At 33.2% G+C, this 72,089-nt stretch overlaps 2 protein-coding genes across 2 annotated transcripts; both read left to right on the forward strand.

Moving 5' to 3' along the window:
• The first annotated feature begins 20,543 nt into the window (after positions 1–20,543).
• Positions 20,544–23,512, forward strand: LOC131857263 (methyl jasmonate esterase 1-like). The gene is made up of 5 exons (XM_059209521.1): positions 20,544–20,700; positions 22,038–22,330; positions 22,744–22,884; positions 22,977–23,108; positions 23,237–23,512. The coding sequence occupies exons 1-5, from the start codon at positions 20,544–20,546 to the stop codon at positions 23,510–23,512; spliced, it is 999 nt and encodes a 332-aa protein (XP_059065504.1).
• A 27,434-nt stretch (positions 23,513–50,946) lies between these two features.
• Positions 50,947–52,405, forward strand: LOC131857267 (methyl jasmonate esterase 1-like). Its single transcript, XM_059209524.1, has 4 exons — positions 50,947–51,186; positions 51,613–51,753; positions 51,846–51,977; positions 52,106–52,405. Exons 1-4 carry the CDS (start codon positions 50,947–50,949, stop codon positions 52,403–52,405), a joined length of 813 nt encoding a protein of 270 aa, XP_059065507.1.
• Positions 52,406–72,089: the final 19,684 nt, after the last annotated feature.

The raw sequence follows: 72,089 nt of genomic DNA on the forward strand, positions 1-72,089 counted from the left end.
TTCAATTGCCACATTTAATGTCTGTTGGTTAAGTGAAAAATTAACTCATCTGCCAGTAAAGAAGCATTTCATCTTCTTATCATCAACTGAGGGTAAACTAGCATGTTTTACATTTGTTGCCATACCCCGAAAAGGCTTCTTTTCAGTTAGATGAAGAATCTCCTACCAGTGGAGTGATACTTTGTTCTACCGGTAAAGGGATAGCTTCATTAACATTTATATTTGACTTTTTGATCCATTGTTTTGAAAATTATTGCTTTACTTCCTCAATGTTTTCTTTACCTTTCAAACTGGGTCCTTTGTTATTTGTCGGTGATGCCTTCTACAAAATTTTGCAATATGTCCAATTTTGTTACAAGCATAACAAGTCACATTGTTTTTTTGAATTGCTTTTAAATATCCTATGCTGGTATGTGTTCTGCATTGATTAGATAAGTGTCCAAATCTTCCACAAACATAAAATCTTACATTCATTCTGCAATTTTTTGAGTTATGTCCAACTTTATTACATTTAGAACATTGACGGGTGGGTGCATTGGTGTTCTGATATTTTTTAGATCTACACTGATTTTCTCTATGACCATACTTGTTATAGTTAAAGAATTTTCTATTAAATTTGTAGGCATTAGGTTGTCTTACCGGTTTGCTGTGATCATGATTGTTTGTAGTGTCGAAGCTTTCATCAACTTCAAAGCCAATTCCATTAGTGTCTCCATTAGGTTTCTGATTTTTTAGCATGTCATCAAGTTCTTCTGAACTTTTCTTGAATTTCTCCTTGTGTTGATTTGCAGTAGCCAACTCATTTTCCAAGAAATCCTTCTATCGCATGAGTTTAGTTTTATCACGATCCAAGTGAATCATATCTATTTTTAAAATATCATTCTCATGACTGAGTCTTAGATTTTCATTTGCAGGATCATTGATTCTTCTAGACAAATCATCTTCATTCTTCTTTCTGTTTTCAATGTCTTTACAAAATCTCATCGTCATGACTTGCATCTCATTTCTCAAAGACATATTCTCTTGTTTCAGTTTGCGTATTAGATCATTAAGAGTCTCTTTTTCATCATCATCACTCTGTATCTTCTCATGAAGTTCTCTTCTTTTGTTCCTAGCAATAGTAATATTCTCTTGAAGTCCTTGAATGATTTCTTGTGTAGCCTTCAAATCATCTTCAATTTTTATATTCTTCAACTTTTCTGCATCATAATTTTCAAGAGATGTTTCCAAATGCTTTCTCAGATTATCCATCCGTACTAGTGTCAGAATCTTCCTCAAGCTGTTAGGATTTTGAAAATAGAGGACCAGGCTCTGATACCAATTGTTAGGATTCCCAAAGATACTGAGAGGGGGGGGTGAATCAGTATCTAACTGCTTAATGGATTTTCTTATCTTATTAAATGAATTGTGTCTCAAAATAGTGTACCGGTAAACCAGAATTAATGTAATAAATAAGAACAATAACCACAACATAGAAAGCACACCATAACACAATATTTTAACGAGGAAACCTAGTGTGGGAAAAACCTCAGTGGGATTTGTGACCCACAATATTTTCTAACTGGCCAATAAGTGAATATTACTGATACAATAGGGGTATGCTCATGCAGGAAGGCCAACTGCCTAAGCTCATTGTTTAAGTACAAAAAGGGAAGTCTCACTGACTTACAAAAGTGGATTATATAAATCCAATGTCATGTACTGCTTCGGTTGAGAATCTACTATGCTAGGTTCAGTACCGATTTAAGCTCTACAACTTCTAAAACCCTTTTCCAAGGTCTGCCTTAATATTCACGTCTCCTATTACATTCCTTCCATGTATTTTCTCATCTTGCAAATGATTTACAAGATCTCATACTTATATGAGTCCTAATACAATTCACCTTGTAGGCTTACAAAAAGATTTTACAATTAAATACAAAATACAATAAACAAAATCTTATCGGCCATGGTGTCAGTAAACATCTTTGCCGCTGTCGCTGCCGACATCTATGCCTGTGCCGGTGTCTGCCGGTGCCATAGGATTATAAGGTTGCCATCAATGAAAATACCTTCAATCATCTACAATTTCTCATTAGAGTGTACATTTTCCAACACACACTATCAAGAAAGGTCATCCATTTTGATCGAACCAATAGAGGTAGTTAACATTGGGACAATAGAGCAACCAAAGATCCTACATCCAACCACTTCTTTGTCGAAAGAAGAAATGCAATAATATATAGTATTCTTCAAATGAAGGAAAATCAATTTCGCCTGGTCATATGAAGACATGCCAGGGTTGGATCAAGAGCTTATTATGCATCACCGAAATGTCAGTCTAGGAGCCAAACCAGTTAAACAAAAATTAAGGAAAATGCATCCACATATCGCTCTCCTCATCAAAGCAGAACTAAAGACATTACTATATTTTTGATTCATTAGACCTGTAGCTTATCCCTAGTGGGTATCCAACATCATCCCTATCTCCAAACTAGATAAAAGTATCAAAATATGCATAGACTTCAGAGATCTTGATAATGCATGTCCAAAGAATGACTTTCCTTTGCCTAACATTGACATCATTGTAGATTTAACTGTTGGACACTCCATGTTCTCTCTAATGGATGGTTTCTTCGGATACAATCATATTAAAATAACACCTGAAGATCAAGAAAAGACAACTTTCACATGCCCATGGGGTACTTTTTGTTGGAACATCATGCCTTTTGGACTAAAGAACACAGGTGATACATATCAGAGAGATATGACAATGATATTCCATGACACGATGCATACATTCATGGAAGACTATGTGGATGACATCTTGTCTAAATCATAAAACAAACAAGACCATATAGGAATACTAGAAAAGATCTTTGAGAGGTTAGAACAATATAAGCTATGACTCAATCCTAAGAAATGTGCCTTTGGTGTCACTTCAGGCAAGCTATTGGGATACATTGTTTTAGCTAGAGGTATCGAAGTAGATCCAGCTAAGGTCAAAGCAATCATGGAGATGGCATCTCCCAGGAATATAAGTCAACTAAGATCACTCCAAGGAAGATTCCAGTCAATCAAAAGATTTGTTGCTCAACTGGCAGATAAATGTCAACCATTTACTCATCTATTACACAAAAAAGTTCATTTCAAGTGGGACCATCAATGTGAGGACGCATTCAACAAGGTCAAGGCATATCTCATGCAACAACCTATCCTAATGTCACCAATTCCAAAAAAGCCATTATTACTCTATGTATCGACCACCGAAGTATCATTAGGAGTTCTACTCACACAATAGGATAATGAAGAAAAAGAGTGAGCCATCTACTACATCAGCAGAACATTAGTGGGATACGAGATCAACTATTCACCAATAGAAAAAGCATGCTTGGCGGTAGTTTTTCCTTTTCAAAAATTAAGACACTATCTACTATCTGACTCCATCAAGTTGATAGCTGAAATCGATCCATTGAAGTATTTACTCAGCAAGGCAACATTAATAGGACGACTAGCAAAATGGATCATGATCCTAAGTGAGTTTGATATTGAATATATTGACAAAAAAGCTATAAAGGGACAAGTCATTGCAGACCAACTAGCCAAGGCACCGCTCTAGGATAACCATCCTTTGTAGATTGAATTTCCCGATGCTGATATCCTAACAGTCACCACAAAAACATGGCGATTATACTTTGATGGTTCATATACATAGAATGGATCAGGAGTAGGTATTTTATTCATCACACGAGAAGATCATACAATTCCAAAATCATACAAATTAAGCTTTCCATCCATGAACAATACATCAGAATATGAAGCTTTGGTTATAGGTATCAAAATGGCTATAGAATAGAACATTACACAACTTCAAGTCTTTGGAGACTCTCAGCTCATCATCAATCAAATGACAATTATCAAACAAAGGACAAAAAGTTAATGCCTTATAAAAATATGGTTGATGATATAAAGAAATACTTTGTAGAAATGACTTTTCAGCAGATTCCAAGGAATGACAACAATGTAGCAGACGCCATGGCTACACTTGCTTCTCTACTTTAGACATAGGAAAATCAACAATGTTATGAATTCCTGGTGGAAGAGTTGTTTTACCCTACTCATAACTGTCCCAATTCCCAAACTATCTATCACCTTGTTGGGCATGATTCTTCCCATAATGGCCTAACTTGCATATACTTGAAAGATAATATCCTCCCTCCTAACTTATCAAAAATCAAAAGAGAAACTTTATTTGCCAATCCTCCCATTATACACTTGTTGTGGATACCCTATTTGAATGAGATCTAGATGGTACTCTTTTAAGATGTCTCAAACAAGAAGAATCTGAGAAGACCTTAAATGAAATCAATAACGACATTTGTGGCACTCATTCAAGTGGTCTTACCCTTTGAAAAAAACTCATATGCTTGGGCTATTATTGGCAAACCATGGAATGGGATTCTTTTCAGATAGCTAGAACATGCAAACAATATCAGATCCATGGGAATTTGATCTATGCACCAGCGCATGAACTTCATGTTTTGGCAACATCTTGGAAATTTTGTCAATGGGATCTTGATTTAGTAGGAAAGATAAATGCTTCTTCATCTAATGGTCACAAATTCATATTGGTCGCTATAGAATATTTCACAAAATGGATTGAGGTAGTACCTCTCACAAATATCATAGGAAAACAAATTGTTGCATTTATCTTGAACTACATCATCTGTCGATATGGAATACCTATGACCATTATCACTGATAATGGGAGACCATTCAAGAAACAAGATGTCCAAGAGCTATGTGAGAAATTCAAGATCCAAAACAAATTTTCCACACCCTACTATCCACAAGGGAATGGGCAAGCAAAAGCATCAAACAAAACTATTTTGAAAATCCTCAAAAATATAGTGATTGATGCTGGAAGAGATTGGCATATTCAATTGAACCCTGCTCTATGGGCCTACTATACAAGTATCCACACACCAACAAGTGCCACACCTTTTTCTCTTGTTTATGGATCAGAAGCAATACGACCAATAAAAGTAGAGATACCTTCTCTATGAGTATCATTAAAAGGTCTTATCCTAGATGAAGAACAACGAGTATCTAGATTATAGGAGTTAGAATTGATCCATGAATGAAGACAAAATGCCTTTGATCATTTAAAGGTATATCAACAAAGAATGTGCCAGAGTTATAATCACAGGGTCAAACCATGAGTCTTTCAAATTGGGGAACTAGTACTCAAGGAAATCCCATGCAACCAAGCAGATCGAGAAAAGAAAGGAAAGTTTGAACCAAACTGGTTAGGTCCGTTTGTGGTCACAACAATATTTGGGTCAGGAGCATATCAACTATCAACACAAGATGGGGATCAACTCGAGGAAACCATTAATAGCATGCATATGAATAAGTTTTATGTTTGAAAAAGCAAAAAAATCCAAAACCACTGAAAAGGCAGAAAAATCTAAAAACACTGAAAAAGTAGAAAAATCCAAAAATAGTGAAAAAGGAGAAAAATCCAGAAACAGTGAAAAATAGGAAATCCAAAAACACTGAAAAAGCAGAAAATCCAAAAACAATGAAAAATCAGAAAATAAAAATAAATAAAAAAAAAAAAAAATCAAATATGAGAAAAAGTGCAATAAAAATAGATGGTGAAACCTTGGCAAACAGGCGCTATCTATCAGCTAGCTCTTTCATCTATTAGTTCATGCATCCTTCTACTTGCATTTTATTTTCCATTAGCGATGTTCATATCCATAATAAACCCTTTGTACATATGCAACCATCCCGGGTGGCTTCTTACCATGGTTTGGATCATTGGCTATATCATATTGAATTTGTTTCTAGGCTTGTGGCAAAATCCTGGACCTAGCTGGGGGCAAATTTTTTGATCATTTTGAGCTTAATCAAACAGGAAGAACAACAGTTAGGAAACTCTTATCAAGCAAAAACTGAGACACATCCACGTTGAACACAAGATCAAACTATCAACCATCAAACTATCACAAAGACAGTCTAAGCACATCACACACTTTTCAATGGATGCTATCTTTTGGATAATGATTTTAGCATGATTGTTCAACTTTTCTATCTTGATTTTTGCTATCATGATTTCTGAGTAACTCTAGGATGTCTCTGACTAGAGGAACAAGGAAGGAACATGATATTTTTCTTGTCTGATATCTGTAAATTAATCATTAATATGTGCAAATTTGTCTCAGGACATGATAATTAGAGTATCATCGAAGACATTTCTTATTTGCATATTGAAATGATTAATATTGCCTATTTTACCCAAGCAACACTTAGGTCATCTCGGTTCAATTATACCTTGATGCTTGTGCTAACTTGCAATATCAAAATCCAAGAAAGTTGTGCCCAGGTCATCATGGTTTAATTATACCATCGATGTTTGCACTTACTTCCCACATTTAAAAAAGCTCAATGATGACAAAACGCAATAACCCAGTGACTGGTCCGGTCGTAGCTTTGCATTTAGCTTGCATTTCATTCTTGCATTGGATCTCGCATGCTCATTTTATACAAGGTTAAATCTATCATAGGAATCATCAAGGTATCATCATAAGTGTATATGCAATCAGAATGATGACTCATCCCTCTCCATATTTCTTTAACCTAGTGAAAATATTATGCTACCCTCTCAATAGAACCAACATTAGCATATCAAAATCTTCCTGCAACTTGATATCAACAAACTATCAGTTCTTTATCCAACCAACCTTATCAATTCTATCAATTGATCGCATCTAAATCGACTCTATCATGTCTTATATATGATTTATCTTTCTTGGAACCAGATGTTTTGATCATGTTTTATACAGGATATATCATTCCTGGAACCAGACACTTTGATCATCTTTGTCTTATACAAGATATATCATTCCTGAAACCAAATGCTTTGATAATATTTGTCATATACAAGAGGTGTCATTCCTGAAACCAGACTGAATCTCGATCTTATCAATCCAATCAATCAAGCTTTATCAATAATCAAAAACCACATCACCATGATCATAGAACTCACATTTTCATCAACCACAATTGCAAACATCAAATCATTTCTAATTGGGATATCAATTTCGCAAAGATCCAAAAACTCCAAAGGTCAATTATCTCAATTGATCTCCTAAGGGGGCATCATCATATCACAATTTATTAATCAATAGCTGAGGCATCCTATCGAACCAATATCATCATCAAAATGAGATTATTCTTTGAATCAACGCTTCATCACACCTCGCCTTAAAGAGGGGCAAAATGTATAGACCTAAAAAATGGTCTAAAGATAATTAATTAAATAAGCAATTATTTAATTAATACCCCTTCCTAATTTAATTGAACTCATTAGGCAATTTGATTAAATTCTCCCTTTCATCTACTTATTAATAAATCTAAGGATTTATTTAATAGGTTCATTTCAATAATCCCCTTTGATTAATTAATTCAAATTAATTAATCTTCCCCCCATTTCAATCAATTCTTCTAATCCTCTAATTAATTAAAACAAATCAATATATGAGTTGTTGAGAATTAATTAGTCTTTTACTATTATTTGAATTTTTAATTTCAAATTAGCCACATGTCTCCTAACTTATAACCACTTAACCAAACCATCCCTCTAACCTAACACATTCCACCTAACCTTGGGTTTAACTACCCCTATCCTATCTTGCATATTCTAACCTCCTTATCCTAACCTCCTATGATGTGGATATTTTCTTCTTGAGACACATGGCACTTTGGCCACATGTCTCCTCTCTTGGACACTTTCCCTTTTATGAGCAAGGCTCCTTGACACTTGTCACCATAGAGATGACAAGTGTCTCTTCCTCCAACCTCTTCTCCAACCTCCTCCAATTTCACCCTTGATATCTCCAGACTCAATCAATTTAGGAATTGTTACTATAGGCATATCTTTTGAGAATTATTGTTATAGGTAATTGCATCTTAGATTTAGCTTAATTTGATCATTTTCTAGCATAGTTGTTGAATCATGTAGCTTAATCAATCTCTTTTATAGCTTAATCATGCATATCATTAGCTTAATTAGTCTCTTGGATCAATTTAATATAATCAATCTCATCTTTGCATATCATTATCATTTCAAATACTCCATCTAGGTGTAGTCAAGTCACTAAGATTGCTTATCCAGATCTGAGAGTAAATCCATACTCGCATTTCTTAGGAGGCGATAGGTTACTTTGTCATAGTTCATCTTTGTTTTCTTATTACTTTCTAACCATGCTTGTAATGATCTATTGAGTGTTTGTGTTGTAGCTGCAGGTATCACACTTCACAGGCAGGACAATATTTATTTGAAAAATGTAATAATAAAGATGATTTTTGTAACATATATTATGAATATTAAAATCCAAAATAATGCAATAGTATAAATGATTTTTTATGTCTAAATAACCAAAATGTAAGACTTCCAACACATTTTTGATAATGAAACACCAATTGGGAACTTGCAATGTTGACAACAGCTATTACCACACAAACCATAGCTATGTTTGGTGCAGTTAACTTCTCTAGAATTGTAGGTTTAGATGAGAAGGATGGAGATTTAGACACCAAAGATATCATTACACTCCATGAGATGATATCTCTTCAAGGTATTCTATCTAACATTTAACAAAATTATTGGTTGCTTAGATTTTCAAACTCAAATATTATTTTATGAGTATTGAAATGCATCTATTCAATCAAAATATTAAGCACTTTTTTAAACGTGTATGGTGCAATTGCTGATAGAGTATAATTTTGACAATATCTTGCTAGAAAATTTGTTTTTAGAACTATTTCTTGTATTCATGACAATATATCTACTACAACTTAAAAAAATAAAAATCACTCTAATGCCAACATGGAACATTAAAATGCTCAAATATAAAGCATTTTCCAATCATTGACAATACATAATGAAAGCATAAACAAATAATGGAGACAAGAATTGATTTTATTCTTTCATTAAGATTATCAAAATGAAAATACAAAACAAACTACAACCTTAGAAGAGTAAACTAGTTGATTACAACTATTGATAACAAATTAGATTTGTAGCAATCTGGAGCTTCTTTAAGCTCTCTTACAAACTATGGAGCTTCTCAGAGATCTCTATCTCACACATACTACTAACTTGGAGATACATACGCTTGGAGAAATCATTGCTCATCAAGAGCCACAAGATGCCTAGAGAAGTCACTGCTCTTAGCAGAAACAAATACATAACTGCTACTACACACTTAGATTCACTTAGAGAACAAAAATCATTTCTCCGCTACTACACAAAGATGGACTCACTCCAACTTAATTAACTTTTTGAGATGATTTGCACTAACATTGGGAAACATTCTTTCCTTTTGTCTTGGGGTTGTTCATATAAAAATTCTTCCTGAAATTCAAAAGTCAAACTTACCAAACAACATTAAATTCTACTAGTTATCGTTGCTCCAATGTGAGGAGAAAGTTGGGTGAAGAAATCCCCAGGTAAATCTTCTATTGCAATTATTTGTTGGCCACATTTACTCTTATTTTCTTGTAACAGAGTAGGTGCACATAGGGAGGAAATTTAGTTCTTCGGCACTCCCCCTTAGTCTTGAGCTAACAAACAAGATCATTCCTAATCCAAAATAATTATGCCCAATTTTATTTTTAGTCACTCAAAGTTGTCTTTACTCAATGGCTTGATAAAAATGTCTACTAGCTACTACTCAGACCTACAAAACTTAATATTAATTTTAATATTCTCAACTAATTCTTTGATAAAATGATACTTTATTTCAATGTGCTTACTTCTTCCATGAAACATAAGAATTTTGGTCAAAGCTATTGATGAAATATTGTCACAATAAATTATGGTTCTATCCTCTTTTTCTTCTTTCAAGTCTGCCAAAATCCTTTTTAGCCAAATAGCTTGACGTATTGTTGTATTTTTTGCTATATAGATAGCCTCAACTGTAGATGGGGAAATAATGGGTTGCTTCTTAGAAGCCCATGAGATTACATTCAAGACAAATGAAACACATAGCCAAATGTGCTCTTCCTATCATCTAAACTTCTTGCACAATCACTATCTATCTAACCAACCAGCCTAAAATCATTTGTCTCACTATACAAAATTCTATATCTCTTGGTGCCATCCACTAACCTTAGGATTCTCTTGCCTAATTGCAAATGGGTGTCCCTTGGAGTTTCCATAAATTTGGATATTAGACTCACTGCATTCATTATATAAGGCCTAGTTGCTTTCAAATACATTAAACTTACAACCAAACTCTTGTACATGGTCAGATTCACATTAATATTGTAATCTTCCTTTCTCAACTTAAGATGTAAAACTATTGGTGTTCGTATAGGTTTTCTACCTTTCATTCTCAATCTCTTCAAGATTTGATTTGCATACTTTTCTCGAGAGATAAAAATACTATCATTCATTTTTTTACTTCTATGCCTAGAAAATACCTCAAGAGTCCTAAATGTTGTTGGTATTTTGGTATGGTTTTGTCATTGATGTCAACACCTACTAAACACTTATCAACTCTGGCACTTTGGAGAATCAACAACATTCACCGGCAAGCAAATGACTTATGAACAGTCATTGGTATCTGGTACACTGGCAGGATATAATGATCACCGACACTTGGAAGGGTATGCAAAACACTTGGTTATGTCAAAGACATCATGTGGACACCTTGTCTTGGAGTTTTGTTAATTGGCATATTCGTATTTACATAGTTGCTATTACCAGCAAAATAGGTCCAGGTTACACCAGCAGATTTATCTTTTCCAGATCAACATGACATGCTATGAAGATGACTTATTATTGTTGTAAATGCATTAAGCCGACATGGTGAATCGGTTATTGCATCAGGTATTAATTGATTTGTAAATTAATCTTATTGTATTATCCTTTAGAGCCAACCTACTAAAATTATTCTTAGGGTATGGTATAAATGTAAGATATTATTTGTAAGATCGGATGTGGAATGCGAAAAAGGATTGTATGAAGGTATATGCAAGAATAAGAAGAGCTATACATGTAGACATCATTTGAAGTTGAAGGAGGATTTTTGTGAAGACAATCAGAACTACACCAGTACTGAATCTAGCATATGATGATGCTATTTTGAGCAGTACATTCTTATTGGATTTAACCATCCAATTGTAGTCAGTGTGACTCCTATTTGTGTTTGAGCAGTGAGCTCTAGGCGCTTGGCCTTTCTGCATGTGCAGACCCCATTTGTATACACTTACTATCTGCAGTAGTATCATCTGATTGTGGGTAAGGTTTCCCACCATGGTTTTTCCCCTTACAGGGTTTCCACATACAAATATTGGTGTTATGTGTTGTGGATGACTTTTTCTTTTTGTTTCATGCATTAATATTTACCGGTATTACAATTATCTGATAAAACTGTCCACTGGTATAAAAGACTGTTTCACTGGTATTAAACAGAAAGTTGATTAATTTGTTTTTGGTTTAAATTTATTAGAAAATGATTCACCCCCCCCCCTCTCAGTTGTCTCCGGGACCTAACAAATGTGTCATCTTAAACTCTCTTTTCATGGCCTCTTTGAAATCAATAATGAGAAAATCATCATTCCTAGAAAAAACTAAATCATCTACATATAAGACAACAATAAGAATCTTACCATTAGCTACCTTGATCTAAAGAGTGGGCTCACCATCACTTTTTATAAAGCCATTGCTCATCAAATATGAGTTAATCCTATTGTACCATACTCGCAGAGATTTCTTCAGCCCACAAAGAGCCTTCTTTATCATATAAGCCTTGCCTTTATGACCCAAAATCTAATAACTAGGTGGTTGCTGGACGCATACACTTCCTCTTTTAACACTCTATTATGGAAGGTGGACTTCAGATCAATTTGGAACCTTCAATTTATGTTTTTTTGCAATTTCTATGACTTCTCACACAACCTCTATTCTTGCAATAGGAGCATATGTCTCATCATAATCTCTCCCAAATTTCTATTTGTACCCCTTGACAACTAATATTTCCTTCTGGCACTCTATTCTTCCTTCAACATTACTCTTCGTCTTATAGACCCATTTCACCCTAATAAATTGCTTGTTGAGAGTCAAATCAATTAGCTCACATGCCTCATTCCTCTCTATTGCATTTATTTCCTCATCCATGGCCTCACACCATTTCTCCTATTTGATAGCATCCTCAAAATGAATTGAATCACTATGAGAAAATAATATAAAATTCACATTTTCATCAAACCCATCATCATACCTTTCATTTTGGAAGATCTTTCTTAGACTCTTTGTCTTCTTTAGCATTAGAGATGTGAGAGTGGGGTTTGAACTCTTACTACTACTACTATTCTATTGTACAAATATTGATTAGAGTCATTTAGAGCTCTCTAGAGCCAATTCTTTGACTTTGGCTCTTTATATCTGCTATTGCAACATCTTGTTGATTTTCATACTCGTCATACTCATCATCAACGGGTACTCTATGTGAGGTGGATGGAGAGGTATATACCGATCTATCCCATGACTTATTCTCAATGAACTCCACATCTCCACTAATAATGATCTTCTTGGTGATGGGGTTATACAACCTATATGCCTTGGAGTTAACACTATAGCCCATGAAAATGTATTTCTCACCCTTGTCATCCAACTTTTGCCTACTTCTCCTTTGGCACATGTGCATATACCACACACTCAAACATATTACATTCTTAGCAGTCCACTTGTATTTTGACCATGCCTCTTGTGAAATCTTGTCACCAAACACCTTGGTTGGACTTCTATTTATCAAATACATAGCTATTGCTACAATCTCTCTCTAATACTCATTTGGGAGTCCCTTTTATTTTAGCATACTCCTTACCAGCTCCATGATTGTTCTACTCTTCCTCTCAACCACTCCATTTTTTTATGGAGTATAAGTGGCTATTAGGTCCTTCTTGATGCCATTTTTCTTGCAAAAAATTACAAAAGCTTTGGAGATATACTCTCCTCCATGTTGTGACCTTAGGAACTTGATGACATGTGTCACTCTCATTTTTATCTAAGGATTTAAACAATAAAAACTTATCAAAAGCTTTAGGCTTATGCTGCAATAAATAAATCCATTTTCTATGGCTGAAATCATCAATGAAGGTCATAAAATATTGGCTCTTTCCAATAGATATGGTTTTCATAGGGCCAACCAATTCAACATGCACTAGATCCAATGGTGCTCTTGCCCTTCTAGAGTTGGTTTATTGAAAGGTTTGCCTATGTTTCTTACCCAAAATGCAAGCCTCAGACTTGCTACTAGGCTCAACTATCCTTGGCAAACCATCTATGAATCTTTTCTTGGATAATAAAATTAAACCATTATAGCAAACGTGTCCATACCTAAGATTTCATAGCTTGGGAGGGTCTTGAATGACTTCCTTACAGGTTTACTATTTCACTGTTTACATTTTCCTTGCTTGGGAGTTGTAGCCATAGACTGAGAAGAGAAACACATCTCTATCCTCAATGGAAACATCTAGTTCTTTGTTATTTTAAATGCCATAACAAATTTCTTACTCTCATCTTTGTTAAAAATTACATATTCATTCTTGTCTATCAACACTTTGTATCCATTTTGGATTATATGTCTAACACCCATGAGATTGTGCTTAATAGCTAGAGTAAAATAAATATTCTTTATCTCTTTCTTCTTACCTTGCTTGGGGTGAATTATAATAGATCCTTTTCCCACAACTAGAACTATTCCATTGTTCCCCATCTTAATCATAGACTTTACATTTTTAACAATAAAGAAAATAAACTTTCATTACCACTCATGTGGTTACTACAACCACTATCAAAATACCAATCTTCACGGATACCTTCTTCACCAATATTGCACATGGTGAAGTCTATGGATTGATTACCTAAAATCACATTCACATTAGCCAGATTTGCCCTTTGCTTGGACTAATTATACTACTTTTTCTTGCACTGACTTGCATAATGACCAAACTTATAACATAGAACATTGCTTTTGTCATATCTCTAATTCGAATGTTGTTCTTCTTTCCTTGCCTCAAGATGGTTTGAGATTTTCTTTCTCCCTCATGGATTTCAACTCATCCTAAGCTATCTCCTCTATTACTTCCTTGTCTAGAGTTTCCACAACCTCTACCACTTAAGCCCCTTCTAGCATAGTTTCTTCTCCTCCTGCCTCTTGCATTGGCCTGGGATCTGCAATATTGTTCTTGGGAAGATGTAGCAAAACTATTTAGTGCTAATCATGGGTTTGAAGAGAACCCATTAACTCATCCACCATCAATTTAGAGAGGTCCTTTGCCTCTTCAATGGCAATGACAATTGCATCAAACTTAGAGGGAAAACTATGAAAGATTTTCTCCACAATCCTTTATTCCTCTGTGGTTTCTCCTTTTGTCCTCAACTAGTTTAATAAACTAGAGACTCTTGTGTGAAAGTCTAAAATAGACTCACTATATTTCTTATGAAGAGTCTCAAAATATCTTCGAAGCATCTAGAGCTTCACTAATATGACTTTATCAGTCTCTTTGTAGCTTGTTTGGAGGATTTCTCAAGCTTCTATCACATAGTTAGTTGAGCTTCTATTCTAGGAAATACTACCTCTGTCAAGGCTAGCTCAATCAAATTGAAATCTTTTACATCTTTCCTTGTTGTCTCTCTTAACTGGGTCTTTTGGTGGTTTGTGAGGGCTACAAATTGAGTTGGTTTAGTTGTATCCACAAACCCATTGACCACAAGCTCTCACAAATCATTTGCAATCATGATGGTCTTCACCTTCCTTGCCCAAACATCATAATTTTGTCCATTAAAGGATGGTGGCTACTACTAGCTCTTTCCTTCATCTCTATCCATGTCTCCTACACAATAAAACTCAATACTTAGAAAAATAAATGTCCAAGCTCACAAGGATTCAGGGCCAAATGGTTCTGATACAAACTTATAAATATAAAATAACTCTGATACTAACTTACAAAATAAAATGCTCAAGTACCAAGTATTTGGTAATCACTGGTAATACACAGCAAAAGCATAAACAAATAATGGAGACATGCAATGATTTTATTTTTTCATTAGTGTTTTGGAAATGAAACTACATATTTAAAAAATAATACTAGCTAATGACAATTAGTGATTACAAATTAGATTTATAGCATTCTAGAGTTGTTCCCAAATACTTAACAATCTTGAGCTTCTTTGAGCTCTCTTACAAACTCCTCACCTTCTCATATCTCTCTATCTCACATATGCTATTCGCTTGGAGCTACATATGCCTAGAGAAATCATTGCTCATCAAGAGATACAAGACACCTGGAACAATGACTTCTCTTAGCACAAACAAACAAACAACTATTGTTGCATATTTTTTATAACACGGAGAACAAAAAATATTCCTCTACCACTGCACAAATATGAAATCACTCCAAATTACTTAAATTTATGAGCTACACTACTAACATTAGGAAACATTATTTCCTTTTATCTTGGGGTTATTCACACAAAACTTCCCCCTCAAATTCCAAATTAAAACTTACTTACTAGCATTAAATTTTATGAGTTGTTGTTGTTGCAACATCAGGAGCAAGTTAGGGGAAGTGATCCCCAAGTTAATCTTTTGTTACAATCATTTGTTGGCTGTATTTACTCTTGGTTGGAACTAACAAGGTAGGTGTGCATTGGTAGGAGTAGATAGGCTTAGGAGAAATTGAATTTTCCAACACTATGTATATCAAGGGTTGTAATGGGAAAGAAAATGTTGTGGCTTGGTTTTCTTGTATTTTACTTTTCATGGATAGGTGGTAATGTTGTGAAAATGACATTGATGATCTAGGAGGGAATTGACAAAACTATAATGGTTCAACATTGTTACTACTAATGTTTGATTGTTTCAAGGGATAGAAATTATCTAATGTCAATTCCTTGGTTTTCTTGATCTCCCAAAATATGTGGAAAGTGATCAGTCTACAAATTTTGTCTTATAGATCAAAATTCTTTGTGCTTAGTGAAATGAACTCAATTTAATTTGATTTAGATCTGACAAAAAACATTTAAAGACATTGTTTTCTTGTAGGAAAATTTTAAAGATAGATGTTGTAAACAACTTTATATGTTTAAACTTCTTGACATAATGTCTTGAATATCATATTTGTTGTTGTTGGAGGGTTGTATGTTAAATAGACAACATCATTTAGCAATTCAATATGAGAGTGCAAGCCTTCGGTAACCTCTTCAATGAGGAGACCAAATTTAAGGAGTATCTATTCTACCAAAGTCCCTTAGGTCATGATCCCAACCTTGTCCCTTATGGTGTTAGAGCCTTGTATTCAACAATAATTGATACTTGTTGGGCCTATTTAGAATCATTCAACTTCATCAATAGACCAATGACCAATTAATTTGTAGCTTTTTATGACGAAATCTTTTAGATTAAGCAATGTTTATAAGTTTGGAATCAAACACCATTTAATCTTGAAGCATTATTCAAATTAGCATGGACTTTTTTTTAAGCTACATTCTGACTATATAGAAACTTTGAGAGACTTTGTGCTCTATAAATACAAAGTGATAAAGTGATTTACTAAAATTTGTATCAACATTATTTAATAGTTGTAATTTTTTCATGTGTAATTCACAATCTTTCTTTTGTATTCACCCTTGTACATTTTAGGTGTGTATTTGTTTTTGATTGCTTGGGGGCCCAAGCTGAATTTCTTTTGATTAGATATACGAACTAGTGAGACCACATTTAAGAGGGGCCTCATCCTCATTTATGTTTGGAATTAACACCTTACATCTACTTGTGACATCCTATCTATTTCTCCCCATCTCTCTTCTATATCATCTCTCCTTATGACTCCTGACACCTTATCACTTCATGCACACCTTATCTACTTGTGGCATCCTATCTATTTCTCCCCATCTCTACTCTATATCATCTCTCCCCATCTCTATTCTATATCATCTCTCCTTATCACTCTGGACACCTTATCTCTCCAACACACACCTGCGTTCACATCTCCATCTCAAATTGGCCACCTACCTGTGCTAATCTATAGGTCCAATTGTTCGATCATGGCACTGGGCGAACAAATCTCCTTTCTTCGACAAATCACCTAAACTGTCTCGTATCTCTACCCAATGGGCTCTTTGTACTCCTCCATGTCACTACAGACTATAATGATGTGTCACTGCCCATCCATTTGTTGTCGTTACATCGTGACCTTCCAGGAAAATCATGTTCGAGACAACATATCTTATGTTGTGATTAGAACAATTGACCTCCCCTCAGGAAGGCACACAACATTACCATTACGTTGTTGGGTCATCCCCATTTTAGGTGTGTATTTTCATTTCTTATATTTAATTCAAATAATCTTTGAAAAGATCATTTATTCATATGTTAGATGTGTTTTTGATTAAGCTAAATGGGTTTTATTGGGGCCCAAAACCTAAAGTCAAAGAGAAATACAAAAATAAAAAGTCACTAACTAGTCCATAACCAACGACAAAACAACCACAGAAATAGGGCTCAAGCCCACACAACAAAAGAAAAAAAATAGAAATAGAGAAAACCTAAAATACACTAAACCAGAGATTGCATCATCTCTGAATTATTTTGGATCATACTCTTGTTGATGTCTTTGAGCTCATCCATGATAAACCTGGAGGCACTCTTCTCCTTGTTCCTGCTTCTAGTCTACCTATAAGGGCCAATAGTGGTCTGAAGTCCCATACCTTGCAAGTTTGGCTCCTAGATTTTCTTCTTCTATTTGGTGTTAGAGGGTGGGACACTAGTGGTGGACTGAGCTCTTTGATCTGCCATCATCGTATTGACCTTTTTAAGACCTCGAGCACTGTTATTCGTGGCTTCCCTGCTAATATCAACTAGATTCTTCAGATTACCCTTAACCTCTTCCAAGCATATTTCCAACTGACTAATCCTTGCTTCATGATTCATTTTCATGATCTTCACATCTTTTGTAAGTTTCTGTGTCATTCAGTGAAGTTTATCCATTTTTATTGGCATGTGCATATCAGTAAAAGTATCAACGATGCCTTTAATTCCATCCTTCAACATATTAATCTCCTTATTGATACAAAGAAAGCAATTCTCTTGGATTTTGATAGAGCTATTAAGGAGAATACCAAAGTTGGAGTCCTTTTGGGTATGCCCCATTTCACCCTATTCAACGTTAATAGGGATGCCCATCTTTATTTACTTCTCATTTTCCTTGGCTTCCCCAGTTTTTCCAATTTTGGACGTTTTTGTATTCGATGGGCCAAAACCCTGTAAATTGGGGTTAGGGGTTTTATATGCATTGACAACCCATCTAGGATGTTTGTTTCTTCTGCTACTACTAGTGCCAGGTGTAATACTTTGTTGGGGTCCCTCCTCTTGAGAAGGATAGTATTCTGAATCATCTGAAACATTGAGGTCCCGCCAATCCATAGCCCTACCAAACTCTTCTTCGTCCATCTCCATATCAGACACATAATGTATGTTAGTGTTAGTTGGAGAATTATGGGATTTAACTGTCAAAGAGGGTTTAACCCCATGATCCTTAGCATATTTCATGATGAGCATGATTAACCCCTCATGCAAAACAGGGTTATCAATATTTTTGGAGTGATTTGCTAGGCTATTTTCAAGAGAAGATAATAGATAGAAAGGTAGAGAAATTCTTTCGTTATGCCTAAAATTGTTTAATATCATAAAGTGCTAAGAGAAAATACTAGCATAATGACAATCAAGAGTAATGTACCTCATAATCACTTCAACCATCTGTGCCCAAAGTGATTTCAGGTCCTTATTGTTATATCTGCCATCCTTAATCTTTCGCACTCTTTTTCTCTCGCTTTCCTTGTCAAAGAAAGCTGCAATAGCTTCTTCCACTACCTTCCTCTCTCTGCAAAACTTCTTTCCTTCCATTTGTGATCCAGTTATCTCTGGAATGAAAGTTTCATCAATTCTAAACTCCACTCCAAAAGTTGTGAGTATGACTTTCTCCCAATCGTTCACAAAATCCTCTATCACTTTTGGGTCATTACCATGAGGCCTGTCAAGATACGACACAAGGCCTCCATCAGTATTCTCCATCCATAGCTCTTTGTTCTTTTCCTATTTCTCGTAGGAAGTAGACTACATTTTGTTTTTGCCACCTCCCATAAGCAATTTTCCTCTAAAACAATGGATGATGGTACCAAACGCAAACTAGGCAATGAAAAACCAAATACAAAAGAAGGCTCTAGAAACCCTATTTTTGAATTTTAAACTCAAATCCCATGAAAGATCATTATTCATTTGGTAGTCTATCATCATTAATGCGATAAGAATGGCCAATGTATTCGATGTCCTTTCCTGTAAGTTCACACAATTGTATGGGGAAAGTTTCCTTTCCCATCCACCATTGTATGTCCACATAATCCACACCAATGTTCGCTAGGTGGTCCGCTGTCATGTTACCTTCTCGATAAACGTGGGAGATTTTGAAATCATCCAATTTTGTAATCATGATGTGACACTCTTGAATGAAATGCTTGATGTTCCAGCTAGGCTCGGTTTGTTTACTCACAAACGTGATGAGATTTAGAGAATCACTCTCAAGCTAGACTTTTTTGAACCCTTCTTTAATAGCCATGTGTAACTCAATGTAAGAAGCTTTAGCCTCGGCCTAGTGGTTTGTCTAGGTGCCCAATGGGAGTGCCACCACCAAAAATATGGTAGATGTGTTCCTACTCCTCTAAGATTATTTATTTCAAGTTTCATTTTTTAATTGTATGAGAATCCCTTTTCCTCCATTCTTTTCCACCAAATCTGATATGTCTGAACCCAATTCTTTTAAAAGAACAATTTCTCTTTTATCTTTATCTTTCACTCTTTTTCATTCTTGTATTCCTTTTGAACTTTCTAATTAAAATCTTATAGAAAAATGCAAAATCTCCCAATCATATAAGAGAAGAATAGAAAAAAATCAACAATCTGATAAAAATTTATCTATAAATTTTTTCTAATATCTATTGAGAAAGTCAAGCTAAATGTAGCAAACCATCACAATGAAAAATCTATTTCCCAATATATTTTTAGCAAGACTCTACTGGAGAGTGAAGTGGGTATATTTTGTTTCTTGAGTATTATAAGCTAATTCCGTAACAATGGAGGTTGGTGCTTATATAAATTTCAAACATAGAACAATGGCCATGTATCAAAAATACAATGAAGTAATTTAAGGTACCCTAAATTAGTGGTTGACGATATTAACGAATAGCAACAAATTTACTCATCCTTTGAAACTATTTCTCAAGAAAATAAAGTTCTCAATTATCAAACGGTTCCCGTGTCTTGTTTAACTTTCCCTATGTTGCATAGTTGTCTTACCAGGGCCTCTGCAACCATAACATCTGATAAATCAACAAATCCATTTTGTTCAACTTTTAAATCAGATAAATCAACAAATACATTTTAAGGCTTCCAACACATTTCAGATCATGAAACAACAATTGAGAACTTGCAATGCCCACGAGAGCTGTTGCCCCACAAACCCTAGCTGCATTTGGTGCGGCTAACTCTTCTAGAATTGCAGATTCAAATGAGGATGATCACGACTTAGAGACAAAAGAAATCATTATACTCCATGAGATGACATTTCTTCGAGATATTCTGTCAAACAGTTAACAGAATTATTGGTTGCTTAGATATTCAAATCAAATTCTTATTTGATGATAATTTAAAATCCAACTCTTCAATCCATATCTTAAGTACTTTTAGAAACGTGCCCGGTGCAATTGCTCATCAGACGGTAAATTTGACAATGTCTCACAAAAAAAATTGTTGCTAGAACTATTTCCTGTATATCTGCTACGTATATCAAGAGTTGTATGGGAAAGAAAATGTTGTAGCAAATGTTGTGAAAATGGATAGGTGCAAATGTTGTGAAAATTTTCAAATGGATAGGTGCAAATGTTGTGAAAATGGCTAAATTGTCCATCGTTGGTGTTACTAAATTTTGCTTGTTTAAATAGCCAATTGACTTTTTTGCTAATTCCCTTGAGAGAGTTTTAGCAAGACTCAAATTTTTGAAAGCAGAATCTTTATCACCAATTTCAAGAGCTAACACTTCTCTCATTTCAATCCACAATCGTAGGTTTTTGAGAGTTTCCTAACCTATGGATGTTAGTGGTTTCAAACGACTTTGTTAGCATCAACTTGATATACATAATTATCAAGTACAGTATGATTTGATATACATAATTATCAAGTACAGTTTCCTAACCTATGGATGTTACTGAGATACTATACACATTGACTTTAATGGAATATGTGAATAATATGCTAAAGTAAAACCCCAATCATAATCAGAAGGGCCCAACTAGATTAAAGATGATTCTCACAATGAAAATGAGTACTTGATGAAGACTCACATCGATCTATGCATCAGCGTGTTAACATGTTATTTATTTTTTCTTCTTTTGTATAATAGGACATTCATTAAGAACTAGTATCCATTAAGGTACTGGAATTTAGTGTTTCAAATGGTATTCTCTACTCTACCCTATCGTACTCTATCCTAGGGAAAAATATATAATACCCCACCTTAAAGGTTATATTTGCATCGCTTGATTAGACTAGGAAATAAGTGGGAAAGCTAAGGTATGAATATCAGTTTGATGAGACAAAGGACCTGATTATAAAGAAGGTCTTGATTATAAATTATGCGACTAAGGAAGAAATTGTTAAAAAGAGAAATGATTGGATGTGTATTGAGAAGAAGAGATTGTCCCTTGATGCTAATTATAAAGGTGCATTTGATAAAATCAAAGACCTTGCCACTAGAATGGGATTAATGCTAAATAATGATAAAATCAAAGACTTGAGGAATTGTGAAATCAATGTTTCAATAGAAGTGTTAACCACAGTGTACAAATTTGTTGGCCTCTAAGAAATCTTAGGCAATCGCTCAGATCAAGTTTACAAGTTAAATGATACTCGTACATGGGTAAACTGCAGCCTTTAAATATTGCCATTCTACCATTCATTTCTTGAACTTGAAGAGCTACAGCATGGAGACAAATATAGTTAAGGCAAAGGGGTGTCACTTTGTGATGGTGCATGGAGCAACCTTTGGGGGCTGGTGTTGGTATCAAGTTGCAGATCTTCTTCTCAAAGCGGGCCACACTGTATCTTCCATTGACATGGCCAGTGGAGGTATAGATCCTACAAATGCCGACACAATTTCTTCGTTACAAGAGTACAATCAGCCACTCACAGACTTCTTTACAGCTCTTCCTTCTGAAGGGAAGGTATGAATTTAGTGAAAAGTTTTAGAAGTTTTGGTTTGTTTAGGTGTTTCATAATGAATCTGATTTTAGTTCAATCATCTAAATAATTTTTTTGAAAAGTTTAAATGAATTTTTGGTTTGTTTAGGTGGTTCATTCTAAACCATAGTAATAGATGAGTTCTATTAGATAAACAAATCTGATTTTAGCAGAACAACCTAAACAAATTTGAAGAATAGTTTGATCTAAGTTTTTATTTGTTAAGATGATTTATGTTAAATTATACTAATAAATGAGTTCTGTTGGAGAAACAATCTGATTTTAGATGAACCATCTAAACAAATCAAAACTTAAAATGTACTATTTAAATTCAAAAGTATCCATTTGTCATCGATACCAAGGATGCCAACTAATTTGTAGCTGTATGTCTGTTAAGGTTATATTGGTTGGCCACAGCGCTGGTGGATTCAATTTGAGTTTTACCATGGAGCGTTTTCCAGATAAAATTGCTGCAGCTGTATTTGTTACCGCCTTCATGCCCCTCAGCGGAACAACTCTCTCTGAGTTGATGAACGAGGTTTAATGAATTCTTTATCTTTCTACTAATTCCTGCACTGCTAACAATCTTTAAATTACAATACCATTTCTCTGAAAGTATATATTGAACAGATCGTATCCATAATCGGAGGCTTCGGAGACTCTACATTTTACTATGCAAATGGGAAAGAGAATCCAGCAACATCCTTCAAGTTTGGCACCCAGTTTGCGCGAGAATTTTTATCACAGAACAGTCCTTCTTGGGTAAATCACTTTAGAACAGAGACAGTTTGGTTGCAAATTGCAAAAATATAATTGATTAATTGGCTGTGAATTATTCTGCTATTATGAAATTTCAATTGATGGGTAGATTAATATGGCACTAAATGCAGGATCTGACGTTGTGGGAATCGCTGGAAAAGAAATCTCCAATATGGCAAGAACCTCTTTTGTATACAGCTAAAAACTATGGAAGTGTTAGGAGAATATTTGTTGTGTCGAAGGAGGATAAGGTTATTGTGGAGGCGTTCCAGAGAAAGATGATTGCAGGGAATCCTCCACAAATGGTATACGAAATTGAAGGATCTGATCACACCGTATTCTTCTCTAAGCCTCTTCAACTGGCTGAGGTGCTCATGAAAATTGCTAATACGAGTGTGTCAAAGTGAAGCAATCTGCTGCAGATGGATTTTAGTATAGTTTGTAATATCTAGAAATCTTCGAATATACTTGTCAGATACAACTTAGTAATGGTTATCTTCAACTCCCTAGGCTAAATTCCTCTTGTTTAAAATAGTTAAGAAATTGTAATGGTTCTTAATACTGCAAAGGTGAAATTTGCATATCTAGGTCATTTTTATTTTCTATTGTGTATATTTTACTATAATTATATATTAAAAAGATTTTAATATTGTATCAGATTGACTTTATTTTATTTATTTATGTATTTAATTATTTAATTATTATTTAGTTTTGAAAGAGTTCATGGGTATGGAGGTGATCTCATAGGAATAATTTTGTTTTTTCGAAATTGAAAATTTAAAATTCAAATTTGATTTACTCAGTCTTTTTATCTTTCTATTTGGGTCATCTTGTTTATGCATCTTTTAACACACCAACATGGCTAGAATATATTGTTATCTCTTGAAATATAATTATTGTCATTAAGATTTCTAGTCAAATTTTAAGGATTTCTAGATTGCTTTCTATAACAACAAAAAATATCAAATTAAAATTGATTTTTAATTTCTAATTTATTTGTAATTCAAATTTAATTTAGCTAAGTTAACTTGAAAATATAAATGCAATATAACTAGCTATATTATTCATTTCCTTATTAGTTTAAGAAAAAAAACATTAATTAAAAATGAGGGTAATGAGAGAAAATTCAAGTTGAGTTTTCTTGAGTACTTGCATTTGATTCCTAAGTTATACAATTTTATTGAACAACCCCTAATAATAATATATTTTCCTAACCAAAATAATGTAATCTTCAAAGGAACTTAAAATCGGGGGAACTAAAATGAGAAAGAATGATGAGATTGGGAAGGGGGCCAGGAACTTCTTTACTTCTCTTCATTTGGCGGACTTTGGTCTGTACAGTCAATCTCAGAATGCCATCCTTGACAATATCCCTCCAACTATTAGCAAGGATCATAACAAGGTCTTGATAGCCATCCCTTCTGATGAGGAAGCTAAAAATTAAGTCTTTTCTTTTGATGGGAACAAAGCCCCAGGCTCGGATGGTTTTCCGTTATTCTTCTTCCAAACCTTCTAGGACATCCTCAAAGCTGATGTTGTTAAAGGTGTGCAGGAGTTCTTTGGGGATAGAATGATCTTAAAGGAACTTAATGTTACCTTCCTAGTTCTGATTCCTAAATGCCCCAGAGTTGATTCTATGGATAACTTCAGACCGATAAGCTTATGAAACTCTTTTTATAAACTAATTTCTAAAGTGGTTACTAGCAGGTTGTTAAGGGTTCTTCCTCTGATCATTTCACCCCAACAGAGTGGATTTGTTCTAGGCAGACAAATCCTTGACTCTATCATTGCTATCCATGAAAACATTCATTCATTGGTGGATTCGAAAAAACAAGGATTTCTGATGAAGCTGGATTTCTCTAAAGCCTATGACCGAGTGGATTGGAGTTTCTTGAGTAAGGTGCTAGGTGCTTTTGGATTTGGAGTGCGATTCATTAAGATGATTGAACAATTCATCTCGACCCCTTCTTTTTATGTCATGTCAATGGGGTGCCTTCCACTTTCTTCAAACATTCTAGGGGTATGATGCAAGGGGATCCTATATCCCCCATACTCTTTATCATCTTGGCTGAATGTCTAGGTAGATTTATCAGCAACTCTATTTTTAAGGGGCTACTCTATGGTATTTTGCCTTCTTCTGGTTTTAGAGCTTGCACTCATCAACAATTTGTTGATCTTACCATTTTAATGGGATCATTCACTATCAAAGAAGCTTCCAATATGAAGAACCTTCTCAACACTTATAGTAGGGCTACTAGTCAAACCATCAATTGGGAGAAAAGTTCTATTTTCTTTTTCAATACCCTAGAAGATAGAAAAATCAGAATGGTTTCGATCCTTGTTTGCCAAATTGGTAAGCCTATTGCTGTCTACCTAGGCCTCCCATTGAGATTGAAACCCTTGGAGTTATTCTGGAATAGTCTTGTTGATAGATTCAGTAGAAAGCTGGCTGGTTGGAAAGGGACCCTTCTTAGTCAAGCTTGGAAAGTCCAACTCTTAAAATCTTCCCTCCAGAGTCTCTCAGTGTATGCTCTAAGCCTTTTTAAAATCCTTGGCAAATTTGCTGATGTCATTGAGAAAATCTAGAAAGCCTTCTTGTGGTCAAGAGTGGGGGAGAAGAATAAAATGTCTCTCATAGCTTGGGAAAATGTTTGTAAGCCTAAAAAGAAGGGGGGCTTGGGTCTTAGGAATATCATAACTTTGAACAAAACTCTCCTAGCAAAACAAATCTGCAGAACTTATCAGGAAAAAGGAGAATGGAAGGATATCTGGAAGGCTAAGTACTTAAGGAAAGATCCCACCATCAAGGAATTCGTCATCTCAGATTAGATACCAGGTGGGTATTTCATTTGGAATAGTGTTATCCAGGCTAAAGGTATTGTTAGTCTCGACAATGTCTAAGCCATTGGTGATGGCAGGAAGGTGGACTTTTGGGATGATGCTTGGATTGGAGGAGCCCCTCTTAATAAGCTAGCTTCACATACACTCATCCAGAATTGCAAGGAGAAGATAGGTACCAAAGTGGCTGATTATTGGAAAGATCAAATGTGGGTGGACCTCAGACCCATTGATCCCAAACTCAAGCAGGTAAACTTAATGATCAACAATGCGATCTTGAATTCCAGAAGGGAACACCATATGATGTGGTGTGGAACTTCATCTAGAAATTATTCAATCTTCTCTATTGTCCTTTTACTAACACATTCCCAAGATCCTATTCCATGTTGGGCCAAGGCTTGGTATCCAAGGTTGACTCCCAAAATCAACATCTTTTTGTGGATCCTTCTGCAAAACAAGATTCTTACTATTGACAACTTAAGAAAGAGGGGCTTTTGTTTCCCTAACTGTTGCTACCTTTGTCTTAATAATGAGGAATCTATGAACCACATCTTTTTACACCGTCCTTAGACTACTCCTATTTGGGGGATGTTTTTTCAAATGTGGGGGCTGAATTGGGTTTTCCAAGAGGAGATACATGATTGTTTCAGAAGCTGGCATTATTCCACCAATAACATCACCTTAAGAAATTTTTGGAAGTTCTCTTTTGCCCATATCCTCTGGGGGATATGGAAAGAGAGAAATAATAGAATATTCTAAAATGATACTAACACCTTTGAAATGGTTTGGGTTAAGATAAAAAATAACTGTGTTGAGAATGTAATGGCTAGGGGAGTGCATAGTTGTACTAGTAAGGGGGACTTTGATGTTCTTAAAAGATGGAATATCCCAACCTCTTTGAGCCCTAACATCTACCAAATTAATAGAATCTTGTCTTGTTGGTCCTTTCCCCCTAATGAGTGGTTCAACGCCAACTTTGATGGGGCGGAAAAATGAAATCTAGGTCCATCTGGTTGTAGTAGTGTCATCCAAAATGGGGCTGGGTTTTGCACTAAATTGGTGGCCTATCCCTTAGGTATTCAAACCAATCATATGGTGGAAGTTATAGGGGCATTTCAATCTATTAAATTGGCCTCTAATTTAGGGGTCAAAATGCTTTGGTTGGAAGGCAACTATACAAACATCATTAACTACCTTCTCAGTAATAATCAACCTTCATGGACTATCAAGAACATCATTAAGTTAGCCAGAGAGCTGATTCAGGGGTTTCAAAAATGCCACATCATACATGTCTATACAGAGGCTAACCGGAGTGTTGACTGGGTTGCCAATGTGGCAGTATGGAGTGAGATAATTATTGCCTGGAAAGGCAAAGGGGAGCTACTGAGTGTGGCACGTGAAATCTTAATTTATGAAAGATTGCATGGTAAGTAGGGACAAATTTGATATCATTTCCAAAAGTGTAAGTAGATGTTGTGGCAACACGCGCTTGTTCTGCAGGTTATCAAGAAGGAAGTACAACAATCATTGTAGGTTAACTTCGCATTCTTTATGGGCATTTTTATCCCTCTTCAAAGTAGCATCAGAAACTCCTACAAAATATGAACTGGTTATCACAGAGAGTCTGATGTGAAGAAAGGAATCAGGTGGGAGTTGCACATTATTTATATCAACAGGATCATGGGGGTTAAATGAAAGAGAACAGAGGCTACCACCATTGAGAAATGAAAGAGTCATTTGCAAGTCTGGGCTATCCTTCAAGCTTCCAAGATGACATATTTTATGGAAAATATGCAGGAGAAATGATCCAAAATCACAAGAATCTTCAAGAAGGGTTGGAATGAAGGGATGTAAACCATTGGAAACAAGATGGTCAAGGTGATTGAAACTATGATTGCAGAGGCAACTGCTCTTCTAATGGAGGGCATCAAGTTTTACAGGGACAGAAAGATATCAAACACTTCCGTTAAGAAATTTCCAAAGAATGAGGAGGAAAGGGCTAGACTGGTGAAGGGTAGCCATACCTACTTTTCACCAAAGGTAATTAAGTTAATTTGGAGAAGGGTTTTGCTTTCTATTATGGAGTTTATCACGCTTGATGGTAGATACACTAGGGTTTACAACTACCACTTTGCTTTACTTAATCATTTTAAGCATAAAGATAAAATTTCTTTTCCATATTATCTTTTATGTGCGCTTAATGCGGGGATCAAGGATGCAATTTACAACCCCAGTATTAACCCTACCATGCACAAAGGTTTGATGGTGATTCTGTATAATCACATCAAGAACATGACTGTCCAGTTGAATATAGCTGAGATTTCCTAATCAGATGAGGATTTTGATGACTCTGATGAGGAGGAAGGCGATGGCTATATTACAGAAGCTAAGACAAAGGACGACCCTCAAATTTTTTTGGTCAAGAAGAGGAAATAAAAAACAGAGTAGGGGAAACATAACAAAGAGTTTTCCAAAAAGAAGTAGAGAGGGGAGGATGATAGTTGGTGTGAGGAGGAATAAGGGACTGATAATGACATGGACACTAGAAGTGAGGGGGTCCAAACCCTTGTGAGACCGAAGCAAAAAAAGAAGACTTCTAAAAGAAAGGAGGCAGACACCAAGGACCGGTCGCCTCTTAGGATGGATTTAAAGGAGAAGGGATTAATGGGGGAGGACATGGCAATGAAAGAAGCTCAGAGCTCTGAGGATAGGGAGGTTAGCCTGGAAGTTAATCTTAATACTACTCATTATAAGAACCAGGAAGAGCATCACTTCAGTATTGATCTCTATGTCAATAATGGAATGGAAAGCCTAAAATAGGTTCTTAGCTGGGTGCATAAGGAAATTGAAGGCATCAAAAACAAGCAAGCTCAAGAAGTAGGGAAAATCAAGAAATTACAAGCTTTAGGCTTTGGAAAGTTCAATTCCCTTCCGGAATGTCTCAGTGAGCTCACCAAGGTGATTGGTAATGTTGAGGAGATTATCAACACCAATCGCAATAACTTTCTTGGCTTGGAAAACCGAGTAGGAGAAACTGAAAAAGAGACTTGATGGTATTGAGAAAATGCTCAAAAAAATAGGGGAGAAAAGCCACAAGATTCTGAAGGTTTCCTTGGGCAACATGAAAGCCCTTATCTGCAAGTTGGAGAACTACCAAGGGGATAAGGTCACGATGGGAATTATTGATGTTAAGGATGACACCCTAGATGATAGGGACATGGGGCTAGGAAGAAGAATAAGAGAAAGCACTAAAAGGATGCAAATCCACAGTAAGGAAATCGAGGAGATTAAGCAGGCATCAGACAATATGGAATAGATGGAGCTTGAAGTGGCGGAGATGCTTCAAAAATTAACCTAAGCTTGTGCTACTATTAGTATTTTTTGGTCTATAATCTGTGTTCTCTTTTTTGCTGGCATTTGGTTCGTCGTCTGTCTTTCCTTTGTTTGCTATCTTTTTGTTGTGTTGTAATGTTTATCTTTTGATTTTCTGACTATACTAGGTTTCAGGGGCCCATCAAAACCTATTTTCCCATAATAAAAAACACTCATATTTTAGGTTATAATTTAATAATTATATAATATATGACATACAAATTAGACGTTAAATTTCATAGATAGAGCATCAACATTTAAAGTAACCATTGTTTCATCTAATGCTTGTAATTGAATTATTGATAGATATAATTTAGTTTTGTTGATTCTTTTGATACAAGTCGATCAAGTAAAATCAACAACACTCTACTTCCATTATAAATAATTGATCAACTCCAAAGTACCTTTCTACAAATTGTTGAAATATTGAAGTAGCTAAGTGGTCTTTATGATTTGTTTAACAAGGAGCCTATGTTGCTAAAATGGCACGATAGACAATTCTTACACTTAGAGTTAAATGTATTCAAATAATAGAGTTTTTAAAATATTTTAATTAAAAGATTCTAATCTAGTTAAAATATACGAATTTTTTTAAAGAAAATATGAAATGAAGTTAATTTTTAAAGGAATGAATAGTAAATTTAGATAGGCATTAGTGCTCTTAGTTTTATCCCTAATTATAAATGGTCTAATGAAATTCAAACAACCTATAATATATTGTTCAATATTTAGTTCAATCAAAAACATTATAAATATACAATTTTGAGCATTTTTAATAAAATATGCGAGTTTGATGAAGAAAACCACCATATTATATACATATTTTTAACACATTAACCTTAGTTTTACACTCTAACAATATTCCATCAAGTTATTCAATTTAAAGAGCATAAAATGCCAATAAATTACTTTGAGTAAAGAGAAAATCTACAATAAATAGTTATGATATGAAATGAGCTAATTACAACTTTAAGCATTGAAAATCCAAGATTTTTTTTTTTAAAGTTGTGACCTTTGATGATGTTTCTTAAAGTGACATATATACCAGAATAATGGGTACCTAACACTACCTCTATAAGATTAAGTAGGCTTGGATCCTAAATTAAACCTTTGGCCCAAAATTTATAAAGTCATTTTTGTTTTATATTTCAGTCTAAAAATTAAATTACATATTTCCTTAATTGGGCATAAGAGACTGACACCACTTGGCACTTGGAGTTATGCTAATAACTGAACTACCATAATGAATTACAAAGAACATATGCAAAAAGATTATTTAATTGTATAATTAAAAGAGCAATAAAATCCTAACTCAATGTTGCAACTATAGATCTATAGGTCTAGGAATTGATATTGAATTTTTTAAATACCTTTAGAGCTAAATAATGCTAGGAGTGATAGTGCAATGAACTCTTAGGTAAAAGTACAAGGCCATGTCACACTTTTGACTAGCTTATCAACACAAGTGAATTTGAGCACTTCTACCTAAAAGTTAATTTTAGTAAAAAATATAGCTAAATATGTCCACAACTTTTCCAACCAAAAATATTCACTAAATCATATGTAGCACCACTTTAAGGCCAACTTCAAAAAAGTAAAATTATTAAAAAAAAGGATGTTTCAATAACTCTTACTCGTGCAAATAACATTTCTAAAATTGTAATTTAAATTCTTTTTTATAAATCTATAAGTGTACTTTTTAAAAATATATATTTTAATATTTCAATCATATTTTATATTTTATTTAGATATTTTTACTAAAACTAGCTATCAACACAAACATATCAATTGATGATAATGTAAATAAAAAATACTAAAATTTATTAATTTATTTTGAAAATAATATGATGCACTAGATAGGAGTAATATTATTATTCATTCTTTATTAATTAGATAGGAGTCTAGGAATTGATCTTGGAAACTTTTTAATGCCTTTAGAAGTGAATTAAGGTAGCAATAATAGTGTAACAAACTCTTACCTTCTTAGCACTTATGAGGCTTTTATTGAGCCAATCAACAACATTCTTCATATTTAGAATACGAGTCTAGAAGACATTTAGGTTCCATTCCACACTCATTTATTCATGAATAAGCTCTTGTATAATATTTTTCCTAGTACTTCCAATGAATCTCTTGATGATGGTACTAGTAGGAAAATATTTTCGAGGATTATATTAAAATATTCAAGGAATGAACTTATTAAAAAATTTAATCTTATTTGACATTACATTTACATGTGTCTTCCTTATAATGAAGTTTCCTTCGCAAACCTTCAAAACTTTATTATCCATTTAGTATGATTGGTGAGCTTAGAGAGGAAATAAACCACTCTAGATTTATATTTGAGTTTCCATATGGTAAAATATATTTCCTTTGTAACTTTAAAAATGAAACATTGGTCATTTTATAAGTTACATTAGGTTGTACTCTAGTAATAAGAGCTCTTCTTAAAAAATTTCATCAAAATCAACCATTGCGTGGGATTAGTCATTTATCTTACAATAACATTATATGGCCTCTTCAATCAACCAATTAATTTGTATCTTCACTACATCCCTCAAAGAAGAGGTGGCACTTATTGCACACACAATATTTTTTTTCCTTATCTAATGCCTTGATGATGAGAGGGATAGGTACATTTGAAATATATAGGGACTATAAGGCATCTAATTTATGTAGGAATCTCCCCACTCGATCCTTTAGTTATTCTTTAGTTTTATCATTCTTTCTCATTACTCCTTAAAACTAAGCACTTCAGTTTGGAGAGACTTGTCAATGGTCAAACTGACACATGCAACACAATTTTAGAAAATATAATTCACCTCTATTGAAAAATATAGTAGATATGAAGATCTACCACCTTCAAAGGTCTCAAAAGCCAGTTCACAATGATACTATGCAAGAAAAGTGATTAGTGTGGTTGTTAATTCAAGGGGTGTACTGATGGTTTCCTAGTTAAATGCAAATTTAGATCCTAATCCAAAACTATTCTAACCAAATTATTAAACAAGGAGAAAAATATGAATGGGATACAAGAAGATGATGTAGACGCAAAATCAAACCTCTATCTGACTAAAAACATAAAATATTTATTAACTATGATGTTAAGATCGGATTTACACAATCTATCATTTTAATAGTGAAATATCTAGAGGAATTTAATAAGCCTAATTTTTTATTCATTTCTCACTATAAATTAGAAACAAATAAAAAAATTCATTAAGCATACTTATCATTTAAGCAATCAAGAATCGAGATTCAAAGTTCAAATATTATACCATATACATGAAGACCAATTTAAAAAATAGAAACTATATTAGAAACATAATTTATTATTCTCCAATCAAGATACAATCCATTAAGTACAAAAACAATAAAATTTTTGATTTCTATCTATCCAAAATATCTTCAATTATAGTAACATATAAATATAAAGCTATTCTAAAAACCCAAAATGACTAGAAGCTAATTTTGCAAAATATCTCACTTCTAAAATACTTCAAACAATCTATTTTATAACCCCTCAAAATGAACAACATTTTACATCTTATAGAACCAAAATGATAAATCTCCTTTCCCTCAAACTCCATTTAATGGATAAATCAACTTTGTAATTGTAGTGATGTCGAGGTCAGAATTTGACTCGCTTTGAATTGCCAAATGCTATTTAATCCCCCTTGACTACCTACGCATCAAAGGTGGAATAATTAATTCACCAAAATTAATGTCATTAAAATTTACAAAACTTTAACTACATTTCATGGCTAAAATAAATCCATTTATGATGATTTTAGAATCATACAAGATCGAACTTTAATAAAATTTTACTCTATAATAAACCCACTTTAATTTAGAAAAGTAATTTTTATTTTCACTTAAAATCACCATGAAAATAACTCACTTTAAACAATTGAGATTGATGTACAAACATGGATTGAGACTTGAGCTGAACTTGGGATTTTTATTCTAACTTGTTCTTTTAGTCCAACACAAGTTCCTCTTTGGGTGCAACACCTGATGGAGGACTTTTACATTACTTCCATTCTCAATGGAAATATTTTCTGGTACCATGTCTCATTGCTTCATTCAAGCTTTCTCATTCAATAGAGGCCTACATTTAAATTTGGTCTTTCTAGAATCAAATAATTCCTCAATTCAAGCAAATGTAAAGGGAATAATAGTGAACCTTTTTACCATGATACTTTAAATCATATGTTTTGTAACCGATATATCTAAAGCTACTAAGATCAACTCAAAATTCAAGATCTCTTTGTAAGGATGCCTCATAGTTAATCTTTTATAGAATTTGACCTAAGATACTAAATTGCAATCAAATGAAACATGTTCAAAACACTAGGATGAAATAAACAAGCAATCCACTATGAGGAGTGCAAACACATGGGTTGAGGACAAATTTGATTTATAGATTTATTTCCTCACATGCAATCAGATTCATTTGTACTGAAGAGAGTTATCCTTTAAGCACAATGCACCAATTGGGTATTAAAAATTTGCACCAAGCAATGATAGTTTAGAGAACTTGGAGAAAACGAGACCGAGCCAGCCACTATTTCAATATTTCTCTTCTGGAGGAATGAGGTAGAGGAAAAACAAAGAACATAGAACAAAGTGAAAATAATAGAGATAAAATTAAAAAGTTTTATTGAAAAATTTATAGATTCATGTATCTATTGTTTCATAAGATAGAGCTACTCTTTACATCTTCACACACAAAACAAAACAAAATTTCCCCTATTCTCAGCTACTTCTTTTCCTCCTATAGCTACAACAATGGAATTTTTTACCCCCTATTTTTAGCAAACTTCTAACATATTTGAAATGACTAACCTCTGTTATGTCTACTGACCTACTATTGATACAAAATAATATCAAAGTAAAATTTCTAGACTCTTCTTTCCATTTTTTAATACATTTTTATTCAATATTGTCTCTCCTCTATTAGTATGCACAGTAAAAGTAAGGAAATTAGAATGTTCAAGAAAGTTTCAAAGAGAGTTATGGTGAAGTAATGTCAATATGTATAAATTTCTAGGAAAGTACTTAGAGATGGCGGAAGAGAGAAGTGTTCAAGAAAGGTAGTAATGCAGGTAGTTGTGATTAGTCCTCAACACTCTCCCTTAATCACAACTACTATCATCTATGATACGGGAACACAGACAAAATTTTCCTTTCCTAGTGCCTTGGTGAAAATGTTTGCACATTGATCTTCAGACCTGCAATGTTCCAAAATATTTCTATATTGTTGATCAACTGCTTGATGAAATGATACCTTGTGTCAATATGGCTACTTCTTTTGTGAAAATTAGGTCCTTTGACAATGCAATAGATAAATTATTTCCACAATAGATCTTTTTTACCTTTTCATGTTCGTAGCTTAATTCTTTCATTATTCTTCTCATCCAAATTTCTTAACAAACTGACCCTGTAGCTGCTACATACTCTACTTCAGCTGATGAAATAGTAACAATCGGTTGTTTCTTTGAAGCCCATGATACTACCTCTAATCCAAAATTAAAAAAATAGCCACAAGTGCTCTTCATATCATCTATACTCCTTGCACAATCACTATCATTGTATCCTATCATCTTGAAATCATTTCACCTTGAGTAGAGTATTCCATAGTTCCTTGTTCCACTAACATATTTTAAAATTATTTTGGCTACTTGCGAATGTGAATCTTTTCGAGACTCCATAAACCTTGAAATAAGGATAACTACAAAAATTATGTCTGATCTTGTGGTTGTTAAATACATGAGACTACCAATAGGTTTTTTTTTACAAACTTGTGTCAATAAGAGTTGAGACTACTTTGCAATTAATCATGTTAAACATTTTAAAATGTCAATTGCATACCTATATTGTGAATTAATTATACATTTCTCATTTTGATTTACTTCAATGCCAAGAAAGTATCTCATTAAACCCAAATCAGTCATCTCAAATTCTTTCTTCGTAGCTGATTTGAACATACCAATTAATAAACCACCCATGAATATTAAGTCATTGACCTATAAGAAAATAATTATGATCTCACATTGTTGATTAATCTTGGTATAGAAATTAGGCTCACTATTGCTCCTATTGAAATTTTTTTGTAAAAGATAAGAGGGTGATCCTACAATACTGGGTTACATTTTTTTGTACATCCTAATTTTTGCCAAAATCATACATTTTTTAGAAAAGGTAATGATTTAAGCCTTGATAGGTCCCATTTGAAGTAATTAATTGAAGAGAGTTAGACCAAATCCTCTTAGATAAAAATCAATTAGATAGAATCTTTCTACTTTTAAATCATGCATGCAATGGAGTCTCCTTTGCACCTATTAAAATAATGATAAAAAACCACCTTTACATTAGCTTTTTGGAGGTCAAATGAATTCATTTAAAAGTTTTGTTATTTTAAGTATGTATTCCTTATTATAAGCTTTCCAAAAAGTATAAATTTAAAATATTTAATTTCATTAATATATTTATGGTTTTTATTTCTTTCGAATATAGGTTTTTCATCTAACATTAAGAATTGTGTTTCACACATGTTGAAAATTTGAAAAATAGACAAAATGTTTTACAAAAATATATTTTCCGTAGGTATTGATATCCTCATTTCAACACAAAAAGAAGAAGTTAATTCAAATACATACAAAAAAAATTATGCATTATGAAATACACCTCTGTCCAAACTAAAATTACTCTTAAATAAAAAATTAAAGAGAAAAAATAAATGTAATGAAGATAATGAAAAAATATCCATCCACTATATATTGGTGTGACAAATTTGTATTTTAAAAATTAGAATTTCCTTCTCGCTATAAAATAAGTTATGCATTATAGAGTAAATGTCACTTCTGAACAATGTTGATTTCAGTGTCAATTTTGGCCACAAAGTGTAACCTAGTATTGTGGTATCACCAAAGAGTCAATTTCTATTCCATGCTCTTGGGGCTTATTTAAGTCCATGGAGTTCCTTTTTTGAGTTTGTAAACCTTGTTATCATTGCCTATAATCTCATACCTAGGTGGTTACTACACATAGATCTCTTCCTCTAAAAAGCCATTCAAGAAAGCTGATTTCACATCTATTTGATATACTACCCACTTGTTTGAGCTGCTATGGCTATTATTGTCCTCATAGTGTCTAAATGGGCTATAGGTGCAAATATCTTATTATAGTCTACCGTAGGTTATTGCGAATAACCTTTTGCTACAAGCCTTGTGTTCTTGCACATCACCATTTACATTCAATTTTGTCTTGTAAATCCACTTTACTCCTATCACGTCTTTTCCTTGTGGATGGCTCACTAAAACCTATATTTGATTCAATTCTATAGCGTATATTTCTTCATCCCTTGCATACACCCATTTTTCTTCCTTAATAGAATCTTCAAAATGAATTGGATCTTCTATGTGTGAGTATAAGGCAAAAAGAGAACTCAAACCTATATTATTTTCACCATCATTTTTCTCATAAATATCTTTTAAACTTCACCATTTTTTCTTCTCAAGCTTGCTAGTGTAGGGTTTGACATGTCACTTAAGCATCTAGAGTGTGGAATTGATGGTCTAGCACTAAGAGTACCAATTGAAGATGGTGTTTGTTGCACATTTGATGGAGTATTTGAATGAGTGTGTGGGGTTTTCCTTGTACTACATGAAGGTATTATTTGATCACTTTGTTGATCTTGAATTGGTGTGGAAGGATGCCATGCCTTGACTAAACAATGAGACTCAATAAGAAATCGTCTTACTAATTTAAGACTTCACGATTTCTTTCCCTAGGCACCAATGATGATCTTAATAGATAGTCCATGGTTGCCTTAATAGATTGTGGGAGAGAGGAATTAAAATATACATATTAAGTGATAATTGCCTTTGATCGAACTTCCTTCTAGCATGTGATTTTCTCCAAAACAAAGAAATAATTAGTTTGCAAGGTGATTAAGAAAGAAAGGGGTTTGGTTAGTTACAAAAGTTACAATCTAGAAGCAAGAGACATGACTTTCTCCAAGGGTTACAATCACAAAGAAGAGACATAAACCTCGAAATCCAATGGATGGATATAAAGAGGCAATGACAAACAAGCAAGGATGGGGATTAGATCTAGAATAATCATACAAGAAAGAAGGTGATTTTACAATAATATCTACACCATTGCAATTGCATGGCAATTCAGAAAAGGTATATTACAAGTTTGAGATTAAGAATAGACTTAAGGAGGATTAGTGAAGACATTATGACAAATTAACACTTCTGCACTTTTCTTCTACCAATTTTACATTTGTGGCTGATAGAAACTTGGTAATGTCTCTATTCCTATGCCTATGAGTTTGAGATAAATATTTGGAATTGCACATTACAGCCGGTGTCTGGACAAATGAAGTACCACATATGTTTGAGGCTATCTATTTATGTAAATCCATTAAACTTCTGCAATGTGCCAAAGACAATTTGAATTTGATTTGATATTTGAGCAAGAATTATGTGGATAGGTGACTGTTGTGTATTACAGTTTAAGGAATTGTTTGGAGAAATGGAAACAGGAGATAGTTTGGGGAAACATAAATAGCAGCCAGTAAAAGAAACGGGTTGAATGGGCCCCCCACTAGCCACTCTAAGCGGTCAATGCTTTGAGTGTGTTGGTTAATCTTGACTTGTAAGTGGGTGAGCTCCCCAATACAACAAAATTGTGACCATATCCATGTGTCCCCATTTAGTGGCTTTATGAAGTGCCATTTGTCCAAGTATTTTTGGTGTCCTTAAATATCTTATTTTAGCATCATCTCTCCTCTTAGATTTACCATTTGGAAGCATTTATTTTGTATTTGGATTCCTTTCAATTTTTGTTTCCTCTTCAAACTCTAATTTTAAACTTTAAAATATTAGAGTTTAATTTGTTATTTAAATTTTTTTATTTTTTTTATTCTTTATGTTTTTTAAGTTTTCTTATATTTTTTATATTGTTTTTTATTATGTTAAATTTTTATTTTTATTTTATTTTATAACTTTTTAATTTTATTTCAAATATATCAATTTGGTTTACTTGCCTTGGATTTGCAAAAATGAAAATGTAGGGTATTATATTTCAATTGTTCTTGTTCATTGGCCAACCTTGCAACAATCTTGAGCATAGAAACTCATAATTTCCTAGAGATCAAGGTTGAGAATAGGTTGGGGCACCAATAAGACTAATGGGAGGGAATTTATGTAGCAATAGATGTATCTATTCTATGTAATATAAAAGATACAACAAAAATTTATAGGTCTCTAATTGTTGTAGTTATTGTGCAATATTTATTTTAATAAATAATGTACAAAATTTTTAGTTATAGATTTCAAGGTTGTCTCCAATTATTTTTGCTATATTTCCATGAGTTGTATATCACTAGATGCACACTTTTATTTTCTACTAATAATATATTAGATAAATATTTCTGGGAACTCCATTAATAGTTATGTCAAATATTTTTCTTAATACAACATATTTTATTGTTAGTAGCATAATTATTGTGAATGTGAAAAATAGTGTTTCATAAGTTAGGCTAGGAATTTGTTGGTTCCCAAATCAATAAATCCTAGATCCTGGAGAAATTGCCACTAACTCATCGACACATTGATGATTGGTTTTGGCCAACAAACAAGATTCAGCACAGAGGAGGCAATCTTCTACTCTTTAGGCTTTGTAGGACCTAGGTGGGTATCCCTATTGCAATGTTCCACAATATTTTAACTTTACATGGACAAACATCGCAGTGTTTTAGGAGATGCTTTCAATGAAAATATACCAAGGAAAAGTAAAATATACTATAAATTCTATCTTGAACCTTAGTTTTTATTACTATGCTTGCATTGAAAACTAATTCTAATCTATTCTACTCCTAATGTAGAAGAGCTGGAAAAAGAAATATAAAAGGTGAAATAAGAATGTTGAAATTATCTAAAAACCCAGAAAAGTATGACCAGTGCTAGTTTGAGGGAGATATAGAGTCAAACAACAGGTTTAAAAATAGATAATATCACAGTATCAGCGTTAGAATCCAATACTAAACACTCAAGACTTGCTTAAGATATTCAGATTGAGAATATATTCATTGACTTCCTCACAAAACCTCTCACATAAAGATTGCGGTATTCAAGATAGAATTTAATTCATTTACTTAAAATGAAGCCTATCAACATATACACATTCTCCATAGAAGAAGACAAATTGAAAATTTCATTGACATAGAAATTCATACAACACCATATAACAGAGTTGAGAAAGAAAATGAATGTCCCTTGTATTGATTTTCAGTATAACATGATACATTCATGATACAATGCTATCCTAAAAATCTATAAAAGACTAATTATCAATATATTGCTTCAAAGCTATCCTAGTACATACTAAAAAAAAATTTTAGAATCATTCTTCTTGTCCCTGAATTCCCTTTTATAATACAAGGGAGAAAAACAAGCTTCAGATCAAGAAGACACATGTCAAAAGTACAAATCATTACAATTTTCCATAAGGCCCATTTTGTCCTTATCAACATGCATGCAATATTATAAGCTTCATTAAATGTAGGCAATTGGGTAGAAACCATCCTGGAAGTTTTGGATTGCAGGTCCGCAAAATATTCTTCATTGGTACCTTGACACATGCTTTTGTCAGGATCTAAAGTACATCTTGGCGTCTGGTAGTATGCAACTTGGAGATCAGTCCTCCTCAAAATTAGCAATCTACACAAAATCTTAGTCAAAAAGAAAGGTCATGGATAATATTCTTCCTTGAACTGCTCCTCTTCCAAGGAGCAATACCTTTTATATAAATCTTCTATTTCATTAGCCAAACAAGAAAAATCCCTCAAACCTTGCAACTTGCCTATTGCTTCCTTTGTTTTAGGCACGGGTACCACTATAGCTCCCAAGGAAAATTTATTGTACATCTGGTCTACCTTCATGATCTTGTCAATAATATTAAAAAAGGTATCTATTGTACATCTGGTCTGCCTTCCTAATCAATCCATCTTCTATCAAAATTGTGGGGACATGCCACTTTTTAAGCACCTAGAAGGAGTTGATCATTCCCAACACCGATTTCATTTCTTCTTCTATGTTGGACAACTCCTTGGTCAGTAAATTATAATTTTTCCATGTAACCCTAACAATTTGGGGTGGTTGGGCCTCATTTTTTACTGCCAGCATGACCTCTTTCAACTATTGGCTCTTTTGTAGCCAAGTGAATCTTATTGGCTGAAAGAATCAAATAATCTCATCCAGCTAACTTAAGAGCTAAGATGTTAAAGAATATGAAGAATGAATTTCACCTAATTTATAAATAATCTTATTGAAAATCCTCAAAATTGAATCTCTTTTGATTTCAAAATAAATATTTTCAGCTTCATCTTTAACTCTTTGCAATTCTTTACTCATTCTCTCCAATTCTTCAGGCCTAATTCCTCTTGAACAATCTGCAGTCACCTTATTTATTTGCTCCTTCAATACACAATTTTTAATGAATAACTTGATGTATTTTGCATTGAGAGCCAAATGCATATCTTTCATTCATAAGTGTTTTTTCTCAATGTCATCAACTTCTAGTTGAGCAAACTGGACTGCATGTGAGGTGATGACCACAACCTCTAATGCAATGGTGTCTTCAAGGGTCCTAATCATTGCATCCCCTATCTTTTGTTATCCACCTTGCCGAACTAGAGGCTTTTGAACATTAGGGGCCCTTGACCATAGAGAAAAATCTTTTATGCCTATATTCATCCGAGACCCATAGTCATTGAACTCTTTTACAAAATTTGGGTCCTTTTGTCGCATAATTTGATCTAGTAAATAGATTTTTTCAAAAACCCAACCTGGTACAAGAAGCATGTCGTTGTTTTTAATCATATCCCTACCTTCCTTAGGGGTGCAATTGAAGCTATTCCTATCAAAATTTATGATCTCCTCATCAGATAAATCCTTTAATTTTTCTCTTAGCCAAAAAGATCTGAACTTGTGAGAGTCCACAAAATTATAATCTACTACAAAATTCCTTGAGGAAATTATCCTTTCATCATCCGCCTCCTCATCAGGGATTGTAATTAGAACAATGGCTCTATTTGAGTCATTTAGATCCTCAGTAGCCTCATCTTCATGGAATGTCTCTCAAGGGGGAGAAGGGGGTGACATACTTGTATCAAAATCTACCTGGATATTTACAAAATTGGACATCTTTCCCTTTCCCTTTGCAACTCTCCTAACCTATTTAGTTGCCTGCCCAAAAGTACTAGGAGGTTTCTTCTCAACTGTTACTATATATCCTTTCACTTTGTGTGCTCTAGGTGTAGGTTTTATAGGCCTTGTCTCAATCTTAACCCCTTTGTTCTTGGCATCCCTTCTTTCCATCTCCATCTTTATTATGTCATTTGCTTTCCCAACCATGAAGGACATTCTAGAAAAATCAGTTTGGAATTCCCTCTAGAAACCTTCAAAATTTGGATCCTCCTATTTTCTCTCTCGCTCAAGCTTATTCATGAGCTCCCATTTATTCTTGTGCTTCTTTGCCTCAACGGGGAGGGCATTTCTTACTAGGTCTTCCTGCTCAACAAAAGAGTGCAAATAGCCCTTCTCTTCTATCTTGTTTATTTGTGAGGTCATTTATACATCCGTTAGGATCAAAATGTCAAGCTTGGGTAACATTCAACCTAGAATTTCTTACCAATAAATCTTGCACCTTTTCCAAGGTGTCACATCCTATAGTGAATTCTTCAAAATTGACAACCCTGGGGAGGAGTCTCCCTTTCTTATCCATAGGAACTTGTGATAATAGTGTAGTTGCCATACAAAAAGTAATCTTCAAAATTATGGATGAGGGATCCTTCCAGATATACCACTCCTTCACCCCTGCAACTTCTTATCCTCAAATTTTTGATAATATTCCTTGGCAGCCAAGGTAGCCTCACTCCAAGCCTTGACAATACTTTCATGACAAAGTGATCAAAGAAAATTGAGTAATTTCCAAACCTAGATCCTTTGTCCCACACTTGAGTCCATATTTTTATTGACAATGGAAGACCTGCGTGTGGATTATTTGTCCTTGTTGTTAATTTTGGACCTCAATAAGCCTTGTTTTGGTAAAGAATCATATGACACAACAAAGAATAGTGTATGAACTCTAACTTTTCTTTTTTATTCTTTGTTCCCATTAACCCTTTATGGAGCTTATCATGGATTATGGCTGCAAAATCATATAACTAATTTATTGCAGGGTGTTGGATATTAATGACAATCATCATGAAATCAATGGACATTTGAGTTAGCCCACAGTAGACTCCAAGAACCTACCCTAATGCATAGTAGGTTTTGACAAAATAGGGCTCAAAGAATTCTAATTTAAAGGGCTCCCTCCTTGATGGAAGGATATAATTCTGTGAATTTTTGTAGTTTCTTCATAAAATGAGGGATGAATTACTTTCTATATCTTTCCTTTTTATAATGGCAATTTCTTTCCAAATTACCTATGTTGATTTCCTTGAGGGAAGACTTGTCTAAACCAAAACACTCTACAATAGCCCTGTGTGATATGTCCAATACGAAATAACCATCTTCTGATCTCATAGTCCTTCTTGGGGGCTCATATGCAATAGCTAGCTCCCTTATCAACATTGGCTCTACAAAAACATTAGGTACAACTAGCTTCCCCAGATTTAGTGTCCAAGGGTTTGACACTAGAACAGGTTTATCCCTATTTCCATAGAAGGAGTAAAAAAAATCCCACCCCCTCTCCTTGGTAATTGCATCTATGCATCCTACCTCATTGTCATGGAAGGAAATTATGATGTTGTCATTCATAGAGGACCCCTCAAAAAACTCTAATAGGTCCTAGTGGAGGCTCCTTGTCTTCCTAGTTGGTCTCTTTTGAGCCTCCTCTAGCTTCCTTTCAACCACTTGTTGTAATTCCTTTGCTATCATTTTAGGAGCAAGAGGGGAAGTTGCCATTGTCTCTTGTTGCTCTACTTGAGTCAATGACTCCCCTCTAGATATTTTCTAGGTCTCTTGGGAGCTCTAGAAGCTAGTCCTTTTGTGGGAGTAGTTTCCCGTACTTGTTATTTTGTAGGAGCAATTTCCCTCTTCGTGGGAGTAGGTTTTCTCTTTGTAGGAGTAGTTTCCCTGTTTGTAGTTGCATTTTCCCTCTCCTGTTTAGCAAGGATGTCCCTCTACGAGGCTTGCTCTTGAGGAATTGGGTTTTCCTTAGAGGATGGGTTCATAGTAGTAGGGGAATTTCTCATAGAAGGATGAGCTTTAGTGGTAGATGTTTCAACATAATCTTTCTGGGAAACCCTCCTCCACTTTTGAATTGGCTTCCTTATTTTCAGAGGAGTAATTGGCTCATTTGAAGACTTGCTGTTAGAAATAACAGTGATAGTCTTTCAAGCTGTCTTCTTCTTTCTCTTCATGGTTCCTTTTATTGTATATGGTTAAAAATTTGGTTTTATGAAATGCCTATCTCCTTAGGGTTAGGGTTTTAGGGTTCATAAGGGTTGTATCTTTGTCTTAGGTTCTCCTTCTAGTTCTCCCAGGCTATGCTACTTCTCATTGTTGACTTATGATAGCAGGTGTCCATGTCTTAAGTAATAATCAAAAGGGTCCTTTGTCATCTGATTATTGGCCCCTTGTGTTAGGAATTACTGTCTGTAAAGGTTATTTCAATATGCAAGATATTCCTAAGTATTGCTAAGAAATCCCAGGTTTTAAGTCTTTTATTTCCCTAGGAAGGCCACGCGTACGATCACTTAACCCATGAAGTTCTCGACATGTTCTAAATAATTACTTATGATAGCAGGTGTCCATGTCTTAAGTAATAATCAAAGGGTCCTTTGTCATCTGATTATTGGCCCTTTGTGTTAGGAATTATCGTCTGTAAAGGTTATTTCAATATGCAAGATATTCCTAAGTATTGCTAAAAAATCCCAGGTTTTAAGTCTTTTATTTCCCTAGGAAGGCCAAGCGTATGATCACTTAACCCATGAAGTTCTTGACATGTTCTAAATAATTACTTATGTGTTTTCCCCAAGTGACTTGGTTGTGCAGGATAAGATTTTAAAAGGAGGCACCCCCTATCCCTTATCCCGCAGGTGGCTTCAATGAGAATCTCAAACCCCTGGGATAAGGAAATGGTAATATCTAAAGAGTGCTTCTTATCCTGAGACATATTCACATCAATGTTCTGGCACCGTATGATAAGAAGAAAGAAAGAATTACAAAGGAATCCTTATCCCACGACAACTGTAGGGCAAGAAAATAGCAACACGAGATAAGGAATAGTTGAAGGAAACAAGTGGTAAAGGCTTATCCCACAATAAACCAAGAACATTGTAAAAGGCCCATGGGATAAGGGCTAACTTAAATACAAAGGGAGTCCCACACAACAAAAACCTGTGTAGGGAAATTTGGATCCCTTGTCCCACACAACAAAAACCTAATTCTCATAGAGATTACAAACATGTCGGTTCAAGTATGACCATTAGATTACATAGCAATCTTTGTACATCAATCAAGAAAACCTCGATTGCTCCTTGATCACTGCTTCATAGATCTTGGTAACTCATCATGCACTTTGCATTATATGCAGTATACTTGCTCATACCCTAGACAAAAACCGTTACATCAACGCGCCAAAATCACTTGAAATTGTCTTCATACAATAATCATACGTGTCATAATCATTACCGCTCATCATCAGATCATAAACCAATAGAACCAATTCACCAAACTTAATCAATTAGGGTTTATCAAATCAATAGGTAGGATTTACTAGTTACAGGTTCAACTCTCCAATATATAGCAATATCAGTTCACTCCATAAATTCTTCCTATCGGTTATAGTTTCCTTCACTAGCTCATCATGTTGGTTACAAAACAATATTACAACAATATCAACAATATTATTACCTGTTAATTGACATCAATGACAACATAACATATCATTAATGCAATCTTCATGCAAATTCCAACAATCTCCCCCTTTGAAATTGATGGCAATACAAATATCAATACCATTTATTGTTGTTGTGATTATGAATAGGAATCCTGGTTTACATTACTAAGTATTCACCATGCTCTCCATGTCTTTAGCTTGTCACTGGTTCTTCTCCCCATAATCACACAATTCTTCTCCCCCTTTGACAACAATTCCAAATTGAAAGTAGAACATGTAATGTCAAATTTCACTGTGTAGCATCAACAACCTGCAACTTGATGCTACCCCTATGGAATAACTCCACTTCTACACCAATCCTTCTGTAAAATTCTGCAAGTAGTTCTGGAACTGATGTAATCTACATCATGCTTAACTGACCCCATGAAGGGGTATGAACCCTGGATGACTTCTAAGATACTCAAAAGTAGTCTTAGGTAGAGGTTTAGTAGAGATGTCTGCAAGCTTCTCCTTGGTAGAAACATGCTCTAAGATCACATCTTTACTCTACACTTTTTCCCTTAAGAAATGATACTTCAATTCAATATGCTTGGTTCCTGCGTGCAAAACAAGGTTCTTCAAAATATTTATGGCACTTGTATTATCACATAAAATCTTTATAGGTTTTGAAATCTTCATCTTAAAACCTTCCAAAAAGTGCCTCATCCAGATAGCTCGAGTACAATTCATGTAAGCTGCAACATACTCAGCTTCAGTAGTAGATTGTGATGTACAATTCTGCTTCTTACTACTCCATGAAACAAGTCTTCCTCCAAGAAAAAATGCTCTACCAGTTGTTCTTTTCCGATCATCAACATTTCCTACCCAATTTGCATCTGTGTACATCTTCAAGTCAAAATTTCCTCCATATGGATACCATAATCCATAGTCAACAGTACCTCTCAAGTATCTAAAAATCCTCTTGGTTGCTATCTGATGTGTTTCCTTAGGATTCTATTGGAATCTAGCAACTATGCCAACTACATGAGCTATATCTGGTCTGTTGTGAACAACATAGTGCAATTTTCCAATCATTGACTTGTATTCCTTCTCAACAATAAATATGGATTCATCTTCCTTAGAAAACTTACAACCTATAACCATTGGTGTCCCAATTGGTTTACAGTCACTCATGCCAAATGTCTTCAAGACCTCTTTCACATACTTAGACTGTGTGATGAAAATACCGTTCTTCATTTGTTGTATTTGCAAGCCTATGAAATTTTTTATTTCTCCCACTAAAGACATTTCAAACTCATTTTTCATTCCATCTACAAAATTGTTCCTCATGTCATCATTACCTCCAAATATGATATCATCTAGAAATACTTTGGTGACTAGTATTTTATCTCCTTCATATTTGAGATATATGTTGTTATCATCACTAGTTCTTATAAAGCCTGTCTTCATCAGATGTGTATGAAGCCTTTCATACCATGCTCTCGGTGACTTCTTTAATCCATATAAAGCCTTATGCAATCTGCATACCATTTCTTTCTCACCATTTAAAGCATAACCATCTGGTTGCTCATGCAAGTAAAGTTCTGACACCTTCCAGTCTTGCCATTGGTTCAAAAGTCTCACCATGATCTTCTCCTTCCTCTTGTGCATAACCTTTGCAAACCTACCTAGCTTTGTTGCGAACTACAACACCATCTTCATTCAGCTTGTTCTTGAATACCCACTTAGTACCTATAACATTTTTATTTACCGGTTGGGGTACTTGGGTCCAAGTGTTGTTTTTCTCAATTTGATCTAGTTCCTCCTCCATAGATTTTACCCAATGATCATCACCAAATGCTTCCTTATCAGTTCTTGGTTCACTAGTGGAGATCATATAGAAATTCTCTTTGATTCTTCTTTTGGTTAGTACTCCAGCATCGTTATCCCCAATAATATGTTCAGGATTGTGATTCAGTCTCACATATCTTTGAATAACATGATCATTATCTTCAGGTTCAGCTTATTCATTATCATCATCTTCTTCTTAATTTATTTGTTCCGGTTGAACTGGTACATCAGTATTTGCTCTACCAGTTTCAAATTTTATAGTTTCTAGTTTCAAATATAAAATGCAAGGATCTTCATCTTTTTTTCTTCAATCTAGTTTCCTTTGAGACTTTAGGATATTCATCCACTCGAACATCAATACTCTAAAAAATTATCTGTCCGGTTGTTAAAACACTTGTAGACCTTACTCTTGGTGGAATAGCCAAGAAATATACCTTCTTAATTTTTAGCTTCAAATTTGCTAATATAATCACCTCTCTTAATAAAAAATTTTCTTCCAAATGTCTTGAAATAACTAACATTAGGTGAACTTCCATACCAGTATTCATAAGGAGTCTTGTCCTTACCTCTTTTTACTAGAATCTGGTTCATAGTGTAGACAGTTGTGCTGATAATTACTTCTCTCCAAAAAAGTTTTCGTAACACCTCCTTGTATCAACATCATCCTAGAAGCTTCAGCAACTGACCAGTTGTTTCTCTCTGCGATACCATTCTGCTGTGGTGTCCTCGGTGTAGAAAGTTGTCGTTTGATACCATTTTCTTCACAATACCTAGTGAATTCCTTGGAAGTAAATTCACCACCTTGATATGTCCTCAGACAGTTTATCTTCTTACCGCTCTCCTTCTTAGCTAAGGCCCTGAATACCTTGAACTTACCAAAAGTTTCAGTCTTATCCTTCAAGAATGTGACCCACATCAGCCTTGAGCAATCATCAGTGAAGATCATGAAATATCTATCACCTTGAATAATTTTTGTCCTTATTGGTCCACAAAGAACTGTATGAAGTAAATCTAACAAATGTTCCGCTAAAAAAGATTTTCTCTTGAAACTTGATGATGTCATCTTTCCCAACTGACATTCTTTACATAGAGAATTAACCAGTTTGTCCAACTAAGGTAAACCTCTCACTGTCTTGGACTTACTCACTTTAACAATGTTATCAAAGTTTATATGAAAAAATATCCTATGCCAAAGCCAACTATCATATATCATTGCAATTAAACAATTGTTGACTTTAGGATTAAGGTGAAACAAGTTACCTTTAGTTTGTCTCCTGGCTACCATCAGTTCACCTTTATTGCCATAGATTTTGTACATACAGTTCTTAAACTACAATGGGTATCCTTTATCATTGAGTTGTGCCACACTCAAAAGATTGTGTTTTAAATCTTCAACCTAGGTGACATCATCTACACTATTCTTTCCATTAAGAGAAATAGTTCCCTTACCTTTAACCATGCAGGGTGTGTCATTACCAAATCTTACAACTCTGCCATCAAATTCCTTCAAAAAATAAATTTTCTCTGATCACCAGTCATGTGATGTGAACAACCACTATCAATGATCCAATCATCAGAGTTATCCATCCTGGATACTAATGCCTTCTGATCAGATATCTCCTTTTTAATGGATACAAACACAATATCAATTCATTAGCATCACCATCAGATTCCTCATCAGTAATACCATCATCAACAACAATAAGACAATCTCTTTTGCCTTTACCCTTATACTTCTTGAATTTCTCTCATTTGTGCTCATTATCACCATTAGGATAGTTAGCAACTATGTGTCCAATCTTGTCACATGCAAAACATTTCAAAGGTAATTTACCTCTATATTTACCCGTACCTCTAGGAAACCGCTTGGCTAACAATGATTCAAGCTCAACTAAATTGTCTTCATCATCAGCTTCTCTGTGGGATTTGGATTCATAATTGTGACTGGCATCTTTACTTTTCCTCATAGATGGGTTAGAAATAGAAGCTCTAAATGTAGACTTAGATTTATGTACACTACCATCACAACCATTTAATTCAAAACCAGTAAGCTTTCCAATGATGGAGTCAAGAGTTACCTTAGTTTTGTCAATGGATTTTAGCTCCTGAAAGGCTACAACTCGGATAGCATAGACTGGTAGCAGGGTTCTCAGTACCTTATTGATCACTGTAGCATCTTCCACTTTACCTCTTGCACTCTTAATTTCATCGATGATCTCTTTTACCCTTTGACCATACTGTTGGATATTCTCACCTTCAACCATCTGCATGTCATCAAGCTTTCCTCATAGACTCTCTTCTTTAGCAATCTTAGCATGTTCATAACCACTATAAATTTCTTCAAGTTTTTTCCATACCTCATATGTAGTCTCTAGACCATGAACATCTACATATTCTACATTAGAGAAAGAATTGATGATGGCTTCTAATGCTTGATGATTTTCTTGTTTCTCTTTCTTCTAATCATCATTCAAAATCCAAGTAGGTGCAACATATTGAGTATTGACATGTTCCCAATAATGGCTTCCCATACTCTTGATATAAATTTTCATTTTGTCACTCCATATCCTATAGTTTTCATTATTAAACTTTGGACCTTCCTTCTTCATCATGATCTACAAGATCTTTACCTCAAGCTGTTAGGCTTAGACCTTAGAGGACCTGATACACTCTGATACCAATTGATGGTATGATGAAAGAATAAGAATCCGGTCAACTATTGAGAGGGGGGGGGGGGGGGTGAATCAGTACATAGAAAAACTAATACTAACTTCACCAATCTCAAAATCAATCTCTCAAACTAAACTTAGAACTATCAATGTAATATCACTATCAAGATAAAAAATCTTAAGATAAACCGGTTGACTACTCCAACAAATTAATAGTAAACAACTTCAAACTTATAAACATCCAAATAATTTTTCATATGTCAACAAACTTCATTTATCAATGCTTCTGGTCATCATGACTGATCAAAGTAGTTAAGCAGATCACTTGACATAAATATTTTTGATGTGGAAACCCATATGGGAAAAACCACAGTGAGATGAGACTCACAAGATAACTATCTGAACTCTTCTGAAGTTTGCCTTGTTAGAAGCCTAGCCTATTAAAGCTTTACAAAAGTCCTGTTAAGAACAGATCCTGTTAGGGACCACCCGGTTAAGGGATTGACTACAATGTTATTAGAGTAATCGAGTCTTTACTTGACTACAATATCGTGAATTTGTTTTAGTGCGTTATATTGGTGTTACACGATTCCTTTCATCTTGTACTCAAATCAATTTTAACTTTTTCTTGTAATGTAGAATGAAATATGTGAGAAAAATAATAAGTAGAGAAAATTGTAGAGAAGAAATATAGTGTATAACATACAGATTTATGTGGAAAAACTTGATAAAAATATAACAATAAAAAGTCATGAGCAAATTATATTCGTATTGATTCTCAGGAATTACAGAATTACAACAATCTTCAAAAACTATACATCAAAACATAACTTCGAGCAGCCTAAAACAAATTGAGTTGATGACTCAACCACTACTAGATGAGAATCCATCACATTAAGTTGATGACTCAACCACTGCAAGATGGAAATCCAAAATAACTTAACCACTACAAAATGAAAATCCAATTTGAAATTCACTTCCAACAAAATATTCTTATCAATCAAAAAAATTGTAAAGTCAATGTTTGAATAAAAGTGTTAACCACAGTGTACAAATTTGTTGGCCTCTAAGAAATCTTAGGCAATCTCTCAGATCAAGTTTACAAGTTAAATGATACTCGTACGTAATGCAGTGTACATGGGTAAGCTGCAGCCTTTAAATATTGCCATTCTACCTTTCATTTCTTGAACTTGAAGAGCTACAGCATGGAGACAAATATAGTTAAGGCAAAGGGGTGTCACTTTGTGATGGTGCATGGAGCAACCTTTGGGGGCTGGTGTTGGTATCAAGTTGCAGATCTTCTTCTCAAAGAGGGCCAGACTGTATCTTCCATTGACATGGCAAGCGCAGGTATTGATCCTACAAATGCCGACACCATTTCATCCTTACAAGAGTACAATCAGCCACTCACAGACTTCTTTACAGCTCTTCCTTCTGAAGGGAAGGTATGAATTTAGTGAAAACTTTAATTAAAGTTTAATTAAATTTTTGGTTTGTTTAGATGTTTCATAGTGAATCTGGTTTTAGTTCAACCCTCTAAATAGATGTTTTGAAAAGTTTAAGTGAAGTTTTGATTTGTTTAGGTGGTTCATTCTAAATCATAATAATAGATGAGTTCTATTGGATAAATAAATCTAATTTTAGTAGAACAACCTAAACAAATTTGAACAATAAGTTAATCTGAGTTTTGATTTGTTAAGATGGTTTGTGTTGAATTATACTAATAGATGAATTCTGTTAGAAAAACAATCTGATTTTAGATGAACCATCTAAACAAATCAAAACTTAAAATGTACTATTTAAATTCAAAAATGTCCATTTCTCATCGACACCAAGAATGCCAACTAATTTGTAGCTGTATGTCTGTTAAGGTTATATTGGTTGGCCACAGCGCTGGTGGATTCAATTTGAGTTTTACCATGGAGCGTTTTCCACATAAAATTGCTGCAGCTGTCTTTGTTACTGCCGTCATGCCCCTCAGTGGAACGACTCTCCCTAAGTTGTTGAAGGAGGTTTAATGAATTCTTTTTCTTTCTACTAATTCCTGCACTGCCAACAATCTTTAAATTACAATGCCATTTCTCTGAAAGTATATATTGAACAGATCGTATCCATAATCGGAGGCTTAGGAGACTCTACATTTTACTATGCAAATGGGAAAGAGAATCCAGCAACAACCTTCAAGTTTGGCACCCAGTTTGCGCGAGAATTTTTATCACAGAACAGTCCTTCTTGGGTAAATCACTTGACAACAGAGACAGTTTGGTTGCAAATTACAAAAATAGAATTGATTATTTGGCTGTGAATTATTCTGCTATTATGAAATTTCAATTGATGGGTAGATTATTATGGCACTAAATGCAGGATCTGACGTTGTGGGAGTCGCCGGAAAAGAAATGTCCAATATGGCAAGAACCTCTTTTGTATACAGCTAAAAACTATGGAAGTGTTAGGAGAATATTTGTTGTGTCGAAGGTGGATAAGGTTATTGTGGAGGCGTTCCAGAGAAAGATGATTGCAGAGAATCCTCCACAAATGGTATACGAAATTGAAGGATCTGATCACACCGTATTCTTCTCTATGCCTCTTCAACTGGCTGAGGTGCTCATGAAAATTGCTAATACGAGTGTGAAAGTGAAGCAATCAGCTGCAGATGGATTTTAGTATAGATTGTAATATCTAGAAATCTTCGACTATACTTGTCAGATACAACTTTGTAATGGTTCTCTTCAACTCTCTAGGCTAAATTCCTCTCGTTTAAAATAGTTAAAAATTGTAATGGTTCTTAATACTGCAAAAGTGAAATTTGCATATCTAGGTCATTTTTATTTTCTATTGTGTATATTTTACTATAATTATATATTAATAAGTTATATAATATTGTATCAGATTGACTTTATTTTATTTATTTATGTATTTGATTATTTGTTATTTAATATTTTTATTATTATTTATTTTTTAAAGAGTTCATGGATATGGAGGTAATCTCATAGGAATAACTTTGATCTTTCTAAATTTAAAATTTAAAATTCAAATTTGATTAAGTCGGTTCTTTTATCTTTCTATTTGGGTCATTTTGTTTATGCATCTTTTAACACATCAACATGGCTAGAATATATTGTTATCTCTTGAAATATAATTGCTGTCATTAAGATTTCTAGTCAAATTTTAAAGATTTCTAGATAGCTTTCTATAACAACAAAAATTATCAAATTAAAATTGATTTTTAATTTCTAATTTATTAGTAATTCAAATTTAATTTAGCTAAGTTAACTTGAAAATATAAATGTAATATAACTAGCTATATTATTTGTTTCCTAATTAGTTTAAAATAAAAAACTTGAAATGAAAATGAGGGTAATGAGAGAAAATTCAAGTTGAGTTTTCTTGAGTACTTGCATTTGATTCCTAAGTTATACAATTTAATTGAAGAATCCCTAATAATAATATATTTTCCTAACCAAAATAATGTAATCTTCAAAGGAACTTAACACTCATATTTTAGGTTATAATTTAATAATTATATAATATATGACATATAAATTAGAGGTTAAATTTCATAGATAGAGCATCAACATTTAAATTAACCAATGTTTCATCTAATGCTTGTAATTGAAATATTGATAGATATAATTTAGTTTTTTTATTCTTTTGATATAAGTCGATCAAATAAAATCAACAACACTCTACTTCCATTATAAATAATTGATCAAGTCCAAGGTTCTTTTTGCCAATTGTTGAAATGTTAAAGTAGCCAGTTGGTCTTTATGATTTGTTTAACAAGGAGCCTATGTTGCTAAAATGGCAAGATAGACAATTCTTACACTTAGAGTTAAATGTATTCAAATAGTATATTTTTTAAAAGATTTGAATTAAATGATTCTAATCTAACTAAAATGTACCAAAATTTTTAAAGAAAATACGAAATGAAGTTAATTTTTGAAGGAATGAATAGTAAATTTAGATAGTAATTAGTGCTCTTACTTTTATCCCTAATTATAAATGGTCTAATGAAATTCAAAAAACCTATAATATATTGTTCAATATTTAGTTCAATAAAAAACACTATCAATATACAATTTTGAGCATTTTTTAATAAAATATGTGAGTTTGATGATATTATATACATGTTTTTAACATATTAACCTTAGTTTTACACTCTAACAATATTCGATCAAGTTATTCAATTTAAAAAGCATAAAATACCATTAAATTACTTTGAATAAAGAGAAAATCCGCAGTAAATAGTTATGATATGAAATGAGTTAATTGCAACTTTAAGCAAGAATACTTGCATTGAAAATCCAAGAATTTTTTTTTTTTTTTTCAAAGTTATGACCTTTGATGATGTTTCTAAAAGTGACTTATATACTAGAATTATGGGCACCTAACACTACCTCTATATGATTAAGTAGGCTTGGATCCTAAAATAATCCTTGGGTCCAAAATTTATAAAGTCATTTTTTTAAATTTTAAGTCTAAAAATTAAATTACATATTTCCTTGATTGGGCATAAGAGAATGACACCACTCATCACTTGGGGTTATGCTAGTAAATGAACTACAATAATGAATTACAAAGAACACACCCAAAAAGGATTATTTTATTGCAAAATTAAAAGAGCAATAAAATCTTGGCTCATTGTTGCAACTATAGATCTATAGGTCTATGAATTGATCTTGAACTTTTTAAATACCTTTAGAGATAAATTATGTTAGGAGTGATAATGCAATGAAATCTTAGGTAAAAGTACAAGGTTGTGTCACACTTTTGACTAGCTTATCAACACAAGTGAATTTGAGAACTTCTAACTAAAAGTTAATTTTGGTAAAAAAATCAAGCTAAATATGTCCACAAATTTTCCAACCAAAATATTCACTAAATCATATATAACACCACTTTAATGCCAACTTACAAAAAAGTAAAATTATTAAAAAAATGGATGTTTCAATAACCCTTACTCATGCAATTAACATTTTTAAAATTGTAATTTAAATTCCCTTTTATAAATCTATAAGTTTAATTTTTAAAAATATATATTTTAATATTTCAATCATATTTTATATTTTATTTGGATATTTTAACTAAAATTAGTTATCAACACAAACATATACATTGATGATCATGTAAATAAAGAATATTAAAATTTATTAATTTATTTGGAAAATAATATGATGCACTAGATAGGAGTAATATGATTCACTAGATAGGAGTAATGACTTAGTTTTTTTGACATGTTTGTGATATAGTTTATCATTTTTTCTTGCAAGTAATTTTGTTATCATGGATAAATTGTTGGCCTTTGATGTCTCATAGCTCATTTCTGCTCATTCCAAGCTTTTAACAAGTTGTTAAATTTAAATTTAAATTGATTTTGTAGGCCGGGTTTGCATAAGTAAAATTTGTTATATAAATGTATTGAGGTTTCTGTCTGGTTCTATCCAAGAAGAGTTTGGCCTCTGCTTTCTTTCAACAAGTTATTGAATGATTTGGTAAGGTGATTGTCCTTATTTTCTATTGTAAGCTTGTATGGTGATTATGTGAGCTTCTTCCTATAAATCGGCTCCAGGTCTTTAGCTTTGTATGACATGAGCTTTTACTCTTAACATCTCCTATAGTCTCTGAGGATGTTGCAAATTTATTGTAAAGGTTTGGCAACACTTGTTGTGATTCTTTTCTGGGCTAACTTCTCATCAAGTGCTTGCTGTAGGATTAGCCTAGTGGTTTTTATATAGGTTTGGTCACGATATGCCTTGCAGGGCCTTCCCCTTGAGGTTTCTAGTTCTTCATTACTCATTTAGGGAGTTTCTTGACATAGCTCTCTTATTTAAGCTCTGTAGTGTTTTCTTTGACATTGATCTTGGTCGAAAGATCTTTTGCAGATCACCTGTAACATGCTCTTGATGATTTGATTCTGGCTATCATAGGCAAAGTAGTTATCATTTTTAGGCTGGAGCAGCTCTTCCTAAAATTGTAAATTTCTAGACTAATATCTCTTTGTCATATAGCTCTATTGGATGAGATTTCCCAGAGGCCATTGTATCTGGTTCTCTTTCTTATTTGTTGAAGTATCATTAGATTCTGATCCTATAAGGGATCTGGGTGAGACAGGAGGTTTTCTTCCTCCATTCTTTCCTACCAGTGCCCACATTGAATGGAGTTTGTAATCATTTTCTTTAATTAATAAAAAAATTTCAGGCTTCGGCCTTTTACCGATCAAAAAAAATAAAAATTATTATTCATTATTTATTATTTCTAAGATAGGGGTCTAGGAATTGATCTTGGAAAATTTGTAATGCCTTTAGAAGTGAATTAAGGTAGCGATAATGGTATAATAAAGTCTTACCTTTTTAGCAAGGAGGGTTTTATTGAGCCAATCAACCACTTCCTTCATATTTAGAATACGAGTCTAGAAGAAGTTTAGGTTCCATTCCACACTCATTTATTCATGAATAAGATCTTGTATAAGATGTTTCCTAGTACTTCTAGTGAATCTCTTGATGATGGTACTAGTAGGAAAAGCTTTTCTAGGATTATATTAAAATATTCAAGGAATGAACTTATTGAAAATTTAATACTTATTTGACATTACATTTACATGTGTCTTCCTTATAATGAAGTTGCCTTTGCAAACCTTCAAAAATTTATTATCCATTTAGTATGATTGGTGAACTTGGAGAGAAAATAAACCACTCTAGATTTATATTTGAGTTTCCATATGGTAAAATATATTTCCTTTGTAATTTTAAAAATGACACCTTGGTCATTTTATAAGTTACATTAGGTTGTACTCTAGTAATAAGAGATTTTCATCAAGAATTTCATCAAACTCAACCATTGCATGGGATTAGTCATTTATCTTACAATAACATTGTATTGCCTCTTCAATCAACTAATTAATTTGTATCTTCAGTACATCCCTCAAAGTAGTGGTGGGACTATAAGGCATCTAATTTATGTAGCAAGCTCCCCACTTGATCCTTTAGTTATTCTTTTGTTTTTATCATTCTTGCTCATTACTCCTTAAAACTAGGCACTTTAGTTTGGAGAGACTTGTCAATGGCCAAATTGACACATGCAACACAATTTTAGAAAATATACTTCACCTCTATTGAAAAATATAGTAGATATGAAGATATACCACCTTCAAAGTTCTCAAAAGCCAGTTCATGATGATACTATGCAAGAAAAGTGATTAGTGAGGTTGTTAATTCAAGGGGTGTACTAATGGTTTCCTAGTTAAATGCAAAATTGGATCCTAATCCAAACCTACTCTAACCAAATGATTAAACAAGGAGAAAAATTTTAATGGGATACAAGAAGATGATGTAAATTCCAAAATCAAACCTCTATCTGGCTAAAAACATAAAAGATTTATTAACTATATTGTTAAGATCGGATTTACACAATCTGTCATGCTAATAGTGAAATATCTAGAAGAATTTAATAAGACTAATATTTTATTCATTTCTCACTATATATCATAAACAAATTAAAAAATTCATTAAGCATACTTATCATCTAAGTAATGAAGAACCGAGATTCAAAGTTCAAATATTATACCATATACATGAAGACCAATTTAAAAAATAGAAACTACATTAGAAACATAATTTATTATTCTCCAATCAAAAAATAATCCATTAGATACAAAAACAATAAAAATTTTGATTTCTATTTATCCAAAATATCTTCAATTATAGTAACATGTAAATATAAAACTATTCTAAAAACCCAGAATAACTAGAAGCTAAATTTTGCAAAATATCTCACTTCTAAAATACTTCAAACAATCTATCTTATAACCCCTCAAAATGAAAAACATTGACATCTTATAGAACCAAAATAATAAATCTCCTTTCCCTCAAACTCCATTTTATTTGCGCATGCAAGCATCTAAGAAATTTTCCCTCAACTCCGATCTGCACATTAGAAATTTGAATTAAGAAGTTAGAAATCCAATTTGGATCCTACTTTGAAACTTCCGGTTCGCTTTGATTTTATCTATTTGGCAATATTGCCAGTTATCTTCAATTTGATACCATTCCCACGAACTGCAAAAAAATGGATAAATGAACGTTGTAATTGTAGTGATGTCGAGTTCGGAAATATGACTTGCTTTGAATTGCCAAATGTTATTTAATCCCCTTTGACTACCTACACATCAAAGGTGGAATAATTAATTCATCAAAATTAATGTTGTTAAAATTTACAAAACTTTAACTACATTTCATGGCTAAAATAGATCCATTTATGATGATTTTAGAATCATTCAAGATCGAACTTTAATAAAATTTTACTCTATAATAAACCTACTTTAATTTAGAAAAATAATTTTATTTTCACTTAAAATAACCATGAAAATAACTTACTTTAAACAAATGAGATTGATGTACAAACATGAAAATGAAATTTTCGTTCATGCTAATTCTTTATGTTTTATTATGAATGTAGGGATTGAGACCTTGGAATTTTTATCCTAAGTTGTTCTTGTGGTCAAACACAAGTTCCTCTTCAGGTGCAACACCTAATGGAGGACTTTTACATTACTTTCATTCTCAATGGAAATATTTCTGGATACCATGTCTCCCTGCTTCATTCTTGCTTTCTCATTCAATAGAAGTCGGATTTTTAATTTGGTCTTTCTAGAATGAAATAATTCCACAATTCAAGCAAATGTAAAGGGAATAATAGTGAACCTTTTTACCATGATACTTCAAATCATTTGTTTTGTAATGGATATATTTGAGGCTACTAAGCTCAACTCAAAATTTTAGTTTTCTTTGTAAGGATCCCATAGTTAATCTTTTATAGAGTTTGACCTAAGATCCCAAATTGCAATCAAAGAAAAGATGATCAAAACCCTAGGATGAAATAAAAAAGCAATCCAATATTAGGAGTGCAAACACATGGTGTTAAATCTTCTACATAGCAGAATACAGATCTAGTAGGAAAAAGAAAATAAGAGAAACTTGCAGAGAAAATAGAGAAGAAAAACAAAGCTCCAAGAATGAAATTATATTAATTCATTGTGCGAATTACAATCTGTGGAATGGATGATTTATTAAAAAGTTAACCACCACTTTCAAGGAAGAAATTATGGAGGAAATGAAGATAGGTCTAAATAAATGAAGGTAGATCTGAGGAAGCATAGGCACTAACAATAGTTCTCTTAGGTTACCTTATTACAAACAACTTGCATGAGCACTGTTTCGTAAATAACTGGTAGAACTAAACAATAGGTAGTCAAACAGAAAGTTGCATGTGCTAAGTCAACCTTAAGTAGAGTTAACATTACTCCAACAATCCCCCTTAATTCCAACTAAGGAGAAAAGGAGAAGAAAAGAAAGAGGAAAGAGGAAAGAGGGAAAACTCAATGGGAACAAAACCCCCCCTCAAAATTACAAAGATGCAATTATAAGACGTGTAGAAGAAAATCCTTTGAGATACAAGAAAAGTGTGGAAAATTGTCAAATGATAACTGCTATGGTGATGAATGAAGAACTTCCTCAAAAGCCAAGAAGATGATCAAGATCAAGAATCTGCATGAGTGCCCTCAATGACACTACTCGAACAATAATTAGATGGCAAACAAAGGCAAATTATCTAACATTCGAAGATGCGGGTGGTACATGAGTCTGCATGAGTGACTCCATCGACACTATTCAACCATACAAGAAGAAGCTGCTAGTCAAAAATATAGGTGCCAATAGTCTAAAGAACTGATCAAACTTGGAAAAAAACCAAGAAGCATTAGCACTAACAGTAGAAAATATCCTTCATAATATGAAAAAGGAGAGGAATGAGTACAAATCCACTAGAATGATATCTCACAAAGGAGAAGATGAAGGCAAGGCCCGTGCAAAAAGAGAATGAACAAAGAAAGAAAGAAGCATGCTCTAGAAACAAAGGTTTACGTTAGCTTCCATTCTTCAAAAATCTATCTACAAATAAGTTGTGTTTAGCTTCTCTTTCCTAGCTCCTAGGCTCTGATACCATGGTAAATTTTCTGCATAGCAGAATACAAATCTAGCTAGAAAAAGAAAAGAAGATAAACTTGCAGAGAAAATAGAGAAGAAAAATAAAGCTCCAAGAATGAAATTATATTAATTCATTGTGCAAATTACAATCTATGGAATGCATGATTTATACAAAGTTAAACCACCACTTTAAAGGAATAAATTACAGAGGAAACAAAGACAGATCTGAAGAAATGAAGGCAGACCTGAGGAAGCATATGCGCTAACAATAGTTCTCTTAGGTTAGCTTATTATAAATAGCTTGCATGAGTACTGTTCCATAAATAATGGGCAGAATTGAACAATAGGAAATCAAACAAAAAGTTGCATCTGCTAAACCAACCTTATTTAGAGTTAACATTACTCCAACACATGGGTTGATGATAAATTTGTTTTATAGATTCATTTCTTCACATGCAATTAGATTCATTTATACTGAAGAGAGTTATCCTTTCATCACAATGCACTAATTGAGTATTAAAAATTTGGCAACAAGCAATGACAATTTAGAGAACTTGGAGAAAATGAGACCGAGCCAACCACTATTTAAATCTTTCTCTTCTAGAGGAATGAGGCAGAGGAAAAACAAAGAACAAAGTGAAAATAATAGAGAGAAAATGAAAAAAATTTATTAAAAAATTTATATATTCATATATCTATTATTTCATAAGATAGAGATGCTCTTTACATCTTCACACACAAAACAAAACAAAATTTCCCCTATTCTCATCAGCTTCTTTTCTTGTTGTATCTTGTCCTCCTATAGATACAACAATGGAAATTTTTTGCCCCCTATTTTTAGCAAACTTCTGACATATTAGAAATGACCATTTTTTGTTATGTCTACTAACCTGTAATTGATACAAAAATAAATCAAAGTAAAATTTTTAGACTCTTCTTTTGATTTTTTAAAACATTTTTATTCAAGATTGTCTCTCCTCTATTATTATGCACAATAAAACTAAGGAAATCATAATGTTTAAGAAAGTTGCGAAGAGAGTTACAATGAAGTAATGACAATACATATAAAATTTAAGGAAAGTCCTTATAGATGGCAGAAGAGGGAAGTGTTAACAAAAGGCAGTAATTTAGGTAGTTGTGATTAGTCCCCAACGCTCCCCCTTAATCACAACTACTATCATCTATGATACTAGAACATAGACAAAATTTTCCTTTCCTAGTGTCTTGCTGAAAATGTTTGCACATTGATCTTCAGACCTGTAATGTTCCAAAAAATTTCCTTATTATTTATCAACTTCTTGATGAAATGATACCTTGTGTCAATATGGTTATTTATTCTATGAAAATTAGGTCCTCTGATAATGCAATAGATAAATTATTTCCGCAATATATCCTTTTTGCCTCTTCTTGTTCATAACTTAATTCCTTCAATATTCTTCTCATCCAAATTGATTAACACATTGCCCCTATAGATTCTACATACTCTACTTCAACTGATGAAATAGTAACAATAGGTTGTTTCTTTGAAGCCCATGATACTACATCTAATCCAAAATGAAAAACATAGCCAGAAGTGCTCTTCATATCATCTATACTCCTTGCACAATCACTATCATTGTATCCTATCCTCTTGAAATTATTTGACCTTGAGTAGAGTATTCCATAGTTTCTTGTTCCACTAACATATTTCAAATTTGTATTGCCTACTTGCCAATGTGAATCTTTTGGAGACTCCATAAACCTTGAAATAAGGCTAACTATAAAAAATATGTCTAATCTTGTGGTTGTTACATACATGAGACTACCAACAACCTTTTTGTACGAAGTTGAATCAACTTTAGATCCTTTATCATCCTTTCTCAATTTCAAACTTATGTCAATAGGAGTTGAGACTACTTTGCAATTCATCATGTTTAACCTTTTAAAATGTCACTTGCATACCTATATTGTGAAATAAATATAACTTTCTCATTTTGATTTAGTTCAATTCCAAGAAAGTATCTTATTAGACTCAAATCAGTCATCTCAAATTATTTCTTCATAGCTGATTTGAACATGTCAATTAATAAGCCACCCATGAATATTAAGTGATCGACATATAAGAAAATAATTATGATCTCACAGTGTTGATTCATCTTTGTATACAAAGTAGTTTCACTATTGCACCTATTTAAATCATTTTGTAAAAGATAAGAGGGTGATCCCACAATACTGGGTTACACTTTTTTGTACATCCCGATTTTTTCCAAAATCACTTTTTTTAGAAATGATAATGATTTAAGCCTTGATAGGTCCCATTTGAAGTAATTAATTGAAGAGAGTTAGATAAAATCCTCTTAGATTATAATCTATTAGATAGAACATTTCTACTTTTAAATCATACCTGCAATGGACTCTCCTTTGCACCTATCAAAATGTTGATAAAAACCCACCTTTACATTATCTTTTTGGGGGTCAAATGAATTCATTTAAATTTTTTGTTTGTTTAAGTATTTACTCCTTATTATAAGCTTTCCAAAAAGTATAATTTTTAAAATATTTTATCTCATTAATATATTTATGTTTTTATTTCTTTTGAATGTAGGTTTTTCATCAAACATTAAGGATTGTGTTTCACACATGTTGAAAAAATGAAAAATAGAGAATTTTTTTTGTAAAAGTATATTTTCCCTAGGTATTCATTTCCTAATTCAACACATAAAGAAGAAGTTAATTCAAATACATACAAATAAATTTATGCATTATGAAATACACCTCTGTCCAAATTAAAATTACTCTAAAATAAAAAATTAACTAGAAAACAATGAAAAAACATCCATCCACTATATATTGGTGTGACAAATTTGTGTTTTAAAAATTAGAATTTCCTTCTTGCTATAGAAAAGCTATGCATTATAGAATAAATGTCAATTCTGAAAAATGTTGATTACTATAAATATAAATTTATTAAAAGTTACATAACAATATGAAAAAATTATTTCTAATTATTTGAAAAAAATATATTTAGAATCTATATGAAAAATCTCACAACTCAGTATTTTACTTCATCTTCAAATTCTTAACGGTTTAGCTACTATAAGTGTTAGAAAGTAAATTCTAGTGCAAAATGTTGGTTTTAGTGTCAAGTTTGGCCACAAAGTGTAACCTAGTATTGTGGGATTACCAAAGAGTCAATTACTATACCATCCTCTTGGGGCTTCTTTAAGTCCACAAAGTTCTTTTTTTCAGTTTGTAAACCTTAGTATCATTGCCTATAATCTCATACCTAGGTGGTTGGTCCACATAGATCTCTTCTTCTAAAAAGCCATTCAAGAAATATGAATTCACATATATTTGATATATTACCCACTTGTTTGAGCTTATATGGCTAATATTATCCTCACAATGTCTAAACAGGCTATAGGTGCAAATATCTCATTGCAGTCTACCTCAGGTTGTTGTGAATAACCTTTTACTACAAGCATTGTGTTTTTGCACATCACCATTTGCATTCAATTTTGTCTTGTAAACACACTTTATTCCTATCAACTCTTTTCCTTGTGGAAGACTCACTAAATCCTATATTTGATGTTTTTCTATAGCGTCTATTTCTTCATCCATTTCATACACCCATTTTTCTTCCTTAATAGCATCTTCAAAATGAATCAGATCTTCTACATGTGAGTATAAGGAAAAAAGAGAACTCAAACCTATATTATTTTGACCAATATGTTGCTCGTAAATGTCTCTTGAACTTCTCATTTTTTTTCTCCTCAAACTTGCTAGTGTAGGGTTTGATATGTCACTTGAACATCTAGAGTATGGACTTGATGGTCTAGCACCAAGAGTACCAATTGAAGATGTTGTTTGTTGCACATTTGATGGAGTATTTGCATGAGTGTGTGGGGTTGTCCTTGCACTACATGAAGGTATTATTTGATCACTTTGTTGATCTTGAATGGGTGTGGAAGGATGTCATGTCTTGACTAAACAATGAGGCTCAATAAGAAATTGTGTTACTAACTTAAGACTTCACAATTTATCTCCACAGGCACCAATGATGATGTTAATAGATGGTCCATAGTTTCCTTAATAGATTGTGGAAGAGAGGAATTAAAATATACATATTAAGTGATAATTGCCTTTGATCTAACTTCCTTCTAGCATGCGATTTTCTCCAAAACAAAGAAAGGATTTGTTTACGAGGTGATTAAGAAAGAAAGGGGTTTTTTTAGTAACAAGAGTTACAATCTAGAATCAAGAGACATGACCTACACCAAGGATCACAATCACAAAGAAGAGACATAAACCTCCAAATCCATTGGATAGATATAAAAAGGCAATGCCCAACAAGCAAGGAGGGGGATCGGATCTAGAACAGTCATACAAGAAACAAGGTGATTGTGCAATAATATCTACACCATTGCAATTACAAGACAATCTAGAAAAGGTATATTACATGTTTCAGATTAAGAATAGATTTAATGAGGATACGTGAAGAGCCTATGACAAAGTAACACTCATGCACTTTGCCTCTATGAATTTTACATCTGTGGCTGCTAGAAACTTGGCAACATCTTTATTCCTACGCCTATGAGTTTGAGATAAATATATGGAAATAAATCTTACAGCTGATCTCTAGACAAATGAAGAACCACATCCATTTGAGGCTATCTATTTCTTGAAATCCATTCAACTTCTACAATGTGCCAAAGATGATTTGAATTTGATTTGACATTTAACCAAGAATTGTGTGGATAGGTGATTGTTGCCTATTACCATTTAAGGAACTATTTAGAGAAATGGAAATAGGAGTAAGTTTGGGGAAACATAATTAGAAGCTAGTAAAAGAAACAGATTCAATGGGCATCACACGAGCGACTCTAAGCGGTCACCACTTCAAGTGTGTTGGTTAAGCCCAACCCGTAGGTGGGTGAGATCCCAAATACAACAGACTGTGACCGCATCCACATATCCCCCTTTAATAGCTTTATGAAGCACCATTTGTAAGAGTATGTCTGGTGTCCTTAGATATCTTCTTTTAGCATCATCTCTCCTCTTAGATTTAGAATTTGGAAGCATTTATTCTATACTTGGCTTCCTTTCAATTTTTGTTTCCTCTTCAAACTCTAATTTTAAACTTTAAAATATTAGAGTTTTATTTTTTATTTAATTTATTTAAATTTCTTATTATTTATGTTTTTCAATTTTCTTTTATTTTTTATTTTTAAAATTTTTTAGATTTTTTATTATTATTTTAAATGTTTGCTTGTTTTTTAATTTTTTAATTTTTTTAATTTTTTGAAACATATCAATTTGGTTTACTCACCTTGGATATGCAAAGATGAAAATGTAGGGTATTATATTTCAATTTTTCTTACATCCTCATTTTTGCTAAAATCATACAGTTTTTAGAAAATACAATGATTTAAGCTTTAAGAGGTCCCATTTAAACTAATTAATTGAAGAGAGTTAGATCAAAACTTATTGGATAGAACCTCTCTACTTCTAAATCATATTTGCAATGGAGTCTCCTTTGCATCTATCAAATGCTGATAAAAAACCAATTTTACATTAGCTTTTGGGCGGTCAAATGAATTCATATAGAATTTTTGTTTTTTTAAGTATTTAGACCTTATTATAAGATTTCCAAATAGTATAATTTTAAATATATTTAATTTCATTAATATATTTTTATTTTATTTCTTATGAATGTAGGGTTTTCACCAAACATAAACTTCTTTGTTCAATGCCTATGGAAAAATAGTTAACATCACCCCCAAAAAATTGAAAAATATTCATGCACTAGGTATTGAAGTCCTCTTTCCAACAAAAAAAATAAAAATTGATTTCCATTACATATACAACAAGTTATGTAATATCAAATGGACATATATCAAAATTACAGTTAACTCGACTTCAAATCTTAATAAAATATAAAATATTGAATATAATGTTACAAAAAAAATTGCAAATACTATCTATGAATGTTAAAAAACCAAATTTGAAAGAATCTCATTCATATCTATTATAAAAAAAAGTAATGCTATACGGAATGAGTATCACTCTTTAAAGTTTTTTTTTTTTGAAAAAATTAGTTTTTGAGGGAGATAGGAAAATGAAAGAAAATTGATTCCAAAAATTATCAAAAAAAATATTTTTACAATCTTCATACAAAATGAAACAAATCACTAGTTTACATCATCTACAAATTCCTTATGGTTTAGAAGTAATAGGTGTTTGGATCTGACATTTTTTCTGAAAATGAATATTGCAATGTCAAAGTTGGCAAAAAAGTGTAACCCACTATTGTGGGTTCAACCATAACCACATCCATTTAAGGCTATCTATTTCTTTAAATCCATTCAACTTCTATAATGTTCCAATGATGATTTGAATTTGATTTGACATTTGAGCGAGAATTGTGTGGATAGGTGACTGCTAGCTATTACGGTTTAAGGAACTATTTGGAGAAATGAAAATAGGAGATAGTTTAGGGAAACATAAATAGTAGCTAGTAAAAGAAACAAGTTCAATGGGCTTCACACTAGTGACTCTAAGTGATCGATGCTTCAAGTGTGTTGGTTAAGTCCGACCCGTAAGTGGGTGAGCTCCCGAATATAACAGAACTGTGACCGCATCCACGTATTCCCCTTTAGTGGATTTACGAAGCACCATTTGTCCAAGTATGTTTGGTGTCCTCGGATATCTTCTTTTAGCATCATCTCTCCTCTTAGATCTAGCATTTGGAAGAATTTATTCTATACTTGGATTCCTTTCAATTTGTGTTTCCTCTTCAAACTCTAATTTTAAACTTAAAAATATTAGAGTTTAATTTTTTTTTTTATTTCTAATTTTTTTTTTATTATTTATGTATTTAAATTTTCTTTTATTTTTTAGTTTTTAAATTTTTTTAGATTTTTTATATTATTTATTTATTTATATTTTTAAATTTTTTAAATTTTTTAATTTTTTCAAACATATCAATTAGGTTTAATCACCTTGGATATGCAAAGATGAAAATGTTGGGTACTATATTTCAATTTTTCTTGTTCATTTACCAACCTTGCAACAATCTTGAGCATAGAAACTCATAATTTCTTAGAGAAACTCATAATTTCCTAGAGATCAATATTAAGAGTAGGTTGGGGCACCAATAATACTCATGGGAGGGAATTTATGTAACAATAGATATATCTATTCTATGTAATATAAAAAGTACAACAAAAATTTATAGGTCTCTAATTTTTTTTTTTTGATCGATAAAAGGCTGAGGCCAAAGAATTTTATTAATTTTAAAAAATAGATAGAATTACATTTGCACCTCCATTCGTTGTGGGCACCGGTAGGAAAGAATGGAGGGAAGCAAACCTCCGGTCTAGCCCAGATCCCTCAAGGATCAGAAAAAATTAAGAATGCGATACAAAATGGAGATACAAGATCACAAAGGGAACTTGTCCAAAATAATGAAGATTGTCTGTTGAAATCCTCTGTGTAAAGTTGAGCATCAGATTGCCCATTTCTTGGGGTGATGCTGCCATTTGTGCGCAATAGGTCTTGCTATTCTTGAAACACAAGGTTAAGCATACTCTGCTCCATATGCTGCACAAAATCTTGAGAAAATCTCTCACCAGAATTTTAGGAAAAGGAAAACCGAACAAGTCAACTTATACAATATATCATACCTGCCTGGATGGTCACCCTGTTAGGATACACAGCTCAAAATATTAGTCTCAGAAAATCTCCATAAATATAATGCAAGAGTGATTACCCATCGAAGAGCATAAACTCAATAAATATTAACGAGGCAAATTCCATAAGTATTCCTGCAAATAGATCGCGGGGAGCTGCCATCTTAAAGAATATACACAGCTTAACAAGATTACAAAGTTAAGATAAATCAACCTAGAGACATTAAAGCCCAAAAGCTTCTTAAGAACAAAATAAGAGACAAAACATCAAGAATATAGGGGACCGAAAAGGTAAAATAGAGATGAGGATAGCTAGGTAAGTGTTAGTCCTAAAAGAAGGCAATATCTACATAAATAATAATACCTATATATTCGTGATCACATATATCTGACAGAGTGATATGCCGGCATGTTTATATACCTATTCTCATTAATGTAAGGTATTGCCTCCTTCTAGTCTTAAAGCATATCCTAGCAGAGCGGTGATGAACTTCAATAAAGACTCATTGAAGACAGTAATTCCATCGATAAAAGATAACGAGGAGAGCAAAGATGGTTTTCATTGATGGGAAAAGGTCTTCGAGGGGATAATACCATCAGTGTAACATAAAAAGGGCTCACTGAAAGGAAAGTTCTCATCAAAAGAATAATGTTGATCAAACAAAAGGAAGCTACATCGATAAAGATATCAATGAGGAAATAGGTGTCGACGATGCTAACAGGCATGCCTCCGATATGCATGGTTTCACCGATGCGCCTTTATCAATGGAAGATGACAAGGGAGGATAAAGAAAGGCTTCGGTGACACAATAGATCCATTCATCGATAGGGCATGATGATTTCGATGGAAGAAGTGTTTCAGTGGAAAAAGGTCACCGAAGCCCAAGGTTTCTTCGACATAAAAACCCAATGGATATCAGATAGCTATCGGTGAGGAAAAAGCCATAGTGACCGAATACAATATTTTGATGAAAGAAGGATTATCTGTGAGGTTAAATTATAAAAGGCCCCTATTGTTAAAAGAAATTGTCATTTTCATTAATACCATGGTAGCCTACAAGTCATTAAGCGGGTGCAATAGCATCCTATTTAAGATATCTGGGTTCAAATAATATCGATGAGACCCAACGATGTCTCATCAATATAGAAGGGCCATCGAAGAAAGGAAGCACCGATGAACTTCAGAAAAGACTCATCAAAGACAGTAATTCCATTGACAAAACATATCGAGGAAAGTGGAGATGATTTTTATCAATGGGAAAAGGTCTTCTAGGAGATAGTACCATCGGTGTAACATAATCACGGAAAGGAATTCTCTCATCGAAAGAATAAAGTTGATCAAACAAAAGGAAGCTACATCGATAAAAGATATCGATGAGGAAATAGGTTTCGAGGAAGCGAAAAGGCATGCCTTTGATATACATGGTTTCACCAATGCGACTTTATCGGTGAAGGATGATAAGGGAGGATGATAATATCAATGAGACCCAATGATGTCTTCATCGATATAGAAGGGCCATTGTAGTACCCCTACTCGTTTGGACTCATATTTTACTATTGGTCTTTCTCAGTGGATACATTACCGTGAATTGTTATTCAGATTTATATGACATTATTCCATGCATAATCTAAATATGAGATGCATGATTTATTTACACTATTTCTATACTTGTGATTTATGGCATTGTATGGTTTATTGCAATGTACTGACACTTTACCTTATTTATGCAATGTATGTTGTGTATCTGCGAGTGTATTGGATGCAAGGGGATGATTTTCCTTCACTCATTTTGGTGACATAGGGAACGTCGCGATTCTCCTTCATCGGTGTGTATGCTATGTTTTCTATATGGTATATATTCATGTGTGGTTTGGTGATGCAAGATATTGCAGGTACAAGTACCGGGTAGGTACGGGATATCATCTCCACCTGGCTTCACAGGTTTGAGTGTGCCTTATATATTTTTTGATGGAAGTGGAGGAGATAGTAGTTGACCCTATTTTGTTCAGTTACACTCGGGTGAGTGTCGTCAGTTAGTCATCCTGTCAATCATTAACCTTCGTGTTTTGTTGATTGACCTTTTATGAGAAATTGCTTGATGTTGCTCAATTTGCGTGTTTAAGTGATTTTAATTACTGCATTTTATGTTTTATTTGTCTATGAAGGGTGAAAAATTGTTGGTAATTTGAATTAAATAGTGACGCGAGGATTTAACGTCCTTTGTGTAGATGTAGGTGAATTATCGAAATGATATTCAATGTTTGGTTTTCAAATTATACTAAAAGTTATACGTATTTAATATGTAATTTCGGACTTAGACATATATATATATATAATTATATGCATAGGTAATTATGAGTCATATTCAATTATGTTGATTATTCTTAATAGGATTATTTATAAGTTGGATTTTACGACGTAACGTACTATATATCGAATGTTTATTGTCTTTTGTACAAAAAGAAATACATCTTTATTAAGCATCATTTTGGTTACAATAATACAATTTTTATATAATATTAGTTAAATATATTTGGTAGTTAAATAATTGTGAAATCTGTCATATATATATATATATAATATATATAAACAATTATCGTGAGAATAAATATATAAACATATTATATATATGTATATAAATTGACCATATACAAATATATAAATATGTAATTATGATATATAAAAACATATTTTAAAAAAAAATTATAAATATTACTTTAATGAAAAACCGAAATATATATTTACATATATATTTAATTTATTAAATAAAGATTAATGTAAAAACAAAATATATATTAGTCATTAATTATATATATTAAAAATATAATTAAAAAAAAAATTAAATTATAATAAATTAAAAACTAAAAAAAATTATTATAAAGGAAGGTGGTGGCTTGTAAGTTTTAATAAAGTAATGGTGAAGTCAATTTAGTATTGAAGTCAAAAGCCACATGTTTTAATAAAGTTTGTTATAAGTAATGATTATGATCTTGCTTATGTTATAGTTATGGTGAAGTATCATTTATTGTTTGGGTTAGTTAATGAAAAATCATAGAATATTAAGTGTAATTACATTATAGCTATAGGAGTGGAATTTTGTTTAAGAACATATTGCACACTTTTTATTATATGAAGGAAATTTAGACTTATGTTTAGAACCTAGGTCTTAAGACTTATTAGTCGCTTCTCTAGGAGAGTTTACAGAGTAATGGCTTACTATTGAAATATTACGTTTATGACTTATTAAATAGTGTATTAATATAGTTGTAATTCTTGTTTTCTGAAAGACTTTATTTGCAAGTTGTTTCTGCATTTGACTGTTTTAAGGAAAGATTGTCTGTGTTAGGTTCATGTGTAAATGGTGTTTTCTGTCAAGTTTAAATTCCAATTCTTGTTGCATTATCATTGTGTCCTATGTTATTATGTTTCCTTGGTCAGGTGTTGATGTATAACTTTATGGATGTGAGCCATTGTGTGTTTGTCCAAATGGTCAACCTTTGGTTACTAAATTGTGTATCCTTCACCTGTGGTTTGTCAGGATTAGGTATGGTTGTTTGTTTCACCATAGAGGTCTCATAGAGAGACTTTTCCTATAGTGTCCTATGAGAGAGAGTGGCTTTTGAGCAGGGGCTGTGCCCAAAGTGGATGACAGGATAACCCATTGAAAGTCGGATAAAAAGTGATAACCTAATAATTGATTTGGGATGGGTGAGATCAACATTAATTAAGATAATGTGCCTCATTCTTAGGTGTAGTGCTTGTACAGGGTTCATAATGTTACGAGAAGGCCTGGAATGGCAAACTTACCACCTTGTCTTCATGAAAGGATTGGTAGGGTCTGCATGAGACTTAATTGGAGCCGGAAGCCGGGAGAGGTTACCAAGATAGAGAGCCGCGACCTAGGAGGCTGTACCATGGTATCCATCTTAAGCTATGTGATGACACTCTCTCCTTAGAGTCACTAGTGTTTGTGAGTTGAGTCACATGAATGTTTGCAGAGTCATGTATTTCTTTCGTATTTGTCTTATTTTTCTTGCTTGAGGGTTTTCTACTATCTCCTAGCACGGTGGGGTGGTTCCATTTCTGGATCACATGGTCAGGTGGTAGTGCCACTTCCCATCGGATGATTTGGAAAGTATCTTCGAGTGAGGAAGGGCTTCGTTGAAGTTCTTGGTTCGATGTTCATGTACTAGCTCATGTTCGTGACCATTGTTCCGTTCTACCCTTGAGGTCTTGTATCGAAACCTTTATGTAACCTTGATTTCTTTGTAATGTTGTAATTTATGGTACTTTTGTAAACATTTCTTTATGGATATTGTAAAAAAAGAAATTATTGGAATGCATGTTATTTCAGTTACTTAATTCTTTTGTATATATTAAATGATTGCTTTGGAGTACTTTGAATTCTTTCATTGTGGAATTTTTATCTTAAACATTTAATTTCCCTATAAAGCTAAATAGTAGGTTTTTCCATGGTGTTAATATAATTTACAAAGTAATCTTCATTGGTGACCCTTAGGAAATTCAGAAGTTAGACTTCCACTGTGTTATTAGATGTGCAATGGTTTAATTCAAGCACTTGTTCTTTTTAAAGAAAAAAATTATTTCACCCTTAGTTGCATAGATTGTGATGTTTTTCCTTTAGGGTTTCTAGTAGGGCATTACATTTGGTATCAGAGCTTAAGTTTCAACACTGG

The sequence above is a fragment of the Cryptomeria japonica genome, chromosome 1, assembly GCF_030272615.1.
Source record: "Cryptomeria japonica chromosome 1, Sugi_1.0, whole genome shotgun sequence".
NCBI classification, from domain to species: domain Eukaryota; kingdom Viridiplantae; phylum Streptophyta; class Pinopsida; order Cupressales; family Cupressaceae; genus Cryptomeria; species Cryptomeria japonica.

What these genes read in the sequence shown, in the direction of transcription:
- LOC131857267 (XM_059209524.1), top strand. Translation starts at nt 50,947, where the DNA reads ATGGAGACAAATATAGTTAAGGCAAAGGGGTGTCACTTTGTGATGGTG. An exon ending in CTCTTCCTTCTGAAGGGAAG is followed by an intron (nt 51,187 to 51,612) that starts GTATGAATTTAG and finishes ATGTCTGTTAAG; the next exon opens with GTTATATTGGTTGGCCACAG. An exon ending in CACAGAACAGTCCTTCTTGG is followed by an intron (nt 51,978 to 52,105) that starts GTAAATCACTTG and finishes CACTAAATGCAG; the next exon opens with GATCTGACGTTGTGGGAGTC.
- LOC131857263 (XM_059209521.1), top strand. Translation starts at nt 20,544, where the DNA reads ATGCCCACGAGAGCTGTTGCCCCACAAACCCTAGCTGCATTTGGTGCG. An exon ending in TCGAGATATTCTGTCAAACA is followed by an intron (nt 20,701 to 22,037) that starts GTTAACAGAATT and finishes GGTAAACTGCAG; the next exon opens with CCTTTAAATATTGCCATTCT. An exon ending in CACAGAACAGTCCTTCTTGG is followed by an intron (nt 23,109 to 23,236) that starts GTAAATCACTTT and finishes CACTAAATGCAG; the next exon opens with GATCTGACGTTGTGGGAATC.